Source organism: Astatotilapia calliptera, chromosome 10 (assembly GCF_964374335.1).
Source record: "Astatotilapia calliptera chromosome 10, fAstCal68.1, whole genome shotgun sequence".
Classification (NCBI taxonomy): Eukaryota; Metazoa; Chordata; class Actinopteri; order Cichliformes; family Cichlidae; genus Astatotilapia; species Astatotilapia calliptera.
The window spans coordinates 3520004-3592092 of record NC_137431.1 but is presented as its reverse complement, the minus strand read 5'-3'; the positions used below and the strand labels follow the sequence as shown (position 1 = coordinate 3592092).

At 41.8% G+C, this 72089-nt stretch overlaps 1 long non-coding RNA gene across 1 annotated transcript; it reads right to left on the bottom strand.

Annotated features, from left to right (window-relative positions):
- Positions 1-14566: 14566 nt before the first annotated feature.
- LOC113030718 (uncharacterized) lies at positions 14567-58947 on the bottom strand. The gene is made up of 4 exons (XR_003273638.2): positions 58371-58947; positions 28124-28196; positions 15637-15674; positions 14567-15012 (listed from the first exon to the last, which is right to left on the bottom strand). It is a non-coding gene; the product is annotated as an uncharacterized LOC113030718 (long non-coding RNA).
- Positions 58948-72089: the final 13142 nt, after the last annotated feature.

Sequence of the window (72089 nt, the reverse complement as noted above, 5' to 3'; positions counted from 1 at the left end):
ACCACATTTTGTGCATAGTCCAGCAGCGTGACTCTGCAATAGTGTAGTACACTTTTTGTAACATAACGTGCAATTTAGCTCAGTGGGTGAGGAGGTGACTATTACTGCATGGCCAAAATGTAGCACCACAGGTTCAAGTCTGATACACAGCCTTTTTCTGTGTATCTTTCCTCTTTCTCCCTACTGTTGAGTTTGTCTTGTCGGGTCAACTATCCAATAAAAACAAAAACAAAAACACCCAAATAATAATAATAAAAAAACTAATTTGGAGATGTATATATGTGTATGTATATATATATATATATATATATATATATATATATATATATATATATATATGTGTGTGTGTGTGTGTGTGTGTGTGTGTGTGTGTGTGTATATATATATATTGAACTGTTGCACCTTTACCACACTGTAAATAAATCCACTGTCTTCTCCAAAAGGAGTCCTGCATACGAGTCCTGTTTCTGCTGCTATCTTGGAAATTTGGAGCCAGAATAAGATGATCAGGTAACACCGACACACCTATTTAGCATCCATCAACTATAAGGATGCAATGACATTTTAGAGACTTTAATATAGTGTACAAAGACTACTGTGATGCACAAAGGCCATTGATTTTTGGTGTTGGGTTCTGTAAATGAGTCTGGTCATGCATAATCAGAGTCATGGAGAGTATTTGTGATTTATTATTGTTGACAGCATGTTGAGAATACCAATATCTTTGTGTATAAACCACATTTTTACAGACAAATCTAGAGGTCTGCTTTGAAAACACTGATGCGCCTTGTTCAGTCTGATCTCTCTATCCTCCTTTCAGAAACGAGCTACACCAGCTCCGTGGAGGAATGCACTTTTCAGAGAATCAGTATTAATGGACTGCATTGCATTGTCTCTCTTGACTGCCTGATGCTCAGAAAAACTTGAAACCTGATGTAGAATATTTGAAGGCCAAGAGCAGTGCCAAGTTTTAGGACAAACATCCAGAGGCTGCTGAGAGATAATGGCCTGTTGTTTGTTGCCTTGTTTGTTGCCATATTCCCCAGCATCCGACCTCCCTCTTTATTGTTTTTTTTTTATGCGGGGGATAAAGCAGCAGGAGCTACGGGATGCAAAAACCACAAAAGTAAATAAATAATAAGATCTTCAGATTCTCTTGGTGTAAGTTCAAGTATAATCTTCCGGCTAGACTTGTAACACAACGCTTTATGATAATGTCTGAATCATCACTCTGATGTCCCAGTTTACTCTGGTAAAAAAAAAAAGGAAAAAAAGCCAGAGAAGACACAAGCCCTTCTGCCTGAGTGCCCTTTTACTCTTAATTCCCGTCAGCACTCCACCAGCATGAGTAAAAGGTTAGGATGACCTGCATTAGAGAAGAGGTACGCCTGCATTACTAACAAAAAACCTTACATACAGACAAAAACAAGGTCAGTAGAAATTTAAGAGGTGCCACTTTAACTAAGTTTCAGGCATAAATCATGGTTAATGTGTTAATTGCAGCATAGCATTATTCATCCTCACATTCCAACTTCCTGACTTCAAAGTGACCTCTCTCCTGCAGCACTTTCTGAAAGGTTCTAAACAAATTTCTGCTCCATGCAGACACCACAGATGGTGCTAGGAACATTTGGCTTCTTACCTCAGAAGGTAAATGATTAATTCTTCATCTTAACAATGATGGCAGTGATGTAGTGTTCAAAGTTCAACAACCTGGCACTTACTCTAGTTGCTGCCCCAGTGCAGTAACTATCTGGGAGAAGTAATGGGTTCTTTGTTGAGTTTTGAATTTAAAAAGTAGTCATTCCACGTTGTTGTAATGTGTAGTCCTACTTCACACGTAACGAAAACAAATACTGTATATACAAAGTAGGGCTGGGTATCGTCACCGATTTCTAGAATCGATTCGATTCCGATTCACGAGGTCCCGAATCGATTCGATCCAGGATTCGATTCAATTCGATTTGATTCAATTCGATTTGAATCTGGGAAATTTTGCGTCAGACACTCAGAAATATTATAATTCAGATCAGTACATTTACATATTTTTGTATCTATAAAAAGGAAGCTGACACTTTCCAGACTTTATTAAAGGAGTGAGCATCACAGCAGATGCCTTTGTGTCAAAGCAGCTGAAGATAAAACACAGAAAAACATGAAGGTGATTTTCCTGGCCTGGATTTTATAAAAATGTTCTGCAGTACATCAAAAACGAAAGAAAACCATTAATCAACTTATGAACATTACCTCTGACGTTACAGCGGTTTTATTAGAGACACGGTTAAGCGTTTTGCATTTTGCATAATGTTAAAAAGTTTACATTTGTTCAGAAGCCTATTGAATGGCAGAAATTAGGTTTTCTTTTCAGAAGTAAGTAAAAGAAAAAAAAACAGCGGCCGACAGCGCTGTAAACAACGGTAGACTTGTGTGTAACAAGCAAGCGAATAATGCAGAAAACAGATTTTTAGACGGGAAACTGTTATTGAAGTACAGAGAGAGAGAGCTCTGCATGAAGTGTGATTTTATCATGGTGGAAGCAAAACAGCAAAAGTCAGAGGGAATTCATGACGATGTTTTTGTGAAGCGTAGGTTGGATCTTCTTTTGCTGCTGGTTCGGTCAATATTGTTTGGAGAGAGATCAAACTAACAGCTTTAGAATCAGTGCAAAAAGGGCGTAAACACAAAGCGCGGACCCGCCGAAACTTCAGAATCAGCGAGCTGTCGGCTTTCAGCCCCGACCGTGTCCGTGCCGTCGGGTGAGTGACATCTCACTGATTCTGATCCGTCGGCGGGTCCGCGCTTTGTGTTTACGTCTTTGTGCAGAATCCGTGTACCTGCTCTCATTTACTGTTTTAAATGTTTGGTGGTTGTTGAAATTTGGTGAGGTTTAACCTGAGATTCTGGCGTAAATAAATTTATATTAAACAATCAATTCAGGATTTTAATGAATCGATATCACGTTATCCAAGCCAGAATCGATTTTAATCGATTTTAATCGATTATCAAAACCCACCCCTAATACAAAGGTATCCTCTTAAAAATTAGCTTGTTTTAGCTAAGCTAAGTTTTAGCTTACCTTAGCAATGCAGCTGCACTTTAGGGAAATGCCCCCAAAAAAGAATGCTAAGATGGTGCTCTTCACATATCATCACAATAGCTTAGTGTGTTAGCGTGCTATCCATCCATCCATCCGCTTATCCTTTTCAGGGTCGCGGGGGGCGCTGGCGCCTATCCCAGCTGTCATAGGGCGAGAGGCGGGGTACACCATGGACAGGTCGCCAGTATGTCGCAGGGCCAACACACAGGGACAGACAGACACTCACACATTCACACCTAGTGACAATTTGGATTATCCAATTAACCTATCCCCACAAGCTGCATGTCTTTGGGAGGAAGCCGGAGTACCCGGAGGGAACCCATGCAAACACGGGGAGAACATGCAAACTCCACACAGAAAGACCCCGGCCTGATGTTGGAATTGAACTCAGGACCTTCTTGCTGTGCGGCAACAGTGCTAACCACTGTGCCACCGCGCTGCCTGTGTTAGCGTGCTAAATATTCCTAAATGAAGGTGTTAGCATGCTAACTATCTGAGTGGAAAAGACAGGCCCACATATCTGTTTATTAATGTAGCTGTCTAACAAAATACTACACTAAAACACTTACCAAAAATTTTAAATGCAAACTTGTATGGTCTGTACTTCACAGAAAGCAACATTATTCATGACACAGTTCCATTAATAATTCAATTCAGTTTTATTTACAAAGTGTTGAATCACAACAACAGTTGTCTCAATGCGCTTTGTGTTGTAAGGTAAAGATAGAAAAACAAAGCTTACAAAGACAATAAATAATAAAATAATAATCCAGTAATTACATAAAGTAGCTATAAAAATTAACAAAAGTTGCTCATTTAAAAAATAAATCTGTGGATGGATAGATGGTAAAATCATTCACCGTCATTTCCAGAGCTAATGTTACACAAAATGCTTAACAGTTACCAGGTGACGTTGATGACATGCATGCACAGTGTGAAACATGGACGTAGCATCCAGACTGGAAAAATCGAAACTAATGTCGAGGCACCTAAAAAGCTGCAATCTGTGAGAAGCCCTCTACAAAAAGACACAGAGTCCTGGGTTTAAAGCTGATACTTGACTGCTAACTCATGATGTTAAGTTGTCCACCATTTTGTAAGTGTTAAAATGTAAGATCAGGTAAAGTGTTCAAAATTGTGCCTTTTGAAAGATGTTGGGTGCAGCACTGAGACACAACTTTTACTTCTCTCTTTGCATGGCACAGCTCAGCGAGCAGTGAGGGAGTGTTTACAGACAAACACGGGTTGGTCTACAGGCAACTGGTGCAAACTGCTCGTAACCAAAGCAAACGCTGGGAGGTTTTTGTGCAGCAGCAGTCAGGGAACACATATATTTCCCTAGCAACCGGTGGTTGTGTCTCATCCAATAAGGTGTACAACTCTAAAGCAGTGTGTGATTGATGTCACATGAACAGAAGTCAATAGAGAAACAGCTGTCTGACCTGATCACTCTAAACACGTTCATGGACTCACTCACTCTAGAAAATAGACAAAATGAGTTCATAAATCTAAGTCGTGTTTAAAAATGGAGGATTATCTGTGCTATGAAACTGTATGCTTATTGGCTAATGAGTTATCAATGACGAGTAGGTGATTTCACACTCACACCCAGCTTTTTTTACAACCAAACAAACAGTGATGCTGCAGTAGATCCATTCATCTTTTATACTATTTATGACATCGGCCCCAAACCTTTTTAGTGCCACGGACTGGTTTATGTCTGACAATATATTCACAGACCTGCCTTTAAGGTGTCACTGATAAATACAACAAAATAAAACCAGTACCGGTACCAAGAAAAAGAAGATTTATTCATAACACACAGGAAAAGACCCGGGGAAATCGAGTTAACGATATTTTCCTCTATAAACTTTAGCTGACTTTTACAGTGGCCTATTTTGTTAATGGCATGAGTTCTATCAAAAAAATTTCTCCCCTTTAGCATTTGGCATTTCCCCAACAATATAATGTACTGCCATAATCTACACCCAGTCAATAAAACAAAATTTTCTTAAAGCAAACATCAGCAACCCAAAATCAGCAGCCAACGGATTAAGTCTGCAAAGCATCCCCTTTCTCTCCCCAACAGAGTCAATTGTTTGCCCCCCTTTATTCGTGCTAACCCTCATTCACTCATTCACACGCATTCACTCAAAAGAAAAACAATTGTCTATTATTTTTGGTCTGGATTGACACGCGGCAATCCTTCTAGACCGGAACTCCAGGTTCCCACAGGTGGCCTTCTCCTCAGCCAGTTGTAATCTGGAAAAGGTCACCGTATATTTGCTCTCCCGAAAATTTTTTTAGCGCTGTTAATTCAATCTTGCAGTCCTGCCTACAAAAAATGAGAAAAAAGAGAGCTGATTATTAGCTCATCAAAACAGGTTTTCTCTAAGTGCACTGTTACAATTTTAAAGGGCCCAATTCTAGACATGTCCATGTTTACTAAAACTCCCTCTTTTTAAAATAAGAAAACAACCCAAACCTCACTGACACAATCAACCCATCACTCAAACAACAACCCCAAAGATCTACCTTAGGAGGTAGAGCCATCAGAAGGTTGGTTATCAAAAGTATCCTCGAGTAAGATAGAGTTGCTCAGAGTTGTTCCCAATGTGCTCATCTGTGTGTGAATGTTATATAGAGAGCACTCTGAGTGCTCGCAGAGTGGAAAGGCGGTCAAGTAAGAACCAGTCCATTTACCATGCTAAAATGTGTTTATGTGAGAAACTCATAGATGGCTTCTTTTCTTTTTTGGCTAATCCTACTACTATTACAGTCAAACAATGCATTTCTTTGACAAGGGACTCCAAGAGCTGTCTGACTCACTTTACAGTTGAGTCCTTAGTGAGAAATGAGAGAGGTGACAGGAACACCAAAGAAGCATTACCTAAACTCTTAAATGACGGGTTTACTGCATCATGTTGGGGACAGAGGGAAAATCAGCAGGACACCATGACAGGAAATGTTGGGCTTATTGTTGAATTCACTGGGATTCATCTTCTGAAATATTTCAGTTTCCATTATCTGTCAACACATTATTCTCATTCAGGCTTGCTGCAGATATAAGATGCACAGTATAACTTTCAGTGTGTCTTCTGTGGAGTGATTCGGGGTGTGATCCAACTTTGAACAACTGTTCACTTTACTTCTTTGAGTAAATACTCAGTAATCTGCAAAGTGACGGCTCACTTCATTTTCTCCTGCTGTGCTGATTGAGCGCTGATTCCCAGACAGTCCCAGCACTCCCTGCTCTCGCAAACACATCAGTGATGAGACGCAAAGTTAATGATATACATCTTTATAAGAGTATACACACAACATCAGACTGAAGAAGAGGGCGAGCTCGTTGGGAGGGTGTTTGCATAAAGAGGCATACTGAACCCAGCTGCAGTGACAAACAAACCCATTGCAGTCGGTCACGATTTAAAAAGGTGCATTACCGTCACCTGCTGGCAGATCACTGTGAGGAAGAGCAATGACAGGCTAACAGCGTGGCAGCAAGAAGAGCTTGTTCTTCTTCTGAACTTGTAAACACAGCGGTTCTGCACATTAACTTAATTTACATCTTTAAGCTTTTTGTGGTCGCTCAATTCTTCCCACAGCTGGGAACAATCCCAGCATGCTTGTTTACTCTCTGACACATTTAAAGCTAAAATGTGTTGCATGTCTTTTGTATGAACATCATAAAAGGAGCTGCAACAGCACCGCGAGTTGAATTAAGGAGGAGCACAGCGGGTTGACAAAACATCTTTTGTCAACTTCTAAGTTAGAAAAGTCATCTTAGAGCCGAGTCTGCCTGGGCTGACAAGCTACAATGACAAGCTGAAGCCCAGTGATGACTTTCCCCCATACCTTACCTTCTTCAAAGAACCAAAGAGAACCAAAAATTCCTTCCGAACATCCAATAAAAGAAAATTAAGAAAAGTCCAACCAAAACACAGCGGGGGCCTGTGCTATTCAAGATATCCTCATATTTATCTGGGTTAGCTTACCTTTATGCTTCATCCATCAGTGGTGAACCAGGGAAGGTTCGCCACAGCTCTAAGTTTCCTTGTGGCTCCCAGTGTAGTTTACTGGAGTCTCAACGTCTTAGAAATGGTTTGTAACCCTTGATCAATGCAAGAGAGATACATGCATAGTCATAGCTTGCTGTCTTCCCCATGAATGAGGTTAGTTCGGGAAACAATGGCACCTGGACTGATGTACGATATGGTCTGTCTTATTTTGGAAAAACCTCCAAATTGAATGAAAGCATGACTGAGGACCTGTCATTTTAGGAGCTTGGAAGAGCATTCTGTGCTCCCATTTGTCAGTTGTCATATGAGGCCAGTCTCCAATATCTGGCATGTCCTCTATCGGCCGTTTTTTCAGAACATACTCTGGCTACTGGTGTGGGATGAACTCATGGCAGACCTCTCATTTGCATAGCACGAACAAAATGCAGAAATAAACTGGACCGAGGACATAAACAGAGAGAAAAAGGAAAAAATAAATAAAACAATAACTAAGACAGAAAACTGAGATATTAGAGGGATTATATCATCAGTTCTTGTCCTGTCTTTGTGAGTGAATGTGGCGTTTTTAAGGTTACAGTAGTGTTGCTGGGTTTGATAAGATAAGATAAGATAAGATAAGATAAGATAAGATAAGATAAGATAAGATAAGATAAGATAAGATAAGATAAGATAAGATAAGATAAGACTTTATTGATCCCACAACGGGGAAATTTTTGCTCAGGTACAGATATCGGAAGGAAATACAAAAATACAAATAAGTACAATCAGTGAAAAAAGTAAGATAATACACTATATATAATGGTAGCACACACAGTATGTGAGTATGGTTGGAAATATGGAAGACATAAACTATATAGCTTGACATAACTATTGTACCACTACTATTCCTATTTATAGACATGTACACACACACATGTACACACTAAATATACATATACATACATATATACCTGCACATGTCCGTACACATGGAAGGTCCATTATGCATGAAGTGGTGACCGTGGATGTTCACAGTGTCCAGTGACTTATGACATCGTGAATGAGGAGTTATAGAGTCTAACTGCTGTTGGGATGAATGATCTGTGAAAGCGCTCCTTCCTGCAGCGAGGGTGTTTCAGTCTCTGACTAAAGGAGCTGCTCAGCCCACTCACATACTCATGCAGTGGGTGATGTGGGTTGTTCATGATGGATGTCAGCTTTACTAACACCCTCCTCTCGCCAACCACCTCCACAGACTCCAGGGGACGTCCCAGCACAGAGCTAGACCTCCGCACCAGTTTGTCATTATATTGAGCCTGTCATTATCACTCCTTATTACATAAATGAATCTTCTTCCTTTAAACTAGAGCATCTCTAGTTTGGTCATGTTAAATACTACTACAACTGTAATACTGTTATTATTACAGTTTCTGCCTTGAAAAGTGTGCCACAAGATGGTGCCAGAGCTCTCTGCAGACAGCAATGCAGGTCTATCACTCAATCAGCTGGCAGTGCAATGTTCACAACACTCAGGCCTGAGCGATAACACCACTGACTCTGTGTTATGATACCGATGACCGCTATTTGAAGCTGAGGAACATCCGATATGGAAATTTAGCATGCCTGACAACTGAAATGCCTTCTGCGAGGTTTGCAGACTATACATGTGTTCAGTGAGTACAGAGGTCTGCAGTGTGAGGAGCTGTCAGTCACATTCTCTGCCAGAGAAGACGTGATCATCTTCACACTGAATCTCGATGATAAAGCGCCTCCTTAACACACCGAGAACACAGCAGCTCTGTGTTATCTGTTCCAGCCGCTAATTCTGACACAAGTCTGTCCTCTCATTCAGTCGTTCACATCAGACGGAGCCGCAGTGCTGTACCCTCCGTCTCTGCACTGATGGATGAGCGTCTGACAGGCTGTAGTCTGAGAAGCAGCAGCAGTAACGCTGCGTGCAGGCACCAGTGAGCCTGTGAGGGACAGAAACATCTGTATATTCGAGCTTTCTACTCCTGCGGCGTGCTGCTCGGTGCGCGTGGCAGGACAGGAGGAGGTACACGCTCGCCTGGCTGCGTGGCGAGCCGTGGCCACCATCATTGTTGTGTGAGACTGTGAAATAAAGATGAATCAATACACTGCAGAGATACACTGTCTATAGAACATGCACATATAGGGATGTGACACACATGTGGACATATACATGTGTATGTGTGTCTTTAGTGCAGGAGTCTGTAGGAGTTTGCTGGCCTAAAACAAATGTTGTGATTTTATTCTCTTCTTGGTTGTTGCGGTCGTGGTTTTCACATCATTTTCAATCACAGGTCATTTTCCATCTTAGTAAAGCTGCCTTTTAGAGAGTGAAGCAGGAAAGAAAAGAATGGAAAAAATGAATGGATCAAATGGATTAAAATCAATTTTGTCGATTTATTTAAAAAAACAAAAATGGCCTCTATGAGGTGTCCCGTTCCTCCCTGGAGCTGCCTCAGTACCAGGCTGTATACATACATGAATAAAAGATTGCTTACTGCAGCACAGGAGAGGCAGGCCAGTGTTACGAACATCAAAGTGGAACAGTTGTTGCGCTTCGTGACATTTTGTAGAGTTTACCGTTTGAAGGATGCTATTTATTCTGAATGCTATATGCTCTGATTTCAATATGCAGAAGTGAAAATCTCACTTTGCCAGACTTTTTCAGGTCTGGCTCTGACCTGGTGATGGGACGCAGAAAGCCTTCATTTCCACACGTGTCTGCTCCACAGAGCCCAGGGTGGCTCATTTCGGTTTCTGAACTCAGGAGTGCCACTCAAGCAGAAACTGCCTAAGGCTTTAGGAATGAAATGAAATACAAAATGAGATGCTATAATGTTGTTTTATTGTGTTCTTTATATCACAGTGTGAAAAAAGGCTTGTTCAGTAGAACCAAATTAAAAAAATAAATAATAATAATAATAAAAGTCATTTATTTTTATTTATGTATTTGTATTATACCTGCTAGCAGCTTTGTAAGGCTGTGTACTGACAGTGTTCAGCAGGTATAATAATGTTGGCAGACATTTGTTTGCGTCTGATGTGTGTCATTAGACTTCTTTTCTCCATTTTTGCTTTATTCTTCTAATGCACTGTATTTTAGGTGAGACAATATTTCTTACTCTTTAATATCTATTTGATACGGAAAGATATATCTACTGTATATATAGCATTTATGTTCAGTGTTGTTTAGCCTGTGGAATAAACAACACTAGATAACAAAAGCAGTGCTGTTTAAGAGCTGTTAGCTGCTCCGCCAGAGATACAATATCACTCAGTGCCTTCATTTTAAATAAAACTGTTTGAGGCCCAAAGAGGTCAGTGTAGCTGATATTTCATATGAAAGCAGGAAGCTCCATGTCTGAAAAAATAAATAGAAATCTGAGAAGTAGAACTTTGTTTTTCTCCCTGCCTCATTAATCATCCTAATCACCACACAACCCCTCTGATTTACCCCGTGATCCGGAAATGGCACTAAACTACCTGTAAACATGGCTGCAGTGGCGATGTGCCCCTCACACACTGACACAACAGTACTAACAGTCTACTATGTGTCTCATGTGAAAGTCTCAGGTTTTCATGATGCTGGTGCTCTGTTGAAAGTTCATGAACATGGATAACTTCAAAATCTTAGCAGCTGTGTTTTTTAAGCTAATTCACTGAGTATAATAAATGTCAACCATTTGCTTGCACCACAGGAAAACTCAGGGATCACTAAAGTTAGTATGAGTTATACTCCGGGGAAGCTGTGGGGAGGCACGCTGAAAGCACTGCTGCAAAAGTGGCACAAAGAAAGATTTGAAACTGTGTCTTCCAGTGATTGTGGCAATAATTATATTATTTACAGGAGTTTTGTAATCCCGCTCCTTAAGGGGGAAATAACTGTGTAAATGAAAATAATAATAAAAATAAATAAAAAGAGTCTGAGCAGTCACTTTGGAAACAATACACAAAAACTGAAAACCATCAGAAAACTCCAAAACAAACTTTTTCAGAAGAAAATGTTGTGTTGTTTACTCTGCTGCATTTATTTGATCGCCTGACTTCTTTTTTAAAAAATCATAATTTTTGCTTGTTAGAAACTGTGCCTCATTTTAATTTATCCATCAGTGTGTTTTACACGAGTAAAGCTGAAAGATGGTAATTTAGGTTCGTTTTCATGCAAAGGAAATTCCACCTTGTCAATTGTGATCATTGGATGTCCTTTCAATCATAATATTAGATTTTTAAAAAATATCGTAAATTATAGTTTGTTTGTTTGTGCACTGTGTATCTTCTGTGGAAATGAGCCGCCTGAATTGCTGCATCATCGCTTGATATTACTCAGTGCTCCTACCACTATAAAGTGGGTGGATTCATCATCTGAGCATAGATGCTCATGAATATAGTTTTGCAAACGAAGAGTTTGTGTGTTTTCGACCTCATTAGCAACATCTGAGAATTTTTTAACCCCTCAGTCTGAGTGTGAGAATCCCCGAGGCCACTTCCACAGACACAGTCAGAGGATTGTGATCGCATGCACAAGCATGTTTGTGTGACTCATCATCACAAATCAAAGTTGCGTTTGCGCTGAGCGGGCCTCGGATTCTCAGGCTCAGCTTTTCCGACCCGTGACCCGATCAGCATCGTGCACATGCAGAGGAGTGCTGCGCACGAAGCGACGTCAACTTCACCCGTGACTGAGGAGATGGCCGGTCGGAATAAAGGCTGCTGTGAGGCTGCAGTGACGCGGCGATTGCAGCTGTGTGTAAAGTAAGCTCCTTCACATGTGCGCTTGATTAGGGAGTTCATGTTTTACAGCGAGCCAAACATAGAAATGTAAACCACAAATGACAAATCCAGAAAGCTCAATGCGCTCGTGTTTTTGTCTCTTTTCATGTCAGGAAAAAAAGCAGAGAGAGAGAGACAGAGGTCATGCAGTTCTTTGGGTTTATTTTAGGTGGATGTATCACTTCGCTCCCCCCACTTACCATATTTCATAGTTGCTGACACTCGGGAGGCGCAATCGACATGTATGACTGAAACTCATTTCCCATGAAGCATTTATGACCCCAAAGCACGAAGCTCTGATTTACTACTTAACCCTTAAGACCTGAATGCAGCATCTCTGCCGAGAAGGGAATCTTTTTACCTGTGCTGGTTTTCATGGTTTATTAATAAAGAACCAGAGATTTATTTTACCCTAAAATTCGACTTAATAAGTGAATCATTAACAAAATAATATTGTTTTTCCAAGATGATGTTATGGCTTTTTTGTTAAGTGCATTTATGTGTGTGCTGTTTCACACACTCAAAAGATGTTAAAATGATAAAAAAAAAAACATCATCAGCAAATGAATCTAAAATGATCAATAAATGTGTTTCAAACCTTGGAGGGCCACTTACCGTGCCAGATCTCTTCCTGAGCTTCCAGCTGCAGCTGCTGGCTTTCATCAGCCAGTAGAGTTTGTCCAGAGTATAAATGAGCACTTCATTACTACATGAAGTACAAACTGGTAAATGTCACTGAACACATATATTAGTGTTTTTCTTTAACATCACTCACTATCTGTATGAGTTACATCTGCCTTCAAACGCACTGAGCAAGTTCTGAAACATAAGAATGCAGGAGAGGGCGGCTCCTCTGTGTACCCTGCAGTACCTGCCTAACACGCTCTGCCTCCCACCCAACATGTGCGGTCTTTGTTCGGTACCGAACACGTTTGATCCCGACGCTGCGTTCCACTGATTTGTTAACAATGATCAAAGATCTAAAGCAGGCCTCGTCCTCGCGTCTTTGATCATAAATTCATCAATTCAAGCTCTTTACAGCACGTTCCCATATCAGCCCTGATGTGGGACAAGATTAAACTCTCTGTTACACTGCTTACTACCATCTTCTGTCTTCATGGAAAATATTACATTTATTTGGCACCATCGACTCTTCAATCAGCTTTATTTCTTTTAATGAAAATTTTAAAAAGACTTCTTTTTAGTTCCTACTGAAATTCTGAATTCCTACTGCGAAATCCTGCAGTGCAATTTCAGAGAGTAAGCAACAATAGTGTTGCTTACAAAGAAAACAATTTCATTGGAAATTCTAGGAGCTGGGATGTGATTATGTCTGCAGAAAAATAACTAAATAAGCTCTGTGTGTAATTTTAGCATTAAGTTCTAGTGAAACTCGTGAAATTAATACATGAACTCTTAAAATAGACATTTGACACACTGGATACTAAACGATGCACTTATGTAACAAAAAAAAGGCTTTACTAACTAACATTCTTTCACGTTTCTATTGTGTGTTTAACTCAAAGCACGTTTGATCAGTCATCATATGTTCATCAGACCTGGAATCTATTAAACATTTGCGCGTCTTAACTCGGCTCTGAATGCTTGGTTTTCCTTAAAGTGCTGAAACTTTAAAACCAAAGTCGGCACGAGTGGAAAAAAGACTAACGTTCACACACTTCCTTCATGTTAATGAGTCCTGATTTAATCTTGGTGCCAGTGTTTAACTCCCAGGATCAGGGAGGAGATGCAGAAACACTTAGAGAGTGCTGGCGTGTGTAACAAAAGCCATAGAATATCTGACAACAGCTTTATAACAAAATTAGTCATGGCTAAGCAGAAAGCATGTAATCCAGTTAGAACAGCTTTTGCCACGAGCTCTTTTATTTTGAAAATGCACTTCACAAATTAAATCACTGCGCTGTCATCAAGTATCTGTCAGTAATGCAAGCTCCTCATCAGATACACCTTTAGAGCTGGTCCGTGCTCCTCGCCGCGCTCAGCCGTACCTCTGCAGGCCCGGAGCGCTTCGGAAAGACGAGTTCAGGCGGAACGTTTCTGCTCGGAGTTACGGCTGCAGGATGATGGGAGCCGATGTGACTCGCAGCCAACGGTGGCCCGGGCCGAGCTCCGTGCTTTGTTCCCAGATCGAGGGGTTAATGGCTTTCCGTACTGGGCGGTGAGGGAGGAGAGGCGCAGCTTTTTTCAGGCATTCTCTGTCGGAAAATTAGGATGCAGCCTCTGTTGTCATAGCCAGGGAGCTGTCTGCCACTTTCCCAGCAGCCCTTGGGCCTGTGACAGGGAGATGGATGATATCTGCAGCCTGGCCGCACTGCTCCCCAAACACACACACACAGTTTGTCTCTGTTTCACACACACACAAACACCTATGCATGCACACACACACACTCTCTTTCTTGCACTTTTTTCCTTCCTTATTCTCATATTGTTGGCTTCTCTGACACACACGTACAGAGTGCGACTGTTTGTGTAGTACGCCCCTCTATTTGCTGCCTTTGGCAACAAAACCAATATCCTACATATCACGGGGAATCAAAATCGCACAAGTGAAAACAATGAAACTGTTTTGAGGGAAACTGCAGGATTCCTCCGCTGTTTGCTTACATGGAGTAAAAATATTATATTTCGAAATAACCGAACACACGCAGCATAATCAACAGAGGTGTTTATTAAAATCAGCAGAAAGAGCAGACGCTCCAACATCTACATTTAATGCTCGTGAATTCATGAATTGTTCAAACTGTGTACAGAGAAGTGCGGGATATTTCATTAACGAGGAAAATTGCGTGGATGTGCTTTGCAAACGATGACTTAACTTGCACGGCTCAGCTCACAGCAGTAGACGCTTTAATTAAAGAAGCTGGATTTGGATTGCAGCAGTGTATACAAGTCCATGCCCCATCCCACCACCTTCGTCTTCTCCTTTCCTCCACGCCGTTCCGTTCTCATTGTCCTTACCTGCTATCCCACTCTCCACCGTGCTGCTGATGTTCCTGCAGTTGGGATGGAATCCAGTGGCCATGTCACCTGAGCGACAGCCGGTGCATACTAATGAGGAGCCGAGGGGGCGCGGGGCTCGAGTCTGCTCTTCTCAAACTGGCAGGATTAAAAAAAAAAAAAGACAGGGGAAAAAAATGTCTCCTTCACCACTTCACTTTAAATCCCCCCCTTCCCCCTTTTCTCCACACCTTTCTTCCTCCTCTTCCCTCTCATCACTTTGGAATAACAGAGAGAATGGGAGCTGTAAGAGGCAGACGAGGGTAGAAAAACAAGGAGAGGAGAAGGGACAAACAAGGCGCTGCAAGCAGAGGACAGAAGTGAGGGAAATGGTGACATGGGAGAGGGACGGGTGGAGAGGAAAGGAGAATGAGAGCCGGTAGGGAGCAGGGAGTAAAGGGAAACATCCATCACTGTTTTAAGTGACTGCAGTGGGACGGAGCTGAGTAAAAGGTCGCCTGGTCTCTTCCTGAGCAGAGTGGGCACCTGGGCAGAGCTGAGCGCCTTCCAAATGACTCCGGGCTAATTATCTCGCGCAGGCCGTCTGTTACGGCGGTCTGACACTTTTACTGACTCACTCGTCTACTGCAAGCAAAACAAGGCAGTCACACAACTAAACTCTCATCTGCTGCTGTCTGCTGGCATAATGGATCAGACTGAATAAGACTAGAAAAGTAAGGATTTTGTTGATGGTGTTGCAGATGCAAGTGGTATCTGTCTTACCTTAAAGCATGGAGAATGGCAGACAATTGCCGGGGCTCCTAGACGAGGAGAGATAATGATAGCAATTTAGCATAAATGTAGGAACACAGAAACTCCACCAACCTTCTTTTACACAAGAGAATCTGTGAAACGTTAAGCCTTTTGTACTGAAAGATACAAATCCATCCATGCAAACTCTGAAGAAACACAGTTTTATTATCTAAGGATCCACCTGCTCAGGGGATCAGTGGATACACTTGAGGACACACGAGGAATTCCGAGTCATGGCCTGTTTCAGCATGAACAGAAAGCACGCTGAACATGTGTCTGCTGGAGTTACAGGCGTAGGCTTAACTGAATCTTTAGCTACAAAAGCAACGACGTGGCTACAGAAGCAGGAGTTCCAGTAAGTGTAAACTCAAACTGGACATCAGTGCCAAAGTTACCACAGCCCAAATGTCTGGCAGCCAAGGGGTTAAAAACATTTAGCCTGCGGTGACAATGCCGGCTAGCTATAGGTCACATTCAAGTCCCAGCCACTGGACAGCCAGCCGGCAAGACAGAGCGTAATTATCCCAGCCAGTTACAGTTCAATAACTCCATCAAGCCGCTAGCCAGATACCAGGTTTCCCTGGCAACGCCTCCGAAGTGAATCGCAGATCAGAGAGAGAGAGAGAGAGAATGGCGAGAAAATACGGGACCCGAGCAGGGAGCAGGGCCAGGAGACACCCTCGAATACTGTGGACCTGCGCACAGCACAAACACTCGCAACCAACCAGGTCTGTGAGCATTCCAGTTGGCTAAGCCGAGACCTCTGCTCTGCCAGGCCGTCAGTCTGCTCCCTCGGAGCTTTGTTGTTTGCTTTTTAATCATCGGCCCCACTTTTCCACAATCCTGCTCCGTGCCCACGGGCCCGCCGCGAAAATCCTCGAGTCTCAGCACAGATCGCTTGTCCTTTCAACAGACAGCCGCACCTCCCACAGCACTTACTGTAATCTGTAATAGTTAATGGAGTTTATCTCCCGTCGCCCTGAGAATAATAAAGAAACTTTTGTGCTTTCCATGCATGAGGATAATTACATTACAAGTGGCACTATGATTTATACTCCTTGATTGAATTAAAAACAAAATTGAATAGGCTGTGTACAAAAATGTGTGTATTTCTCCATTATTTGTGTGTGTCGCTTTGTCGCTAATGCACTTCTACGTGTGTGCGTTTAGGTGACTGTCTGGCCTCCTGCCGCAGTGTCTGGAAACTCAGACACTCCCCCCCTCCATTCTGTACTGCCCCACTATCGGGCATACCTGATACCCCCCACCCCCAAACACACACACCTACACACTGACCACCACCACCTGCGCCTCCTCCCCACCCTGCTGCGATAAGAGATCCTCCAACAGGAAAGCCTGACAATCGAAAACAACCAAAAATCAAAAACAAGCCATCTAATTCACAAAATCCACCTGCTTTCCATGTCGCTCCAGCCCAAATCCTAACGTGCCGAATAAATGTTAATCTGGCCTTATTGCTTTTAAAGCTGAGCGACGCGGCGGCGGAGTGTGTTACATGACCACCTCTGAACAATGGAGCGTAATCTCTCACACACACTCGGGCCATCAGCTGGAGTCTTTAGTTTATCTCCACCTATTCAAGGTCTGGATCAATGTTTCCTGCAGGAGCTTGAAGACTTGGCGAGAACAGAAACCTCATACCGACAGCTGTTTGTTTAACACGAGTGCAGATAAAAGCGCATCGCAACATATTAATATACGAGATCTGCTGATCCGTGCAGCAATTTCAATTATTTCGCTTTAATCAGTCCAAACATAATATTTAACATCCTGTGTCTAAACCGGCACCAGGAAAAGTCTTTTGATTGGCTCGGCATAAACACGGTGCATAAACGTTTTGTTTTTTTTAAAACAGAAACAGAAAAGAAAAGCTAATATTGCCCCTCGCTGTTAGATAGTGCAACCTTGACAGACACTTTCAGATCTACTATAACTGCAACCTGATTAAGAGTTCATTAAAAAAAGTTTTAACAATTTGAATCAGCTCTTATTTTAAATTAACCCATTTTTTAAAGTCACACTTTATACACTTCAATAATAAGTAATAACAAAACTGACACTGACAAAATAAAAGACTTTTAATGAGGAACATATTAATCCCAAAGTGTCAATGTTTTCCCTCAGCACAATGCCTACAGGCTTGGATCTGTTCACTTTCAATAAAATCACGACTTTTACAGCGTTAAAGCTTTAGCAGCATTTTCCTGAACGACACTTCCTGCCTTCGCTGCTACGTCCGATGCAGTGTGTGATGTGTGATGGCAGAATCGAGATCAATTTAGCGGTAGCTCATTGAGAACTAGTTTGACTTTGAACAAAGTTTGTATTCCCCATTGAGCGCAGTTACAAACCAGCTGGGAGCTGATTTTTACGGGGTGATATTTATTGGATCCTTGGTGGATTGCTCTGAGCGTGCTGCTTTGTTACTGTTGGAGGGGGGTGGGGGGGTGGTTGTTTCATCAGTGGGCTCGGGTGCTGCCAGACTTTGCTGCGTGTCAGACAGACCCTAATAAAACTGTCTGGCTGTTTTGTGGGCACCAGCTCCGCTCTGCCTGTGCTGCGTCTGACTGCTCAGCACTTGTCGCACTGTGCCTGCCTGTTTGGTATTCATGGGGCATGGCGCTCCTTCAGCTGTTGCTGGGGGCTCTGTGGCATAGGCACAGACTATTAGTTGGCATCGGCATTGTTCGCTATGAAACCAAATAGGGAGACGAGAAAAAAAAACATAATTAGGGAGAGAGAAAGACTGGAGACTGGGAGAGAGTTGGAGAGGAGGGCATTAGAGAGAAAATCAATTGTTTTGAACTGTATTCCTAATACGAGTAATTTAGCAGAAATTAGGTTTTCAGAAAAGCATGCCGTCTTGGGAAAAACTGAAAGTTTAAAAACCAGGTCAAGCTGTAATTGTAAATGAATTCACACCTTTCTCTGGCACAAAAGGAAAAGAACCGATTTTTTTTTTTTTATGCAGACCTAATTTATTGTAATTGCACTTCTATAGTCATGTTTATAAGAGACGGGTCCAGTGTTTTCATTTTCTATTCAGCATTCAATCTTGTCCTTTTCTCTTTAAGAGCCTGTCTTAATGAATTACGATGTCTGTCTGCGCTGAGCTACGCCTCCCGTTTAAATATTGATTGAGATCATTAACCAATTTGGTCGTTTCATCTCACCACAATCGCAGATTTCAACAGAAATATTCAGATGAAGAGAGCAACTCGGTTTCTGTTGACCCGATTCCACATTTTCAAAGCGTGGCCATAGGTTTTTATTTCACATACTGCATGGTATCTTTCTTTATTTCCCCTGATTTGAACAATCGGGACCTTTCAAAATCAATTAAATATAGAAAGATATAAAGTCATTAGAGTATTTTTTGTTTATGTATCTGGTTTATGTGCATACTTCTAACTAAAAAAAAAAAAAAAAAGTAGAAGTGAATTATAATTAGAAGAATTATTTTGAGGCTAATGTAGAAAATTTATATTCTAACAGTAAAATATTTGAAGACTTTCTGACATCTGGCTGAGAAATGTATCAATTGATGAAGCAGATAAGTGAAATTATCAACTATGAAAAATGTAAAGAAAAAAATGTTTTTGAACTTGTGTGTTTTAGCTCTCCAGTGCTCACAGCAGCAGCAGATGTGGCATTAGTCCTTTTGCTCCTATAGCGTCTAGACTTATCAATTTCAGAGTGACTGCTCTGGTAATGGAGGATCAGATATATTGGCTGTGTGGAGGTGGTGACAGGGGTTAATCAACATGAGCCTGGGGTGTGGTGGTTTGGACTGGTTGGTGTCCTGTCATTTCTAATCAGATCATGTGTTACTAGAATTGTATTCAAACACAGATGTTGACACAAAGAGAGATTACGGTGCCGGTTGACAGCCCAGTGCAGAATCGATGGGTATTTTTCGCTTTAATGGCGGCGGTACTGGCGCCATTACGAAAGGCGTCCTTCATGATTTTGGGGGGAAAAACAAACAAAAAAATTTCAAACAAGCGCAGCCCTGCAGATGCAGTCGCATCAGTGCTGCAGTTTTCCTTAACGGGTTCATATACGATGTCACGGAGGAGCCAACAGAACATAAACCCTTCACATATGTGCTTTTTTTTTTACTGCGCTAAGCTATTTCCTTTCTGTGTGTTAGCCATTCTCTGCACCGTCCCATCCATACATGCATTTTTAAAAGAAAATCAGCCGCTGATTCTTTCCGATTCCATGTGAAACATTCGGCAGAAAGTCGATTGTGCCGTCCGCCCGCGTCCCAAGAGCCTAACCCGTGATTTTTCATCAAGAGAGCTCACAAGTTAGGGTCTCAGGGAGCAGGTGAAGTACGACAGAGTCTACAGAGGAGCCGCAGTCAGCTGCAGGGCACTGACACCTTTCTTTCTCTCTTACTCACTCACACACAAATGCACACACACACTCGCACACACACACTGTCTCTTCGTCAACCAGTGCCACTTAAACGTACCAAATTTCTATCAAAAGGCACCAAAAGCTACAAAGTGTCTATAGTTTAAATATAGTTGAAACTATAGGCACAGGCTGCAATTAAAAAACAAAGTAGCTCTGCACAGATATATGCTCCAGCGTTCCTCCGTTCTTCCACTGCGGACAACTTTTTTTTTCTCGACGGCTTGGTTTGATTCCTGTGCACACAAAGACCTGCAAAGGTAGACAGATTTTCAGGCATATGTTTAAATACACTAAAAAACAACAAAGCAGCAGACAGCAGCAGTGGCAGCAGTAGGCTGCAGAGATGACAAAGAAAGACAAAGCAGGGATTTCGCCGGAGATGGCCAGACCTAAATGATCTTCGTGGCAGTGCCCAGACAGAAGCAGAAGCAGAGGCTCAGACAAACAGACAAGCCTGCACTGCCTGCTCTGTGCTAACTAGCCTTTGTGCTGAGGAAGGAAAAGCCCCCTAGCCAAGCAGCTGGGCTCGCCTTTGTCCTAAAGAGCATCAGCTGATCATCAGTCTAAATTTCTCGCTTCCAGGGTGGCGGGACCAGGACCTGGCTGGCAGACTCTGCTCGACTGATGGATGCAGAGAGCCACCAGCAGCAGCCTCACCCTCTGGCTTTCCATCACAGCAGCCCCTACGGATAGGTACGGTTAGACACTGAATCCAAAAAAATAAAAAACGCACGGCACTTTGAGCTGCTCAGCATTACACAGAATGCGGGTAAATTTCCAGAAAAATCATCTTTTCACAAAAGCAGTACGAACGAGAGAAGGGCGGGTTCGTCTTCAGCACAGGTACCGAAACTTGCCTCCCTTCCCATATTTCACTTTCCACTGCTGACTGCAATACCCTCGACACCAGACTCTACCACCTACCAGCCCAACTCTGCCACCACAGCAGCAAGCTTGGCGATAAGTTATCAGTGTCAGAAGGCACGGCGCTTCAGCGAGACAATTAACTGGAAAGCAGCTCCAGCCCGGCCGGAGCCAAACAGTCACAATCCAGACCTTAGCTGCACTTAAAAATGCCAAACTGCAGTAAATGCTAAAGCAATACTGAAAACATTCCCATATCGTTTTCACCGGTCGTGTACCCAAACACACCAGTGAATGCCCCCCCCACTCCCCCCGCCCGCCCCCCCCCCTCCTCCCAATCATCCCACAACTCCTCCTCCTCAGACCAGGAGAAGAAAAAAAAGCAGCCGGATAGATGTCTCTGACTGTCTCCTTCTCTCTGGGGAACGCCAGGCAAAGTGGAGGCTTCCGGAAATGAATGCGCCGCGCCACCCGACGCGTTGCCTCGCATGCTCACTCTTCTGTCTGCCACCGACTACGCCTTTTGTTATCCGCCTCTGAGCTGAGGATGATGAAGAACAGAACGAGGGGGGGAAAAAAGGGCAGTGGCAGAAGAAAGGAGGGGGAGACGGTGGGGGGCGGCGCGGGTGCCGGTAAAGGCTGAGGTGTCCGCGGGAAGCTGCAGCCAGACGCAGGTCAGTGAGGTGGGACGTCTCCGCCACCCCACCCCTCACCCCCACCCACTACTCCCCAGCACACAGCATCCCTCCTTTCCAATTGCATTGTCAGCTCCATCTCAGCATCTCAACCCCCACCCCTCCACAGCACCAATACCACCACCAGAACTACTCATTCTCCTCCTACCTGCTCATGACGATGGGACATCAGCCATGTCGTGACACTGTTATCTACACCCTCTACTTTTATTTTTCTTCCCTGTCTTCTTCTCTCTCGTACCCATCGCAGGTCCGACGCGTCACGCTGCCGTTGCCAAACAAACAACGGGATATAAAAAAATTAAAATGAGAAACCCCAAAACATTTGCTCCCTCTAGCTGCCGCTGCCGCCGGAACCCGCTACTTTGCTTTCACTCATCCCCCTCCCCCATCTGACCCTTGCACCCCAAGCCCTACCTTCTATTACTATCTCCACCCCACCCCCTCCCACCACCCATCCCCTCCCATCACTCCAGGTCTGTACCTGTCTGCTTGTCTGTTTCTCCCTGTCTGCAGCTGCTTGCCCAAAGTGAGATACTGCAGCAGGAGTCTGCAGCGACAGCCCTCGCTCTTTCTCTCCCCCCTCTCTCTCTCTCTCTCTCTCTCTCACACACACACACACCCTCCATCCAGCCTTTGCTGGTGAACACGTTCCTCCCTGTGCTGATCAATTTCTTCTCTTTTTCAGCAGCACACACACACACACACACACGCGTGCACACTGCAGTGGACTGGTTGGCCGTGGTGGAGGATGCACTGTAGCTATCCCACTGTCTTGTAGCATCGGTGCAGCTGGTACAGTCACATCCAAACACATGCACAGCAGAGGTAGCCACTGACACACACACACACACACACACACACACACACACACACACACACACACACACACACACACACACACACACACACACACACAGCAATGTGGTCAGCACAAGCACGAACACAAACTGTCACTGTCACAATATTGTGACCGAGGCTTGACAGCAGCAAGCGGCAGCATAAGGCACACGGCTGTTTGAGTCAGACACAAAAGCAAATATCTGGTCCAAGAATTTCCTCATCGTTCTTGTCAAGTGTTACATTTTCAGATCATGCTTTTTGGATCCTGCACGATCACACGCAAAATACAGAAACGTGTCACTGTGCCGCCCAGCACTACATCTATGTCTATGTGGAAATATACATAATGGAGCTCAGCAAGCATAATTTCGAGTCAGACTGATTAACTCGAAGGGTCACAAAAACATCAAACCTACTTTCAGCGTTTGCCAGAATTCTTCACTGTTCGTAGCCAAAGCAGCATTTGGTCATTTTAATGTTTAAAAACCTCAACAATAGAAAGAAATGTGACATACATTTGTCTTTATGTAATTAAGATATTTTGTTTGAGATACCGAGGGACAAACCCGTAGAGAGTACATTTTAAAAATATGACATTTTACTCATTCTCATTCAGCCTGAACCAGATCTGCCCTCGACAGATTGCGCTAATCTCAAACCTTAATCACCTTCAACACCGTGGATAGATTAGGGTTACGACCCTGTGCCACAAAGAGGGGCCAGAGAAAGAGAGAGAGAGGTCTGCAAATGTTATCATTGATTGATTATGCCCTTTAATTCAAATGGAAAGCATCAGCTTCCCAACTCTGCTGCAGTGCAGGAAAAAGGCTCTCACAGCAAATGTCACTTCATCAAAGATGTCAAATTCGTCTGTACCTTTCCGTCCTGCAGAAACACACAGAAACATGGCGAGCTAAGCGCCGAAGAGGTGCACAAGTAAATCCTGCTGCCAATGTCAAAATCGTGGCCAGGATGAAGTCTATGGGGGATGGTTGGTCCTTGTGGATCGGCTCGGCGATGGTGGCGGTGACGCAGAGACGGGGCGGGGGGGATTTTGTTGTACGCTACAGCCAGTGGGGCCAGCAGGCGGCCATATAGGTGATCAATCAGCTCCATTACAGCAGTGTCACTGCCGAGTCTGGAGTTATCCTGCCCATCACCCCTCCACAATACACGCAAACATCGCCTGTTTCTAGTCTAGACTGGAAAATAGAATCCCGCAGCGTGATGAAACTGGTCCATGAGAGTAAACACAGTGAAAAAAAAGATGAGTTTCTGCTGTGTATCAGTGACATATTCTCAGATTCAGAATCAGGGCATGCGCATGTATAATACTAGGATGGGATTCACCTCCAATCAGAGGATGCATAAAGTTGTTTTGACAGAGATGAAGCAGATTCTGATACACTTGCTTTGAATTGCATCAAGACACAGCTTTTCAAAGCAACCAAAAATAGGATCGGCTCCATTGTGATTGGTAAGTAGCTCGCACAATGAGCCCAAAGACATTATGCAGCAGACACTCGCAATGACACAGATATGCATCTCCAGGCTGCATGGAGATATTCTGAGCTGTTTCTACACTCAGCTCAGAATATCTCCATGCAGCCTGGAGATGCATATCTGTGCTGGCAGATGCCAGGCGAGCATTAGACAGGTATCCCACTGATGGAGTTATCTCAGTCAGCTGAAGCAGCACAGACTGGGACCATGGAGCAGCACAAGTAGGAGGAGGGAAAGAGAAGAGTGAAGGAGAAAGATGGAGGCTGGAAGGGGAGGAGAGCGGGCGGCAGGGAATATGTGATGCACAGCACCTCGCAGCCAGCCAGCCAGCCAGCGGGACATTAATGACGATCATGTCTTGTCACACTGCTGTCGGCCAGTCAGCAGATCTTGCCCTTGTCCCTGCCCTTCTCCAATCAATTGCATCGATCTGTCCCAGGGGTCAAGGGGCAAGAGCGTATCAATAGGGGGAGAGCGGCTGATGCAGCAGGCAGAGAGGGGCGCACTCCAGACAGATCGATGACACCCCACCCCCATGTGTCTGTGTGTGTGTCTGTGTGTGTTTGGGGGGCGGGTGAAAGTAGTTATGATTATTCATTTGCCATTAACCCGAATGCATTAAGGGAATATGTTTCCTTGGGAAGAAATGGTGCTCGAGGCTGCTCATTTTTATAGGGAAGTGAGATTTTATGAGTTGGGGAGCTAGAGTAGCGTTCTGGCCAGAACCGACAGCGTTCTGGTCTCAGACGATTTGTTACCAAGGTTTCCACCCATTGGTGACGTCAAAAGCAAGAAGCCAATCTCTGCTCTCAGAGAGATTACAGATGTAAGCAGCAGTTGGCTGATTTTCCAATGTTTTGTGCCTGAGTGTCACTGTCTGCAATACAACTAAACGGCTCACAGAACTTTGAGTATCACAAAGTGTATTAGTCTCGTGTGATGGGTCTCTTGCTTTGAATATACAGTTTCTCTGACATCGAAACAAAAATGCAGGACAATCTGCAATCTGATCACAATGTAAACACTGCATCCACTCCACAGGCGGTAACATAAATTCACTTTAGGGACTGTTTATTTTTGTTTTGAGCTCAGTGAGATTTATCTTCATATGGAGCTTTAAAGAGCAGCAGCATTTGCTAGCGTTTAGCTGAACACATGCAACAGGAAACAACTATAAACTGGCCAAAAAAGAAGAAAAATCATCCAAAATGAATTATTATTCTAGGTTTCAGCAACTTTCCTTATTGCTGGTCTAATACACGCACTCTTTAGGTTTCTGGCTGCCTTCACTGATGAAATGTAGAGCAAATGTGATGCTCCATGATTGGCTGTCTGCGCAGTGCTGCCAGCTCTTCCTGCTGTACATCATTTGGACTGCAGCACACCAAATTCAATCAAGGCAATCTTTATTTTATTAATTCTTAAAGTCATCTGAAGAACCTTGAAGTTCCTTGCCAGCGTACTTCTCAAAGGGGCTGTTATAGCAGTGGGGGCAGAAAAAAATTAATAAATCAGCGACCTAAACCGGCCCTATCTAATCCCATAATTTATTTGTTTAACCATCCCATAAATGAAGGCCCAGCTGGAACCAATGACCAGCTGGACAGAAGAGTGCTGAGGCAGCATGATTCTCAGCAGCAACGCTTTCCTCGACACATCTGGAGGAACGACTGAAGTTCAGAGGTGAGGAAAGATGAGAAAATCGCAGCTCTTGAAATAAACACTAGTGAGGCACATCTTGATTCTGCATACTCTGTTAAATTTGTAAGAGCTAAAGACGAAGGAAACAAAGTTTGCATTTGTGATTAAATAAAGAAGCTACATTTGGTGCTGCCTGAACTAACTCTTCATTCCAAGCTGACTGGCATGAGATCCCCTCTGCGTTCCTCAGCACACTGTCCACTTTTCAACACTTCTTCTGACTCTTCTTCCTGTGAGTGGGTCAGAACAGCAGCAGCAGCAGCAGCAATGTGAAACCCGGTGGTGTGTAGCTGAATAAGGAGGCGTGATCTTCCTGACAGTGGGATTACAAAATGGAAGATAAAAGGCCTTCTTTGGTTTCCAGGGATTTACCAGGATCATATTCCCACACAGAAACCTGTTTGATGACAGTGACTCTACCGGCCATGTGATGCTGACAAGGATCGCTGGATTTCAACGGTGTTAGTTTCCCTCCAGATTTAATTACTGATGATCTAAAAATAGCCAATTAATTCCATTCAATAGCTGCACTGATAGGAAACAGGTAAGGGGTTTTCCACAACTGTTCACACTGGAAGAGCAGGCTAACTTTGCAGACAACCCTTCAGCCAAAGAAATTCTTCAACATCTTAACATCAAATATTTCAGAGTGGAACAGCATATCTGGCTAAGCATGAGCGCAATTCAATGGAAACTCTGAGCATCAAACAATGAAAAAGATACAAGCTCGTTGGATAAATGACAAAGGTTGCAGAAGGGCAGCCTGCTCAGCTTCAGCTCCAAACATTGTAACATCTGTGTCATCAATAAAAAAAAACCCTATCACAATGATGAAGAACTACAGCAGAATTTACAACAAAGCTCCAGCTCGAGCAGGCAGCTTGCTTACATCAAACCGTCCTGAAGAGTAACAATCTCAAGCTGATCTGCCAGGCCGTTTTTCTCTTGTGTGGTGCTTTGGAGTCATTTTACAAGCTGTGGCTGAATGCCAGACACAGATGTAGTCTGACGGAGTCAGTCAGTGGACAAGTCCACAGTAAACAGAGACTCTAGTGTCGCTGAGGCAAGCTTCAACCTGAAACTGGACCTCATATCACAAATGCACATAGTATGGAACTGTGGACAATGTATCACAAGACTTGGCAACAACCTATAAACATCCAACTGCAATAATAGAGTGGGGCTGCGTTGGGTAGACAGTTTTAGGAAGTGTTAGGTGTGTCAATTAGACCTAACCTGAGTCAGCTGTTCAAAATATGTGTGCAAATGGCAATCACAGAGCATCTGCTAAATATAACAAGTCTGATTATTATATTTTATACTTTCTGTTTACAGCGAACCCTCTGTGTATCATAATATTTGGCACGCAGCACACATTAGAAAGACGCCACAGCCGTGTTGAATAAAAAGGCCGACGTGTAATACTAGGCCGCAAAGATGAAGCGGCGGTTTGAAACACGAGGCCATCACGGCGTGAAATAGGTTCCACCACGCAATTACACCTCAGCGAGTAGAAAGCACTTCAAAATAAGACAATATGGCATATTTTTATATTTTAGCACCCTGTTTAACTCATACTGAATTTCACAACTGTTTATAACTGGAGCAACTCCTAACATCTTTTATCAGGATTGAATATGTTAGCACTTAAAAGGAAGATGAAGACAAGCAGTAAGCCTGAGTACAATGTGTTCTAACTAGAACTCTAGCAGGGCCATAGTGAGCTGGCAGGCCCGCCATGAAACAAAAACCACATGTGAGCCAGAGTTACATTATTCTAAAGATCAGCATCACTTTAGAGGTGCTGCATGTTCAAACTGCAAACTGATGTCATACGTGTACTCCAAGGAAAGCTAGAAGGTTGTACAGTTAACTCCCAGGGTGTAATTCTAAACCATACAACCTACTACCTCAACCCGGATGCACACATTTTCAACTAGGGTTCCTCTCGTCTATGTACTGAATAAAGTCATCCTCAAGCCAAACTGTGTCTCATCACTATCACCACATTTCAGGTTTACGCTTGGAGAAAGATTGAATATTAATATATGGAGCAGTTTAAAACCTAAATTATTAAAGAAAAAAAAAGGTTCAAGCACGACGATCGCACCACAATGACAAAGACCCACAGAGGCGAGCTTGTGCTGTCAGATTCGCCACAAGATCGGATCTACGGGTTTGTGCCAAATGGTTATGGCCAAAGTAGCAAAATAATTCAATAAAGGACTAATACTGCCTCGCAGCTATAGCAACACAGGTGTAAAAAAGCAGGACGCGTGTGCTGAACACTGGCGTTCATGCAGATCACGGCAGTGCCAGTGAATACACCGCAGCTAGCAGCAAGACATTCGCCCCACACGATCAAAGTTCATCAAACAGATGGTGACAGCATTGTGGTAACTTACCCATCGTGGCTGCATCTTGCTCTGAGGATGGGTCGCTGGGCCAGTGGGTTCTCTAGGGTGGCCATTTATTTATCTAAAAACAGGAAAAGAGAATTGCTTTTAAATACCACACAATGCTTTGCATCTGCCAGGACCTGCAGCTTAATGCTACGATTCACTTTTAACAATGACTCTTATCGTTGTGAGAAAAGAAAAAAAAAGGTTCACAGTTACATGTCAGTAACTGTTCTGACAACATCACATCCACACGGGAAAGAAGAAAAACACAAACACAAATGTGTGTATATCGGTAAGTTTCTGTGCCTCAGTTTGGGAGTGTCATATGTCTCTGCAGTTCCCAGCTACAAAATCAAATCCATAATAATAACAATCTGCTGTGGACTTGTATCCCAAACTAGCCCACAGAATTGCCAGAGCGGTCCTCCTCCTGGCCAACAGCAATGTGGCTGTGGTGAGAGCTTAGCTCAACTTAGTCAAGACCGCAGATAGCAGAGAGCAGAGAGCAGAGCCTGAGAGGGATGCCAGTGTAATCAAGCATGCCACGGTCAGCTACCATTAACTGTGCCAGTGCCACAGAGCCACAAACAACAGAATATTCCTACGGCCGCAGTGCGACAAAGGAAAACCTGGAATAAGAGAACAGAAAATGCCACTTACCTACGTCTCTACTATTCTGTCAGACTTTATGTTTCTATCTTTCTGTATCCACACTTTCTACTTGGGTGTGAGCTATGCGCAGTGGGTGCTAGGACCATTGGTTTATTACTTTGCTAAATGGAGGAATGATGAAAAGACCGAGGCACACTTCTAAACTGAGCTCACTGAAATCACGGCTTCAGTTCAGCGATGTGCTGTCCGCCATTTTCTCCGAAACAAAGTAGAAGAGAAAAAAATTGTATAAAAATGATTTGCTGGCATCATTATTCAAAGTTTTCCCCTTTTCTCCCTCCGTGTGTGAGTCTCTCTCTCCCTCTGCCTCGCCTGGCACCATCACAAAACCTTGGCTGGAAAGATCACATGATTTCCTACCAGAAAGCCACAGCATTCCCAGTTAGTATTCTGCTGACACTGTAAAGACATCTTTTGTCTAAATCAAAGCGTGGCCTGCCCCCTCCCAAAATCTCGCACCTTCTGGGAGGGGGTGGGGGGGTTAGGCAGTGTAAAGGGCGGTGTTAGAAGCCATAGCAACCTCTACCTGGCAGGCTGCCCAACACACGAGCACTGCGGGCTAATATGGAGTGGAGCAGGAATGCTTATCGCCTTCCAAAGTCAACTCCATGGGCGTGCTGGTTGCTTAAGATTTCAGTGCTGATGCCAGATTTTTTGTTTTTCTTGACAAAGTAAATAAAATTGTCTAGATACATGACAAACTGACGACACGCTCACACTGCACCTCCTGATTGAAATAAAGTTCACATGCTTCTGTTTTAAAACGCTATTCATCAAAATCATGTGAGCTCTTTCAGTAAACACAAACTGGATCAAATTCGACACACATCAAATAAAACACTTTATGTGGCTTTGCTGGAAAGTATTAAAAAACATAAAAAAGGACACTCGGTAGTATAAGGAATCTTCTGCAAACTTCTGCAATGATTCTTTCAAGCAGACGAGACGAGCTCTGTCTGGGATATAGTGTATCAATCGCTCATGCATCATCAGCAGCGTGTTTTCCTGTGCCGCACACTTCTGCAGTTTAGCCAGAAAAGTAGCCAAGCACAGTCAGGTGGTTTGTTACCGTAACACAAGCATATGTCATAGACCTGTGACTCACTAAAGAGAAAGGTATCCACCAGAGACCACACTACAGTTCTGTGCACATCTCACACGCCGGCCTCCTCACTCAGCTTAACGCCAGACTGTTGAGCATCTGCCTTACTTGTGTAGCAATGACTCCCGACCTCTGTATTTTCAATCACCGCGTTACTTTAATTTAACACAAAATGTGGAGAAATACTTCACATTTTGCACATAATCTAAAACCTTCGTTTCCACAGTGTAGCAGTCATTCAAAGAAAAGTTCACCAGTATGGATGGATAAGACAGTAAGATGCAGCGGCAACATATAAAATATTTCTGTGCATATCTTAGCCTTTATTTAAATTATATGATGCTCATTTTCATAGTGGATTAGGACATCGTTTGAAGTTATAACTGTAGACCTGCTGCAAGAAAGGACAATTTCAAACTGGCATTAAAATAAAGAAGAAAAACAGAATCAAATTTAGAGAGGACAGCGTGATAAGAACACAGGTGGAGGAGAGGCACAAAACATTTGCAGATGCATGCAAATAAAAACACAAAACAAGAAATGATCTGTTTTTTTAATGTTACCCATTTCATATTCTCGTGACAAATGAGACCAAGTCAGAAACACCGCACTGACACGACGGTACAGAATAAACGTTGAGCAAACACTTCGATCAGGCTCCAACCGATAGATCAACATCAAAGATGCCGGCGTAATGGGATTGTAATGCCAGTAAGCAGTCTGTTCTGAGCTGAAGATTAATGTGTGTTTCCCCCCATTATTTGTCATCAAGAGCAGCCTGTAGCAAACAACTCACCTTCACTTGATTAAATCCCTGGAAACAGAAAGAAGAAGGACAGCAGCGTGCTACACCTGTTGTCTAACTTGTGCAACGCTATCATCAGAATCTAATGTGGTTACATTTATTAAATCATGTGCAGTCAACACCTCGCTGGTGCAAAACAAGCACACAAACGTCGACACTTCTCTGTCGACAATTCAGACTGTTCACTTAGATCTGACGGTGCTATTTACTGATAGGAAAAGGCGGCATCCTGATGTTCTTCTTGGAGAAACTGCTGTGTGCCGTTTTCATCTTTCCCCATAATTAGGTCATCTTTATTAACCACCACACAATATCCATTTCACAACTCTCTCACACATACTATGTTGTGGAAAGGGAAAAATAAGTGCACAGGTCTGCATAGCTACGAGACAGCTAGCTCTGCGATGTAGAAGAAAATGGCCATGCGGCCACCTGAGCGCCTCATCTGATACGTCAGCCACGCTCAGCCAAAACATTCCCCCAATGAGGGGGTCAGTTCATGTCCTGAAAGGCAGAAGGCCAGGGTCAAAGTTCAAATGAGAACCAGAGGGGTGGGGGTTTGAAGGACTTCCCTTGGGTATGGAACGTACCATTATGAACCAGACAGGGGTGGAAAAAATCAACACTGTCATCGACAATGCAATAAAGTCAGCGGGGGAGGAAATGACATGATTTACATGTGCGAGGATATAAGAAAGGCTGAGAAAAGCTAGTGTTTGTTTTTATCGAATGGCCTGTTATACACTGATGGGAACCCTGTTATACTGTGAAGGCAACATACATCTGTGTAGGTACACAAACACTATATCAGTGGTTATGACGACCAAACCAGACTCCACCTGAGACATCCTTTTGTGAAGGAAAAAATAAGCATTACATCTTTATAAGCCTGAAAATGTAAAAGCTGTGTTAAGCAGCTATTCATTTAGAAACGTGGCATTTTCAAAGTGTATAAAACACTATACATTTTGTTATCTTTACCAAAACTTTGCATACTGGCAGCCAAAACTAAGCAGGAAGATAATTTGTGCTACTTTATTCTCTGCAGGCACACCAGAGACAGGGGGTTATTTTTGGCTCAAAGCTCTTATCTCCATTAATTTAATGTTGCCTCAAGCCGTGACAGAAAAACAGTCAACAGGTTAATCCAGACAGAGTTTGTGCAGTTCGCATTAATGAAACGTACCCATCCAGCCACTTCATTGTGTCTGAGTATGAGACTTGATCTTGCCAAGGACAAGAACCCAATACAAAGCCCAAATATTGAAATCTAACATCGTGCATGGAATATTTTTGGATAGCTCTGTTTGCTGAGTGTTTTAGTATACTGGGAAAACACCCTGCACACTATTACTGGCAAAGAAAGCGAACAGAGTCGAGGCAGTACACAGGATTTACTTTTTCTCTGTTTCCCCTGTAGAGAGGCCTCATCTTACTGTGCCCTGCTCTGGCGCCTCTTTCTCAGCGTTTAGCTACAAGGACTGACAAAGGAATAAGATGACTTAAAAAAAAAGCCAATTAGCTGATATGAACAAGTGAATTAAAAGCAACACGGTCAGGCGTGTGAAACCTGCTACTGCTGCTACGACACAGGCAAACACATGTATGTGTAAAGAGCAATAAGAAATTCAGCTTAATTAGACAGAAAAGCCAAAAGAAAGAGTCGAGCACATGCTTCTGAGCATTGGGGCTTAACATAGCAGTTGCTCACAAACATGGGCTAACCTGTTTGGGATTACAGAAATACTGCCGTGTTACTATTAACTTAGGGTAATGTTGCTTTAAAAGCTAACGCAGCTTTTCTGTGCAGCCAGCCACGGCAATGACTTTGCCCGACCCACCTGTCTGTTGATCCTACTGCCTAGCACCAGACTAAACACTGAGATTTTCAAAATGGCTTATTGGCTGCAACTGACTAACAGGCAGCCAATCAGTGCGCAAGGAGGCATGGATGGAGGACAAGAATCAGTCAGTGAGAGCAGAGGAGAGAGGAAGAGGCTGTGCAGAGACAACCGAACCTCGTACAAACTCAAGAGGGGAAAAGAACGCAAAGGCAGAAGAAAAGCTCGACAAATAAACAGTAAATTCAAAGTTACTCTGTGACAGAGATATGAGTGGGGGTTTTTTGGGGGTTTTTTTTGCTGCAGTATCAAATGTTGATGCAGAACAATAATAAAGTAAAAGGGCATTTGTTTTCTGAATGGCACTGAATTGATTACCTGGCTTCAGACAAGGCTGCTATCAGACCCTGCGTTTACCATCGCTAACAGGGATCAATAGCTAATGAATTCCAAACGGCCAAGTTTCAGAAGCATAAACGTATCCTACACGACTGCATAAAGTAACCTCTACGGATCAATGAATATGACATCACGCGCAGCCGGAGGAATGCATCTTTTTAATCGACCTGAGCGTTCTCAAATTAATTCAAACGACAATTAAAATGGATCGGACTGCGTGGCACCTTCGTCCTGGAATCTCACAGAAGGTTTTTATTGTGCGTTTGGCTCCCCTCACGGCCCGCCCCCGTGCTTTAATTACCGCTGTCTCCTATCAGGCTGCTCAGATGGTAAAAACAATAGAGACACGAAAGGCTCGGGTTACCATTTACATACTGATGGAAAGAGCACTAAGCAAACGTGTTGTCATTCAAAGAAATACACTAATGTTTGAACCCTAATGGTCTAATCACTGATGAGCTGGTGAACATTTATGTGATTTGTCACAGATGTTGATGTCTATTAAAAATCCGGTTCAAAAAATTCAATCAGTTTTTAAAATACAGCCACCTTTTAAAATATGATTCACACAGTGTGAACAGCTTTAAAATGATTAACTTGTACTTCAGTACATTCTCTGATCATTACAGGCTTTTCAGAACATTTTAACATCGCGTCATTCATGTTGTCGTTCACTAGAAAGACGCTGTGTGCTATGATCTATGTGCTCAACATTAAAAAGCAAAGGAACATTTATATGTAGGTGCATTACTGCTACTAAGGGAAATTATCAGGCACAACATCGGTGCAGGTGAGCTATAACTGAAAGGACTCGTAAACAAAATATCCAAAACACTTCACCCTGAAGGAGACACAAAGGGCGACGCTGCTATTGTTTATTAGTTTAAGTTTGAGGTTGGTACATCTCTTACAGAGACCGTTCAGTCCTGTGTTGTAGTTATAGATGCTTCTTTGTGCCACATAATATCATAGAGACAGGTGTGCAAATTTCACAGAACCTCAGAACATTATATGGCACAAATAATTTTGCGCAGGCTTTCTCTAGAGGTGCAGACCGTAATCGACTACTTTAAGGATGACTTCTCATTTAGGAGGCAGAGAAAGCAGTTATCATAATGATACCTTTTCTCTGTGTGTCCTCACCAAATGCTTTCTCCAAGATAATCCCCCTGCACAGCCGCTCATTATCAAAGCAATCGTCTGACAATGGGAAGGAGAACACTGGAAATTACGGGAATTAGTATAGGACTATGGAAAAATGATTGGTGATTCAAGACCTTAATTAGGCCCTTGCAAAACAATCAGACACAATTAGGAGGTACCAGTCAATAAGCCGAAAACTCAAAAGCAAGAGGAGAGGAATTAATATCTGATGATTTTTAAATGGCTATTGGAGCTCAGATGACTTTCACTCACAGTCGGGTACCAGACAGTTGGAAGCCTTCACGGCTCTTATTGTGGCAAATAAAGCCGGGGACTAGCAGGTAAATCAGCAGGTGAATCAGCCCTGCCTTCCAAAGAAAATGACCATTAAGGGGTAATCGAGCAACATCTGAGTGGGTCCGGAAACATGTCGGGAATCTAAAGATGCCCACGGTGCACCTTAAGAGCAGCAAGGTCAAACAGTAGCTTGAAACCGTTACGCTCCAGAAATCCTACGAGAAACAGCCGCGTCCGTTTCTCTGGGTGAATAATTTCAAATGAGCAAACATTACAAGTTTCGGATTGTCATTTCCCCTCTCATAATTAACAACGCTCAAGCAGTTAATTACTTCTTGCCAAATAGAAAATAATGCCCAAAATATTATTATATCACCATATTTCTCATGACAATCCACCACAACAGCAAACGCTTGAGCCTTTGGTTTAAACCAAATTGAGTTTTCAAGATATGTGTGCATAGCGATGCTTGTGCAGTGCAGAACGTGAATACTAAAGTTAGTTAAAATACCTTGAGCCGACAAACAGAACCTCTCCAGATAGTTTGCTCACAATGAAATGTGGCTTACTGACCTAAACTGCTTCATAATCTCACAAAGAAAGTGAAAATCGATGTTTTGAACGAGTGAAACATGGCCGTGCATTTGAAAGACGAGAATTAAATACACATTTTAGCCTGAATCACTGCCTGAAAACAAAAAGATCTTTTACCAGTGAAAAACCACATCTGTGCAGGCTCTAATCAAAGAAAATAAAGCTGCCACAATTTATCTTTTTTAACAGAATGCAGTTGCTCATTCAGACAGAAAAGGCTATGCTATTAGAAAAAAGTCAGACTGTAACTGGCCAAGTATAACACGCAAAAGATGTACTGCAAACATCAGTGGAACTGACATCTGTAACGCTGTATTATGAACTGGATTTATTCTGCTTGGCCTCTATGATCTCCAGCACACAACCAGATCCTTACAGCACACGTTGCCCTACAATAGACTGCATGATGCTTCCATATATGTGTGCTAGATCAGGGCTTACAGCATGAAATCACATGCAGCTGGTCAAGACAATAAAGACAGGCATCTGTCCAAAGTTCATGTCCATCCACTGGGAATCAAAGCATTTGTCTTTAATTATCATTTTTCATTGACAACTTGGACAAAAGCGTGAGGTGTGCTGACACAGCCTGGAGGTGTGTGTGTGTGTGTGTGTGTGTGTGTGTGTGTGTGTGTGTGTGTGTGTGTGTGTGTGTGTGTGTGTGAGAGAGTTGGTGGAGGAAATTCTGCCGAGACCAGCTGAAAACACGTGGCTCCTCTCACCCCAGAGCCATGTCGACTTACAGGGTGCATGTCAGTCATCTGTGATTGCAGAGCAGAGCAAACGGGATGGGACAGCATGAGGATTATAAGGCAGCCTGGTGTTTCCACTGGGGTCTCCCCTGCTGGGTTACATGGTCCCAGCTCCCTTTGTCTGCTGTTAACCCGTTAAATCCCGCGGAAGAGCCCATTCACAAATGTGTCACACACCCCGGGGGTGCATTTTGTGCGGAATAATGATCTTAAAGGGGTTATACGGCATTGTCACTGATTCCAACTTACCCGTTAACCCCCCCACAGCACACATGCATACTTCCATTTGTTTCCTGGCGTGTTTGTGGTTTTAATTATTGTCAACTCTTAAGCTCTTAACACCACCTTCAAACAACATTCCTTAAGAGGATGTTCCACTGTAGTCAATCATCAGCAACAGTTACTGGTGAAACACAGCCGCTCTCTACAAACGCACTTAAAAGGGATTTTGACCACTGGATTTTCTGAGCACCCTTTAAACTCGTTCTTTTCTATTCGAAACTAGAGTGCAATATTTTAACAATACAGACACAGCAGCCCTCCCCTGCCGTTGTGCCGAGCATACTTTGCAGCTAACTGTGTTTGCGTTATATGTTGCGGGTTCACTGAGAGAAAGTGTAATTACACTGCAGTAATGCCCTCCATGATTAATGATGTGGGCCTCTGAAACCAAACCATCAGGCCAATGGCAAATTACCACTATAAAAATAAACCATGATGTGAACAGGTCAGCCAGGCCGGAGCACAAAATGTCTCTTAGTGTGTATTTATATATAGGGTATGAGTGAATAGGGAACGAGCTCTAGTAACCCAATTAGTGTTGGTCCAGTGTCAGAGCCCAGCTCTAGCAATGCTCCGCGGCTCTGCAGTCACACAGAAAAATGTATTTTCTTGAACTTTTTGAATTTAGATGAGACATTTTTGAGAGGCAGAGATGAGCTCGCACGTATGCAATTAGAGGGAGAAAAAAACAGCTGGAACATCACTTCTTGTTGAATGAAGTGCTTAGCTGGACCGATCGGGTCGAGAGCTTGAAAAAGAAAAAAAGGGAGAGAAAGAAACAACCATTTCTTTTTAATTGCTGTCGACGCTGTCACATCATCGCTGCTCCGCTAGGGCACGTCTTCCAAATGAATATGGAATATACAACCGGATGACCTAATCCTTATGGCGCAAACCCCTTTCCAGAAATAACCCAACTTTGGCTAAATCTCAAGAGCACATGCACCTATACTCCCAAAGGCTCTCTGTAGTCAAGTTCACATTTCTTGTCTAACACTGACTACGCTGCTCAGCACATAAACACATCTGATTAGTCCTCCACAGCCTCCTCCACTACCCAACAACTCCTCCCTTCCCACTTCTCAGATGGAGAGCACTTGACTCTTGCCTAAATTGAACTCTTATGCACTCTACTTTTTTGTAGTTTAACTGAAATGGAGTATTTCATTGAGAGCAAAGCACTTGGACTAACACCAACCAAGGATTCTTGTGGTTATCAGTTGACATTTGGAAATGACTGAACTGGTGTCATAAATACAACAATATGGCAAATATTTACCCATGTGCAAAGACACTTGTCAAATTAATTTTCTATATCTATTGAAGTCCCTGCCACAAGTAAAACCACTACCAATAAAAACTGTGGGAGAAAGAAAAAAATCATCCTGCTGGTAATCACAAAGCCTAAGGACACCATCTTTTTGCGTTTTGCTCCTTTGCCGAAAGCTGCAATCGGATCACGGAAGTGAATCCTTGAGCGGTGAATAAAGAGCTACCTGTCCGGACATCATGCTACACCCATCATTATCTCAGCTGTGGCAGTGATTTTTGTTTTCGATGATTCATTCGTGAGGTCTGAAATGGAGTTTCACACCTGTCAGCACATCCTTAAGTGGCTTCTGTATAAATTCCAGCATCCACACATTAAATTAAATGAACAAAACACAACCTTTCAGTGCAGATAATCCATCTAAGTTTATTGCACATTCAAACACATAATTAATGAGCCATTAAGTGCACAGACGTGGGCCTTTTTTTTCTTTTTAAGAGTATTAAATTGAAGTGTGCATGCATCTTAGCATCAATCAGATGGAAGGCTGACAAACAGCCCCATTCTTTTTTAATAACAATAAATCAAAGCCTGCACATGGCTGTCTCTCTGAGACAGAGATGATCAAAAGCAGAGGGTGAGATGGCCAAACATCATGTCTAATGTCTCAACAAACTGAGGATCAACTGTTCCCAATTAGGATTACAAAGACATATGAAAAAAAAAAAACTGAACCCATCCACCCTGCTCTCCTTTGCACACATACAAAGAAAAATAACAATATACAAAGCATGTTTGTTGTGTTTAAAAGCTCTAAATTTAAACACTGAATCAGTTTCTGCGGGTCTCAGTTTGTCCCTTTTTTCCACTGCTAAACAAGATGTGAGTCAAATGCTCGCAATCGTACAAAGCTCCGTGCACCGTGCTCTGTGTTAGTTTTAATTTCTCATTTCTTTCACTGCCGTTTAATCCAGTCACATCAGCTCCCCGAGCAGGTGAAGTCAGCCAAAGACTTTCCCACGGTCTGAGAGCAAATCCAACGCCCCGAGCCCTTCCTGAGGGCCGGCCATCTGTTCATTCTGTTTGGAGTGTTTTAAGGGGTAAAGCGTCAGCTGCATGACCAAATTCAACGTTCCAACACAGCCCGCCTTCGTAAAGAAAAGCCCAAAGCATCCATTCAACTCGGCACACACGCACACGTGCACACGAGCACACAGACACGCACACACAGCTTGTGCCCAAACACAAACAAATCAACAAATAAACAGACAGATGTGACTCCTCACATTTGACTGGTTTGCAATCCAAAACCGTCACACACACGTTGTGCTAAAGTAACAAATATGCACATTTCACTAGAGCTGATTTGAATTTGAAATCACTGCCAAAAAAAAAAAAGAAAGGAAAAAAAAAGAAAGAAATGAAAACGTCTTTCCTGCGGAAGAAATTTAAAAAAGGTTATTTTGTTTCCATTTTTCTGCTGCTTTGGGAGAATCCTCATTAAGATATCGGACCATATAAACCTTGACCTTTGCTCCCTCTGAGGATAAATCATTTGTGCCACGAACTTGTACAAAACCACATCATTTCACCACCAAAGCCGCTAAAAACACACATCGGGCGCATTTGTGAAAATCACTGCAGCTCGCGGGAAAAAAGCAAACACCTTACTTTGAATTAGGATTTCAATCATGTGACGCATTTCTTTCTTTTCCAAGCACATGCTGCCACCCCCATCCCAAAGGCCCCCCCCACACACTCTTTTTGCACCCCTCAAACAGACGTGCTATCATTTTATTTCCACACTGAAAGAGCGACTCTGCCGCTGGTGGATGTGGTCCTCGCCCCGGCCTGACGCATTTTTAAAATGCGTGACATTGCCTCTGTGGGAGCATGAGAACGGAGCTTCCTCAATTGTAGGGTCCCCATACCCGGCCTGTAACCATGGAAGCAGATGCCTGCCCTCCCGGCCCTCCTTACCTCCTGTCGATCGCGAGCTGTGAGCTGCTTCGGCAGTGAAAAGAGGCTGTGCCTGCCTTTCTCCTCGCTCTGACCGAACTTGCCCCACTCCTCAAAAGGAGCCATTGAACAGGTCACTGGTCTAGACTTGTTTGCACGGTCCAGAGAGCAGCCTTGATGTAACCCTTGCTCTCCCCTCTCTCTCTTTCTCTCTCTGTTTGCCACACCAGCCGCCCAGCGACTGCAGACTGTGGAGGGGCGGCAGGGAGAGGTGGGTGGGTGGGGGGGGACACTGGAGACGTGGATTTGAAAAGGAGCCTGTCCGATTTTGCCATTGTGCCTTTTCATTCATCGATCGAATGAATATCGAACCTTCTGTCCCCGCGTGTGTGAAACAGATAGCTTAGCCAGCATTTTTTTCCCCTCTCTTCTCAGGTTTGTGTTGTGGGCCCAGAGCTGTGATTCCTTTTCTTAATACTTGTAAGAATATCTATCTATCTTTTTTTTTTTTTTTTTGCAAAGAAAATGTCATCTTTAACAGTTGTTGCCAAGTTTATTCCTGATGTGGTCTGGTATTTTGCTAAAGTGATGAATGCAGAAAAGAGCTGAGTTGCTTTCTTCACCCCTCACTGATCACTGGATGATCCAACATGCTTGATTTCTATAGTATTCTCTAGTATTATATTTATATTAGCGTGCTATGATTACAAATGAATTTTTAGTTATTAATTAATTAAACTTCTGCAAAAAAAACCTGTCTAAAAATAAAAAAAACAAAAAGGAAAATTGGTTGAATCGAAAAAATCTGCAACTAAAATTTATAAATAGACATAAAGCACTTAAATATTAATTGTTTAATGCAATTGCAACATTTGTAAAACAAATGTAAACTATTTACATGAATGACTCCAGTCATATGTAAAGGAACAAAACAACTATACAAAATAGAAAATTGAAAAAATATGAACTGCTCAGTTATATTCTGAGGAATTAGCTGTACGTACAAAATAAATAAATTAAGTAACACATACATTACTGCATTACTTGGCTCATTATTAGACCCAATGACAATATGATTTCAAGTCAAAACCACTCGACCTGTCAAGTCCTGGTAATTAATTAAATACAATCATTATGTGAAGGCAGCTAAAACGATGTGCTTTTATTAACGTCAAGTGTGTGTGTGTGTGTGTGTGTGTGTGTGTGTGTGTGTGTGTGTGTGTGTGTGTGTGTGTGTGTGTGTGTGTGTGTGTGTGTGTGTGCGTGTGTTTACATATTGAACTGCTGCAGTAAATGGTTATGGATGAGCATATGTGCACTTGACTGGGCCAAAGAGAGAAGGCAGTGAGAGGCTTGATGACAGTAAAAGGTGGCACGATCAATGTCAACATATCAGCATTGTACAGTCATATAAGGTGATTGTTGTGATTCATAAAGAAAAACTCATTTTGTTATTTCACATATGGATTTATGGTTTTATTTGATTATTTTTTATTTTGAAAGTAGAAAAGTAATTGTTAGATTTTTTTTATCTCATGTACTTATTTTACAATAATTTATTTTTGATTTAACATTATTAATAAGTGGTTTGAATTTATTTAATTGTGTTAACATCTTTTTTTTAAATATTTTAAATGTTTAAAAACAATACTTAAAAACAGTTAATGCTAAAAGAATTTTTCTAACTGCATTTAATTGGATAAAACATGTTACAAAAATTAAGTGCAGAAATGTACCACTTCGCATTGAATTTAAAAAGCAAAAGGTTCAGAGAGGAGCAGTTATAGACTACACGCTCCATGTGACAAGTTGCTATGTAGGGGCCAATCAAAGGGGGCGATGGGGGGAACAAAACAGGGCAGAAAATGAGCAAATTCAAAGGCAGGGGAAGCAAAGCAAAAGAAGCAGTGAAGTAAGGACGCAAAGGCATTGTGTTCGCACAACAATTGAGGCTGATCCCACAGCGACTACCGGGCCTTCCTCCGAAAATACCGCTGCTGCCAGAGCCCACATCCTAACAGCACAGAACCAGAGCAGCTGGAGGTCTCGCCCTGCTTGAAGAAAAATCTGCTTTCATGTGAAATTAAATGTTATAATTAAACAGACAAAAAAAAAAGCAGTTTGCCAGCTGATTGCAAACAGTGCATCTCCTCTGTAGTCTGGGTTTCTATGATTAAAACTCAGTTCCAGTTTATGTTGTGACAAAAAATTAAACTAACAAGAATAACTCTTAAAATGTTGATTGAAACAAATAATAGCTGCTAACTGCGTGATAAACATCTCACTACAGATACAATGTTATAATTTCAAAATTATTAAATTGCTTTAAAAAAATTATAATTTATTTTCAATCTTATTTAGGAAACATTTTAAAAAATTACAAAAGAGTAAAATATGCAACATAAATTCATTTTCATTTAATTGTTTTTTACATTAAACATAATCTGAAAGGGAAGATAAACTAGATAAATAACATGAGACAAGGCCTGAAAATAAAAAGGACATTATTCATCCTGGATATGAAACAAAAAAAAAGGCTGCATGTAAAAAACAGAGCTGACTGATGTTAGCAGGAACAATGGCAGAGATGGGACCATGGGGTGGAGGGGAGGGGATTCTTCACTGAACCTTTATACGACACAGTGACGGGGACAAGTCGGCCAAATCTGCCACAAAGACAAGCTCAACATTCCCGTCTCATGTTACGCACTCACACGATCCAATCTTTAAAAAGACACAACAGAATTATGAAACAATGTGAAAATAAATACGTCAGGGAAGCCTTTTATATATTTTTCCTTCAAGTTAAAATATTTTTTGAATTCTTTAAATCAATTATTTCTGGAATGTGTGTCAAAATACCCCATGATGAAATAAAAACAGAAAAACATCTTTTATTCCTTTTGATCAAGTGTGTGTGTGTGTGTGTGTGTGTGTGTGTGTGTGTGTGTGTGTGTGTGTGTGTGTGTGTGTGTGTGTGTGTGTGTGTGTGTGTGTGTGTCTTCTCTATCATCTGAAACTATCCTCTCCTCTCTAATGGATCCAAAAGCAAATAATTTTTCCACTGTTCATATAGAACAACTGGCAGTAAATGAGACAATAAATAAATGCGTTTGATTTCTCTGCACCACACATTTACCAGCACACACTCAACCAAACAGCAGCTTTGGCAGATGTTTCCTGGAACACACAGGTAAACCAGCAACCCACCATCACCATCGTCCTGCCTGGAATCGGTGGCAGCTGAATGCCAGAGTGCTGCTCCACCACGTCTGCTCTCACAGCTCATGATGAGGCAGCAGAGCTAACCAAACAACCAAAACCCCCTCGATCGCTGAGTGACCCTGTCAGATATTCCTGTAAGAGATTGTGACTGCAGCTTACATATCTAAAAAAAACTACCATTCACTTTAATGTCAGCTGTGCACAGGAGAACAGAAGCAATGAGGATTACCACTGTCATAAATTAAAGGTGGACTGAGGGAAATATCATATTATCTTGTGTGCTAGCTAATGCTATTCTTTTAGGGTTGTCAAGGTTGACCAATTCCTAGGCACTAAAATATCAGGTGATGGCAAAAACTTTAATAATTAACTTACAGAGAAACAAACAATAACACAAAGATTACACTGGATTCTATATAAACTGTAATAATATAACTTTAGAGAACAGTTACCACCTCAAATCTAGATTCTATCCAAAAGAAAGTGCAAACTCTGAACCGACTTCAGATGTGTTGTCCCTTCTCAGGGCCACAAAGTCTCCCTCCCTCAGGTCAAGCCCATAGGCTGTTACACAAAGCAGAGGGCATCATAATCTCCTCACCCCCCAGCAGTCAGTCCTGCTCAAAACCTACAACACTAAGCAGATCCACAACATTTTCACTCTGTCATCTATCTCACATTGTTTCACTACATTTTCACTGTGGGAGGGAAAAACAAACAAACTCACATTTCTTTTGTTTTTTAATGAATCAATCACTTTATTAATTGGGTGATTAAGTTAAAAATGTGCAGCAATTCGCTGGGCATGTCTGTAGGTCCCAGCTATGATCATCGTATATGAAAGGCAGCTGCTGCATTTGTCACAGAGAGGCTGGGTCTAACCTCCACTGTCACCAAAGTCAAACACTAAGCTTTCCAAGGTGCTTTAGAAGGTGGACTGGAACAAAGGGCCCCTCACCACAACCACTACCCAAAGCACTATTTAATTAGGTGTGCAGCAACAAATCCTCCCTATTCAGTGGCTGGACACTTGTGGTATTGGAGTGTAGTGTATCGGTGGTGAAAGCCCCATAACACTAGAGGAGTGTCCCCTCCCTCACAAAGACACACACTAACTCACTAATGCCTGTGTGTTAACAAGCCCATCGTCTGCTCCTCTAACTCTTTGTCTCTGAATGGGTGCTAATGGAGAGACAAAACAGCACACACACTGAGGCCCTCCTTCAACACATTGCTCTTTTAACAGACAGAGGCTGGACCTTGGTGTTAAAGCGGACATGCCATGCTTCAGCAGGCAAAATATTTAACTCTGCCTAAATTTAACCATAAACTCGGAAAACAGAACAAAACGGCCACCAGGGAGAAAGCGAAGATAATCTAGCAGATGAAATGCACAGCAGCAGAACAAATACTTTCATGAAGGAAATTTAATAGCAAAAAAAGTTTAATTTCAGGTTAAATATTAAGCACAAAATTTTTTTTAATAAATGTTATTAATTTATCTTAAAATAGGTGCTGAATACTTGTGAAAAAATCGTTTAATATCCTAATAAAACCGAGTAAGAACAATGAATCGGTTCTTTCTACTTTATCTACTTGATTTTATTTTTTTAAATGTCTATGTTATTGAAATAAGCCTAATTGCAGTTATCATATTTTAAAAACATTATTTAAAAAAAGAGAGAGACGATGCATTACTAAATGAATTAAAACTCTACAGCCACGCTTTCAGGGACTGTCTAGTTGGATAAAAGACAAAGTAACTCAGACCAGGGTTGAATATGGGTGGTGGGCTCTAATTCTTGAGCACAAAACCAGCATATCCACCGAGACAAATCTTGTTTGATGGATTCCTGCTGCTAGATCCAACTGCAATAGTTCGGTCTGGGAGGCCCATTGTACCAGACGTGCCCGGGAAGGAAACACACTCAAAATTTATTAGAAACGGGACTCCTCACATACAATATTAATTCACAGACAGCGTAGAAAAAGCATATTACCTTAATCCAACCGATGCCTGTGCATTTTCTCAGGGTTACAGTATTACATAACACAAAACCACAAAAACCTTAAAGCTAAAATTTTCTTTTCTTTTTTTAATGTGAAATATTTTATATTTCACATGGAAAATTATATTTGTGTTTTAACTGCAGCAACTCTAACTCTGCATTTATGTAAACAGACATCTATTTGTCCTGTTTAATTGTAAGATGTAGGGAAATATTGTAATAAAATATTTTAAGCATCTTTCATTGGCCCAAAACTAAATGGAAGCATAAAGGCAAACTTCCTTAATAATGCTAAAGGAGGCCCATCATCATGACATCCGTTTTGCTGGGAAAAAGAGGGTGAGTGAGGATTTAATAAAAAAGAAAAAAAAAGGATTTGCGAGAAAGGAAGAAAAAAAAAGACGAGCGTATTGCGACACTAACGTCTCCCTGGGATCTGGCGTGGCTGTCTGTATATGTGCAACACAGAGACAGTGACAGAGAATGAGACAGCGTTCTGTCTTCCTAAGTGCTCGAGTGTAACTAATTGTATGAGTACAATTATGAGCATCTGCTTTTTCATCTTTGGTGGAAGCGCGCGTGTGTGGACGAACACGTGTGCGTCGCAGCTGAAAATGTGCTCGGCTCTGCGGTCTTAGAGCAGAGGCTGGGCAGTGCCTTTAAGGCAGCGCTGGGTCAGTCCAAACACACTGGCAGCTATTCATGGCCCAATCAAATTGATGTGAGATTCTGTCCCTCATCTGCCCCTTATTTCCATATGAATGCAGAATATGCTAAAGCAAAAAAAAAGAAAAGAAAAGAGAAATCTACAAGATCCTTGTCCCATGGAGCCACTGCAGGGAAAACAGATTTGCAGGGAGAACTCTACATGCTCCTTTACTGCAGATAACAGGAATCGTGGCATCATAAGCACTTTTAGACAGAACAATAAAAAAGAAAAAACTCCTTTCACACACGCATAAATGCTCTCCTCACACACATTTCAACAAAGCCAAGGTCAATGCTGCAGTCTGTCCTAGCAGCTTATGAATCGAAAACACACACATATTCAGAGATGGTCTATCGTGAATGGACACAAACACGTACACAGGCATAAGAACAGATCCACGGAGGCTCCATCCCAGCCCCTCTGTGTTAAAGGCTTCAGCCAGACAAAGGGTTTGTCGTCAAAGACAAACAGCGGGAAGCATGGAAACGGCAATGAACGTGATGTGGAGACGGATGCCTCGGCGCGAAGCCACGTTTGACAAACGGCAGTGGCTTAAAAAGAAAAAGAGGAAAAAATGTGCAGATGTGCATACCCTGGATGTCCCGTGTTCCCTCTCTGCTACCTGGCAGGCACAGGTAAAGGCAGCTGTGTGAAGAGAACGCCATCACGTGTTTGTACGTATGTTTCAGACAGACGTCGGTCTCCTAACACACACCAGACAATGTCACACACTCCTATTGTTCCACTCCACCGCTTGGCCCGAGACAAACCCCAGTCCTGTCTAGCTGTTTAAAGGTGGGCTCAAGCTCAAAGCGAGGAGGCCATCTATTACCAGGAGGGATGAGGGGAGGGGAGTCAGAGACCCCCAAATAGAAGGTGGGGTGGGGTGTGTGTGTGTGTGGGAGTGGGGGTGTCTCAGTTGGCAAGGTTCTTAACTGCAGATGAGCACAGGAGCTCAAAACCTGCCACCTCATTCTGACGAGCAGACGATGGAGTGCCGCATGCAGCAGTCGGTCTGAAAAAGCTGTTTTTGCCTGAAAAAATCCAAAAATATAGAAAATCTGAACTTTCTCTGGGAGTTGGCTGCTGAGTCAGGGAATGAAGATGAAGCGAACAGACTAAACCAGAAATTTAACATCATCAGAATAAATGTCACAAAGCCTTTCAGACACATTTCTTGAGGTAAAATGCCTAATAGTGCAGAAAATTAAAGTAATCCTCACAACATTTAGGGCAATTTAGAAGATATTACTGGGTTTGTCCAGGCTCAGAAATGGGCCTTTGGGGCGCGAGTACAAATATACTAACAAACATATATGACTGGGGCAATGAGCTGTGTTGGCTCACTTATTTATAAGGCAATGCATTTCCTGTTATTTCTGGATATATAAAACAAAAATATATTTGTTAAGTAAATAAAAATACGCACACAAAAAAATACTAGTACTTTAACTCTGGTTTTCCTTTGCAGGAAGGCCGTGGTTTTTCTTTTTTGTTTTTCTAAAACAAAAATACAACCATTTATATGACAGAATAATAAACACCTAACATGTGCAGTATATTTGGCTTTATTCTTTAATTTAACTACAATTCCAATTGAAAAGATTTGATTTTATCTTTATGTTGTCATTTTTTATTTCAAGCATTAATGCAGCAAAAGTGCTATTTTTAAAGAAGATGTTTCTGTCTAATCATATTTTTGTAAGTTTAGGGAAAATATTTACGTAAATGTGAAAGAAAAGAAGGTTTGCCCATGCTGCTGTTTTGGAGTTGGCTCATTGTTCTGGCAATGTGAAAACGCTCAGCTGTATGATGTTTCAAGCGAACATGGCAAGGTTTAGAAAACAGGCTTTGTTTATGCGTGACATTACAGCAGTGATTTCTTTTCCATGCACACATCAGTCCGGTCTGGTTACCATCAGCCCAGCATCAGCCACCTGTGCTCAGGCTCTCCTGTATTTACGTTGTGATAATCACAAAGCGGGATCTCGACCAGATTGTGTGTTTTATCTACAAAGAGTGCCTCCTCGCTCTGGGTCGCAAAGCGTCACAGGACACTCGAACAGATTAAAAACACGGACTGTTGGTACAAGATTTCGAATCATCGTGTCAAAGCAGAATCAGAGGAAAAAGCAGAAACCAGAGTTTTTGGAGCAGGCAGGAACTTTCTGGCAGCGTCCCACAGGGCTGTTCTGCTCTCGACTAAGTCATAGTGTGCGACTCTCTCCAGCAGCTCTGCCAGCTACACAAACAGTGAGAGAGAGCATGACATCACCCCTCTATCATCCACAAGACACACTCAAGGCTCACAGTTCAGCAGGTTCAAATGCTCGATGCAGATGGAAGCAAAGAGGTCCTTCATATTATAGCCTGCCTTTTTAAAAGTCACCCTCTGCCTCCCCACTGTAAGGTCTGGCCTGCTTGATGGGTCCATTATACTTGCCAGTAACAGTAACATTGCTGCTGCAGCGCCGTACCATTTATACCAGCTCTGAGGGCACGAGTACTCACTGCAGTGTTCACCTGAACGATAAGCGTTTCCACTCAGACAAAGCTCCACATTATAGGAAGAGAAGAAGTCAAAGCCTCATCGTTTCAAACTGTGGCATCATCATCTGCCTCTGTATGGTCTGTGAATCTCTGAGCTTCATTAAACCAGCAGCAAAAACTGACACAACCGTACACTCGTGTGTTCACTCTGGTGGTGTTGGCAGGTTAAGAGGTTCACGGCTGAAACGACAACAAAGTGTGGCTTGCGACGGCAAGGGTGATGTCACTTTTGGCATGCTGCACCATTCCCAAGGGTGAGAACGGCAGGTACAGCGGACCCTAACACACAATGGAAGTCATTAGAAAGGGGCTACGTTACACTTTAGTTTGAAGCGATTCCTGTGCCCGTCTCTGCTTTCCCCTGCTAAAAGTCACTAAACTGTTGACGCACACCAGTTTGATCGTTTTAAATCAACGCTGGCAGTGCATCTAAAGGGAATCTCTCTGGGCCATAAGATTCAGCAAGTACTTGGAAGGTGTTACCTACTCTGTGGGCCCACTGCAGCAAGCACGAGCAACCTCAGCACCAATAAACACAGACACAAATCTTCCTTCCCCCCTGGGCAGCTCAGGCTAGAGCCATCAATTCCCACACGTGGTCACCACGTCTCCATTCAAACACATTTCATTAGACTCGCATCGCACTCTGCAGCAGGTAGCATGTGGCAATGATTTCAGACTTTGTCTGCTTTTAATAAACTGACCCCGAATGATGACTCGAACCAGTGTAGTGTTTGTTTTTGTAATGGTTGACTCTTAAAACGGGCTGCCATTATCACAATGTAAAACTGTCATGACCCTACAGTACATTTTTGTAATTTACCTGTAACATGTAAAACATCAGCTTCTCACAAGGAAAGTACGAGCTCGTCTAAGAAGATGGAAGAAGATTAAAAAAAAGAAAAACAAAGTAGTCCACCGTGTGGCCCACAATCTATTCATTGCTCCTGTTTAATGTCTTTTGGATGCATAATCCTTTCAGTTTCAATTGCAAATTTAACAGTCCCCAAGGCCCAAGCACCAGACTGGTCAATACAAAACCAGACAACTAATTACCGAGCACACCGTGCTCTCCTATATCCCCTCCTCCTTTCTTCCTCCATTTTTCTCTCCCCAGTTTCTCTCCCTCTCTGTCCAGCAGCTGTGGGGTTCATGTACACAAGAGCAGCAGTCAGGCAGTATTAGGTTTCCACTTCCCAGATCTCCCTTAAAAGCCTGTCCCATAATGGTCCTTCAGCCACACAAACACGCATAAGGTTTCAAAAAACAAAAAAAAGGAGAAGAAGCGCAATAAGTGAATATGGAGACATTTAGTTGAGCTTTTTGGCAAAAAGATTTCTGCTTTTCTTTTCTAGCTTTTCCCTCCATCAATTTTCTTCAGTGATTTTTCAGTGAAATCTTTTAAAATTTGTTAACGACAGGTTAATTGCTTTGATCACACTGTTTCCTTATGGTTGAACACCCCAATAGTAAATTAAATGTTTAGTGAGAAACAAAGACATAAATGTTCATAATGTCCAGCAGTTAAGCAGTAGCTTTAACAGCGTGTAATTACCACGTAATTGACACTCTGTTTTCAAGCAATAAATTAGAGTGGAACGTGACAAGCTGCTTAGCTCATAAAAAATACTAAAAGCTGACCTACGTCTCAGCTCTAAAGTGGTTAGCAAATATGGGAGTGTCTAAATAAATTAGTGATGTTAAAAAATCCTTTGGTGGTTATTTTAATGATAAATTATTTAAGTAAATTATTAATTCAAGCTAAATATACTGTATAGCCCAAATCTCTGAACAGCAGATTAGACAACAACTATACAAAGTCATACTAGAAAGGTAAAACCTAATGTTGTACTATATCCAAAGAAAACACAATTACAAAAACCTAGATGATAATTTGACACAATGAAACTGAAACACAATTTTGTTATTCTATATAAAAAAAGATAACTGATGCCAATTTTTATTAGAGGTGTAGCATGATTATAGATTGGCTCGCCTTAGAACACACGTGTATGGTGCAGAAACACTCAGCTGACCATATGACATACGGTGCTTGTGCTGTTTTTAGTGCAGATGAGAAAGAAGTTATCCTCTGCTTCCCATGAGTAAATATCCCGACTGTGACAATGATAACACGGTCATGATAGCACTCTCAGCGCTAACCCAGCCTCATGTTGTGCTGTGTTGTGACTGCTGTCCTTTGCTTTACGGCCTTCCTCTTTAAACAGACCCACTCTCAAGGCTTTGATCATGACCCGAACGCACACCAGCAGCTCAGCGCTGCCCCTAATTTGCTGATGGGTTTAAAAAGTCCCTCAGTTAAGATCACTTCCCTTAGATAATGGGAAGAGCTGCCCCCCCTGTGACCTAAGCGGAGTGTCCTTTGTCTCACTCCTAATGTTTGCCTTAGCCCATTGTGTCTGCATTATCCAACACCTCCACCCCTCCTTGTACCACAGCTTTGACGCGACAACCCTGCTGCACCACAAAGAGGAAACGCTAAATGTATGGAAACCATTTCCCAGGGAGCCCCCTGAGCTCTATATGGACTCCCCTCCCCCAACAACCCCCCCACAGCACTTATATGCGTGCCCGCCATAGAGAGCGCGGTGGTTAAAGAAGCCAAGCTGTTTAAAATAGTGCAGAGTCGAGGGGCTGGAAACACTAGACCTGACATATGCGCACACGCACATAAACACACGCAGACACACGTACGATGCCACAAAGAAGTCCCGCGACCCTTTGTCTGCACAGAAGAACGAACTCCTGTTGGCTCAAAGACAAGCAGACAAATTGCCAATGATCCTTTGACCCAGGAAATGGGCAACTGTCCAGAATAAAATTGCTGAAACACTAAATAAGATAATAAATATGTAAATTGGATTAGTGAAAGTACAAAGATGAGCACTTTTTCAAATAAGGTGTTCAAATAGCAAAACTGCAGAAGCAGTCTGGTGTGAGCACCTCACAGTAAGCACTGGGATGCTGTTTAATCAGCGTCCTAGACGCGGTCACTCCAACAACCGCCTTCTGGTATACAGTAGAAACACAATGTTTGACTTGTGCTCTTTTATTTCCCTCCTTACATTTGTGCAGCAAAGGACAGAAAATATCAAATGGGCAAAAACAAATGAAGAAAAAAAAACATCGTATCAATAACTAAAACCTTTTAATGGCAGGTATAAAGTGAGCTGGAGGTGAAAGGAATGTAAAATAATCTTGCATCTTTATATCCGTCTTTCTTTTGTTCTTCCTTTCTGCTAAGTAGCACAAAGGACAGCTGGGTAAGAAATGGATCACTGGTAAAGAGACACAGCCTCCATCACAGACATGACATCACCCCCTTTATAAACAACCCTTTGGGGGCCATTTGTGCCAGAATCCAATGCTGCATGTGTGCTCATGTGTATGTGTGTATCTACTCTTGCTTTGCTTTTTAGATAATATTTTTTTCACATCACTTTAAGTTCAAAGACCGACATGTTGTTCTACTTTTCTTCTTCGTGTGGTAATAATAGGTTGAACTGAAAACTGTAACCATGGGGATTAATTTATCACAGCGAACAATCCCAAACACTAAACATCTGTGTTATTTTCCATTGGCAATGCTCAAGACTTCGCTCAGGTCATTAATAATTCAATAATGAGTGACTTATGACGCATATCATCTGTCATCATTATTGTAGTGTTGAATGACACTTAGCATCCTCCTGCACTTCGTGCTATTTGTCAAAGTAAGTCATGCTAATCGCCCATAAAGTCATGACTTTCTTTTACCATATAAGTAAAGAGTAAACAACCCCTATGACTTTCCTCAAATACTAAAAAAATATCCAATGACAAATTATTGCACTTAAAAATGAAATCTCTGTCCTAAGAATACGTCCTAACATGTGAACTAACAGTTTAATGGTGCATCATCCTCGTGGAGGGCTACATGTGCATTGTGTACTAAAGGAGAGGGAGTGTCAACTCTGTAAAACAAACAGACTTGTCAAACTGGCATGCATAAATAAGTAAACCTGCATCTCAGAGTTTGGGCACATGCTAAAGGACGGGAGAGTTTTACTACATCCAGCAGGTGACCTTTTTAAGAAACATAATGTGATGTTTGTAACATTAGCCAATCAGAGAAGCAGATTCCCACCTTGGACAGAAACTATGGTGCTAATAGAATAGAACAGAATGCAATAGAATCCGTTCATTTATCATTGAATGGGTGTACTAACAGTTGCACGCTCAAAAGCTTCTGCTGGTGCATGAAAGAGTGTGCCAGTCATTTTAAAAGTTTGGCTTTAACGGTGGTTCCACCCCAGTTTGCAATTGTGCTCATATGGATGATCGTGTTTTTTGGACAGTGTTATTGGGATGAGGCACGAGCCACCAGCTCGATTAAGAAACTGAAGATGTCTTTCTGTGGAAGTCACTCACGATTGCACCAATCATATCAGTAAACACTGAGACGATTTGCTGGTAGTGTTTTGCCATCTTTACAGTCTGGCCAGTAGACCACATGGTCCTCTCTGCTGGGACTCACAGATGGAATATTTGGATCCCCGACCCAAAAAACTGGATCATGTATCAATAAAGGCATCCTAACCTGTTCTTTGCTTATTACGTGAGTAACAGTTAGATGGAAAGCTAAAGTAGAATGGTAAAATCTAGAGCAGGGCGATATGACCAAAAATATTTATCATGGTATACATTTGAAAATTTGCGATAACGATATAACTGACGATATAATTGACACTAGACAAAATACTTTACAACTCCACAACTTTATTAGTGCAAAAAAAAAAACCATCAATGTATTTTCACTTAAACAAGCAGCTGTTTTTTCTGTGCATTAAAGTTATATAAAAATTTAACAGTGCAAATGCAAATTCCTCGCTGATAGTTTAACCAAAAGGCATTTCCAGTGGAAATTGGCCGACATATCCTCAGCATAACCATGTATAATATCCACACAACTTAAAAAGAGGTTATACACACACAATACGGTAACATTATGTTGAAGCGCAGTACGTATCACTCCGCGAGGCTCCGCCTACGACAGCCGTAATGCTCCGACAATCCATCAAGCGGTGCGGCTTCATAGCTTAGCAAAGTCGCACTGAAACATTTGACAGATTTTCGAGCGCCGTGCACATAAAATCGTTTCGAGGTCAGTAAACACAACCAGAATTCATACATAAGGCACACGGGATTATAAGGGGCACTGTCGATTTTCAGAGAAATCAAAGGATTGATTTTAAGTGTGCCGTATTTTCCAAAAAACACGGTAATAACGACGGCCCGCTAGCATGCTCTACCAAAAATAGTGCTTTGTTGTGTATCTGACGGACGAAAGCTAAACCAGTTCCACACCAGTGAAGCTGCAGCATTTTTTACAAACCAGTTCTGGTTCATCCGTTTCATTCAACGATCCACTTTCGCTCTTATATTCTCCGTCGCCGCCATGCTTTTTCCGCCATGTGCGTATGAAAACAAAAGCACTGCGCATGTGCGTTTTACCCATATTCTATCGTGATATTTCATTTTCTTATCATTGCCCAACATTATACCGGTATTACCGTGAACGGTATGATATGGCCCAGCCCTAGTAAAATCTCTTTGAAACGCTGCAGTAGTTTGGAGCCATTTCATGCTCCTTTTTTTCTATGTTTGAAAAAGTTTTTTATTTAACTGCAAACTTTGGTCAAGACAGTTGACACAACCGAACAGGCTTCTCTCTCTCTCATTAACTTTCAGGGAGAGACAGCAATTACGAACAGAAGCTAGAAGGTCTTTGGTTCATTTTAACACTTGCAGGGAAGATTTTATTCCACTTAAAATAACAGAAAGTGTTGTTGTCAACTCAGTTAATATTAGTTCACTTCACCATGGAATGGATGGCAACCTGTCAAGGGTGTACCCCGCCACTCAGCCAGTGACAGCTGGAATAGGCCCCAACCCTCCTGTGCCCCTGAACTGGATAAGTGGTTAAGAAAATAAATGAATGGATGGATGTCAGCTCCACGCCCGATGTGTGTGTGTGTGTGTGTGTGTGTGTGTGTGTGTGTGTGTGTGTGTGTGTGTGTGTGTGTGTGTGTGTGTGTGAGAGAGAGAGAGAGAGTGTGAGAGACAAAAAAGGAAAATAGTATAACTACAAGAGACTCTCACTTTGAGCTGAAATGTGATAAATGCAATGATTTTTATGTTGTAATTACTTTTTAATTATTCCTGTTTTCACTTACTAATTTACTAGCAAATACAAATCCAGTAAGTTTTTATTCTTGGATATAAATTGTGACATATCAGATGATAAAGTTATAAAAGCAATAATTTTGAATTATTCAGAGTCTCAAAATGAAGAAAACTACTATTAAATGCTTGCATCAGGAAATTGCCTAAGCCCAGATATCAGTATCATAACAGAAACGCTGGATTGGGCCTATTTTTGCAGTCGAATCGAGGCCAGTGTCACTAAGGTCTGCATTCAATTTGTATCTTGCTTTTATTTTGAAAGTTCTGATCAGAAGTGCTGTTTTTGGGACTCCTTTGTTGCTCGCTGCTATTCTTCATCTGCCATACTGTCTCTGGTTTACAATAAACTCTAATTAATGATCCAAGGAGTCATAACCAATCATGCTTTTGTCTACATCACACAGAGAAGGGAATGTCATTTAATGACGCAAACTTTATGACTTTAAAGCAGATATGCCAAGTTAAGATTGTTCACAATACATGATCGTCACATTGCTCAGGCCTAAGAAGCACCTGTAAAGCTCCTCTCTTCTCGGCCTTCGGGGATACGAACTCCTGCTCTATGAACAGCTGCATTGTTGGAGGAGTTATTTTGATCATATTTCTTCCTGGAACAGCATGAATTAACTGTACGCCACACTGTGTGCCTACATTAGTCAGCAAAATTCAACTAGAAACTGTCTCCTAGTTAGCCATTCTCAAAAACAAACAAACAAAGCAATGACGACTAAAAACTTCTTACTGTCCACACTTGCAACAGCACGAGCCTCCCTGAATTCAGCCTGGTGATATCCAGGCTTTGTTACAACAATTCATGTGTCAGAGGTAAAAACTGGAGCAGCCTGCTTGGTAAACAGAGACAAACAGGGCTTCCACTCACTGGTTTTACATGCACTCTAGTAATTTGATCATAACCCGAGTAAGACAATACTCACATTATTGGGACTGTCATACAAACATCTTAACAAAATTATCTTACTTGCATTAAGGCCGTAATCGGAGTAAGCAAAACTCGATTTACAGAAGTAATCGATTTTTAGATGAGCCTGACCACGTATAGAGCATATAGCACAGTATGTATACAGCTGCCACACGAGTCATAGAGTGAAGCACATGCAAGGTGCTGTGTTTGGAAAGAGAAGGAGCCAGGTGAGCAGCAGTGAGCAATAAAACACGGTTTTCAGGCAACATCACATAGATGATTACCAGCACACAGGTTCGCACAGGTTGCATTATGATGAGGTACAAACATATTTATCTGAAACATAAGGGAGACGTGGCATAGCTGAGATGAAGTCAGTGGGAAAATGCACAACAGCAAACAGGGTGGAAGACGTGGGTGGAAGGGCTTGTTTAAAGCTTTTAAACCCTTATAAGTAAGTGTTTGATCTAAGGATTCAACGAATGCAGTTCTTAATGAAAGTTCATTTAGCTAAATGCCCTCTGACAATTCAAGGTGGATGCTGAGTGGAAAGACTTAAGTTTTAGAAAGATTTTAGTATTTCATATTTATTTCCTGTTTGTCTCTCATCTTATGGATTTTAACAAACAAACAACTTAGGAACGTCGCAGACAATTACCTTAAAACCCTTGAAAATCATAGTAAATAGTACAGTGTGGCACTAACAGGCTCTGAGAATGACTCAAACACTACTTGGCAGGAATACTCAAATGTAAATCATGCAACTTCTCTCCTGGTTGAGTGGCAGAAAAGGAAACCACCTCCTATTTCCTGAACCAGTCGGATCCCGCCTGCGTTCTGGGTTTCTGTTTTCATCCTGAATGACACCTCTGTCAGTCACATGACAGTGGAAGCCTAACAGCTAATAAATCACTGCTGCTAACTGAGCTTTTCCTTTTCACTGCCTGCGCACAAGAACCAGGCTAATTTATAACTAGAACAGGCTTGCAGGAGAGGCTAAAATTGGCCCGGGGAGGTCAGGGAGGTTATCTGACGACATGTCGTTACTTGGCTTAAAAAACAGCAGTGGAGATTGCCAGCAGACATACTACTGGAAAACATACACAAATGCATCCCAGAGAGGAGTAGAGAGGGTTTCCGATTAGACGATGAACTGCACCGTACCAACTGATTAATAGTCATAGAAGACAACTGCAGTCTTCTTCACTAGCACTGAATTCTGGGAGCTGAGAAACTCAAGTAAAGTTTTTTGTCATTTTTACAAATCAGATTTTTACTTTATTATTTAATAAGTGCATTTTATAATTTGTAAAAAAAGAAAAAAAGTAATTTTAATCCAAAAATTCTGCCATTACCTCCTAAAAAGGGTCAAAAAATATTTCTGAGCACAGCTGGAATTTTTACATTATTTTAATATTTGTTCAAGCTAACACTGGGAGAGAAAAGCAAAAGCTGCAAGTGTGTAAAGAGCCATTCACCAAGAAGAAACCGATCGACAGCATCATCCTCAGTGCTGAGCAGTCACTTTAAGTTTCTATTTACTCTCATATTACGCTGCTGAAGCTGGAAATCCAACTTTCTGACAGACTTTTTTTCCAAGAAGATGTGCAGTTCTGTGCTCCTTCACAACACTATGACCCACATAATCAAAATAAAGAACCAGACCCTGCAGCACAGCTCGTGTGCATGCATAAAGGAGCTATGGTAGCAGCTAGGCTTCATCCTGCATACTATAAATTCAACTGTGTTCAGAGAACGCCATAAATAAATTAAAAGAGGCACATCTGAGGCTTTTAAAACGTGGCTCTAAAAACTACCTTTCACAGGAGAAATAAGCCCATTACAGCCAGTCGAGACACTCAATTCCCATGTTACTGAGATGTCTAATGAACAAAGGGAACGAGGGAGGCACAGAGTGAGGCGGTCAGAGAAACGGGTTCTGATTTCCTCAAAGAGTGAGGTCAAAAACCCCAAACTGCCAGTGAACCATCAAGGTGAGACACATAAATCACGGCTCTAAAGTTCAGTAGCTTCCTAAAATGAGTTTCTTGCTCAACTCAGCTAATTTCTCAAGACTCTCACAAACCACAGCTTTCTCTGTGCAAATGAGTGAAAAGGCTTACTTTATTAAACTGACACTTTACATAGTTTGTCAGACCCTTAAAGAATATTTGCACATCAAAAAAAATTAAAGTAAAATAAAATGTGAATTTTAAATGATGCTAGTGATATATTTCATGTAACTGATGATTTACATTCAGGAAACAAGAAGCTTTTTTTTAACTGCACCAACATTTGTGAGTTTAAATGAGCTACAACATTACTTAAAATAAATAGGTAACAATATTCTTTCTAAATTACAATTCAGAGGATTTTTTAATTCAAACTAAATCTTAAGTCCTATCATATATTATTATCATCAACTAATTATTGAGCAATAACATATCTCAAATATATAAATAATGTTAATTATTATAAATGTTGGTCCAGTGCTTCTCACATATGTGAAATGTGAGGTCCCCCTAACATTTCACACAATGGAGTTATTCGGGGGGCTCGCAGTAAAGTATTACTTTCCCTGTAACCTGCATTATTTATTCCTTCAACAGCACTACAACAAAAAATCTGAATTCCTCAAGCGCTTCGTCAAAGGCCGATGAAATGTGGATCGAAGCTTAGCCCACCGTATCCACTGCAAACTTAGGAACTTCTCTTTCTCTCTCTCTATGATTTTGTATCAAAACATTTGCTCATTGTCTCATTTCTTTTCTCTTGTTCATCACTTCGTTCCTGTAAAAGCAGTGACGGTGTAAAATACACGAGACATGAACAGTTTTGTCGGTTGGTGAGGCTGACGGTGTCTCAAATACTGTGCGGTGTCTCACAACTGCACTCCACCCCATTTAAAAAACAAATTAAAAAATTCCAAACTCATAAAAAAGTGAAGCTACTGAGCAGCTGATAAATTGAATTAGCTAAAATAAATGGCCTCCACAGCAAGCCTCCTTGGAGTCGAGCACGGGTCCCTGGCTACAAACGGACACATGTTTCACAGAGGCGTAACTAAATGACTAGTAAAGTTTTCACTACCATTGTTCTGTCCGAGCCGTTCTCTTTGACCTCTTCAAAATCCCTTCCCCCAGTCAACTGCCCCCACCCCATCTCTCCACCTCGCCCCCCCTCCCACCAAATAAAATAAAAAAATGTTTTAAAAATCATTAAAAATCATTGGGACACAAATTCAAAGATCTAGCCTCTCCTGTCACCAAATTAATTTAAGACTGACAAGAAATATAAGGAAAATCAGGCTTATTTTGTTAATACTTGGGAACGGAGTTTAAAGTCCAACTAAAGAAGTTAAAGCAGGCAACAAATGAATCAATAGAGCCATGAAGAGTGCTCCTGAGATTTCAGGCAGATGGATTCTTCTTAGGGACAGAACTTGTCAAAAGTGCTAAGAGGAAAGCACTTACCACACAGATCCTGACGTCCGAGCCCAAGAACGAAAGCTTCCTATCTTGTCTGTCTCCAATCCACTTCCATTTTTCTGAGTTACTATATTGCAACTCCCACCCCACGGAGAGCCGGATAGCAGAGAGTGCGACAGAGAGAGGGAGAGAGTCAAACACACACACACACACACACTGGGGTGGGTCGGTGGGGGGGCTTAGTCCTGGTGTGGAGATGGAGGGGACCATTGCAGCTGTGCACTTCGTCAGTATCTCCTCAAATCCAATCCTCTGCTCCATGTGTGTCTGCAGCACCGCGGAAAAAGGCAACGGAAACAAAGTGATCCTCTTACACACAGCCCAGAGAGAGAGAGAGAGAGGGAGAGAGACGAACAAGGCGAGGAGCAAGAAAGAGTGCGAGAAACATACGCGGGGAAGGGTAGGGAAAGAAAACAAGTGAGCTCGTTTGAAGGCCGAGGAAGCTCGAGTATAAGCAGGTTCAAGTTTTCAGCGTTTTCTTTTACTTTGCCACAGAATGCCGGCCGAGTGGGAGGGAACAAGTGAGAGCTTCTAGGAAGGCAAGGAAATAGTGCATAATACCTTCCAGCTTCCTTCAACCCCCCCTTCTCCCTCCCTCCCTCCCTCTCTCCCTCCCTCTGTCGCTTTTCTCTCCCTCTCTATCAGTCTTTCTTTCAGTCTCTCAGTCCAGTAATAACCCTGTCTGTGGCAACCCCCCTCCACTGGGTGCAGGAATGCAAAGCAAGAGTTTCAAGAGGCCCAGTTAGACAACCTCAGAGTCACTGCACCTTGACCCGCAGGTCAGACGCAGGGCGTGTGTATATATATATATATATATATATATATATATACACATACGTGTGTGTGTGTGTGTGTGTGTGTGTGTGTGTGTGTGTGTGTGTGTGTGTGTGTGTGTGTGTGTGCATGCGTGTGCACACGTTAAGGGGTGTGGAGCTTTTAGTTGTGTCTGTGTGTACCTAAATCTGTGGGGCAGCTTTACCTCACAAGATCATATAACCATACCTGGACAGCCACTTGACAGAGATAATACTGGTGGACACTTACACCACTGCCGCAATCAGGGTAACACTTACTGCTGCTACATGGCAACAATGACTGCCTTCACTCAGCAAGATTAATTGTATTAAATTGTTCTGGACCTTTCCAAATGACCAAATAACTCAAATTAAAACATCCACTCGTGGTGCTCTTCTGAATTAATCTGAAGAAGCTGCTGTTTCTGGACAGCCCACAGTGTTGGAGTGAAGCACATTCAATCACACAGGTTTACAAAGGAGTGTCAATTTGGGAATTTATTTACACGTGTATGTCATAATTTCATCATTTGCTGTTTAAAGTTCACTCCAAATAGCAAATATCACAAACAACACACACATGCAAAATGAAAAAAAAACATTAATGGGATCCCTCTTTCTTTTTTTTTAGCAATTCAAAGATGACATGAGACACGGCTGGAGCTGAAGTTAGCTTTTGTTTTTTTACTTTCAGATTACTGGCAGTTAAACAGACACACATACTCTGGAGTGGACTTGGTTTTGCTTGGACAGTGTGCTGAAACAAGCGTTTAAATCCCGCCAATCAGGCAGGTTTGCATCATTTGAATGAGACAAGCTGGTACAGTCCTCCAGTCGGTGCCCAGTATTGTCGCTGTCCTGCATGTTTAAAACCTATTCTTCTAATTCATTCAAGTGTTCCTATTAATACGGGTCCATCCTGCCCCCTCCCAGTCTATTTGCCAATCCCTCAAACGAACACAGTTCCCATAGCTTATGAACAAAAAACACTGCATACAGAAAGTTTACCATTGTTTGTTTAAATCATTAATGCAAATATTATAGATTTACTTTTGTTTTGAAGACTTCCATCTCCGTATGGACACCTTTTATCAATAAAAAGTACTAAAAGTCTCCATGAGCTGTTTGCAATACAGCTGTTATAATGGATAGTTAACAAGGAAAGTTGTGAAAAGCCTCTCACATACACTCAAACACATCAGTGATGGAACAACAAACGCTAAAAAAAAGGATCGTATCACTTACCAGTTGACATTTCATATTTGTGCATCAGTCTCCATCAGCAGAATAGCACTGACTGGGTGATGAAAGGCATACTTTACTTTATGCATCCACTTATAAGACCCATCTGTGCTCATATCACAAAGTAAGGTTTAATGAGGTTACAGGACCCCACATAAAAGGAGACGGCTTGCTCAATTGGACACTTGAATGCTTACATAAAACCCAGGTTCCATATATTTGCATTTCTGAAGAAGCTTGCATAACCATGATTTTGTTTTCAGATGCAAATGATTTGGTACAATATATATATATTTGTCAAGGTGCAGTGACTCTTTATATATATATGTATATACAGATAGATAGATAGATAGATAGATAGATAGATAGATAGATAGATAGATAGATAGATAGATAGATAGATAGATAGATAGATAGATAGATAGATAGATAGATAGATAGATAGATAGATAGATAGATAGATAGATAGATAGATAGATATACACATATATAACCCTAAAAAGATTTTAGCTTTGCTGCTAACAGAAAAATCACCAGGTAGAACAGGAAGACACATGTCACCCTGTCACCCTGTAAAACACTCACTGCCTTCACTAAGTGCAGGCCAGTTGTGCTAATGTGCAGTCGCTTCACAAAGAGGCAGAAAAAATCCTGTTAGCGTGTGTGATGATAAATATTTAGAGATCGTGAAAATAAACAGATATTATCGCACTATATTTGAGTCCATTTTAGTCCTCTCGGGGCGACAATGAAAGCAGAAGAAGGATTTTAAAAGATTTCTGTTAAAGCAAAGAAAGCTGCTTATTAGTAAATGGTTCACAACGGAGACTTTGTGAGAGGGAGACGCAGCCCCTAAAAAAAACATTTTTAAATTCTAAATTTTTCTTATTTGGAGAAAAAAAAGTTTTCATAAACTGTCTCTATGTGCATTAGGGCTGCCACGATTAGTCGACTATTAAAATAATTGTTTGTGGCAGCCCTGATGTGCATGCAGTTTTAATGTCTTGGTTACCACTGAAATCAAAGTACATTTAGTCAATATTCCAAATACACACTGGCTGGAAGCCTTCCAATATGGCTGACAAGTGAGCTAACTATTAAGGACCTAATACAGGTTTAGTAAACCAAGAATATTTTCTTGTGAAACTTTGTAAATTTTAAATTTATTTTTAATCATCATAATAAATATTGACCACTTTATTCATGATAATTATTTCTGGATCTTTACCCTACAATATGAAGCACCTTGAGGGTGATGTTGTTGTGATTTGGCACTATATGATGACCAAGCTAATTAACTCCTATCATCAGTGCTAGACCACAGTCATTTTTAAAACTGTGAGCACAAGGCAGAAGAATAAAAAAAATGTGTTATTTATCACCATCTTCTGAGTAAAATGTAAAATACATTGTTACAGGTTACTGAATTTCTATGAAAAATGATATAAAATAATTTCTGTTTAACGCCTTTTCATGTGTTTTTGACCAGTGATGACTGTCTGGAAGATTCTGGTCTTTTGTCCAATTTGGTGGAACCACTTTGGGTTGTCTCTTGGACCTCATCCTGCCTTGACTTTCACTGCTTTCTCTGCATAATTTCATTCACAAACATCAGTAGCATTGTTCTGCTGACAGAATCATCATTCACCTAGAAACCAAACTGACAGCTGTGAGTCACGAACACTGAATGAATATCAAACAGAGCAAAGCTAGCCATCCTTTACACAGTAAACGGCTTTGGATTGTGCCATGTTACCTACAGATGTAAACTTCTTTGAAAATTATTTGTTGCCCCACAATTTTTCTTAATGGAAATTTAGAGCTGGAAACAGCTCTAAATGCTAACCACAATAAAGAAAGAATTAGGATAATTTGAACACAAACTTAAGGTAAGTCGTGTTTGACATAAGTACTAAAATTCCTATATGTGCCAAATAAAAGGATATTTAATATACTTGCCAGTAAATAATATGATTGGACGTTGGTTTAAATAGGTGACCATGGCTCAGGAGGTAGAGTAGATCATCTACTAATTGGAAGGTTGATGGTTTGATCCCTAGCTGCTCCAATCTGCATGCCAAAGTATCCTTATGCAAGATACTGAACGTGTGAAAGCACTTGTGTGATGCTACCAATGTTACCAATGTCCAGTTTCTTCATCCATCCATTTTCTTCTGCTTATCCAATTCACAGTTGCACGGGGATCAGAGCCTATTCCAGCAGTCACTGGGGTCAGTTTCTTCATATTGGAGTTAAAAATGAAAATAAAACAATTTTCTGCTGCTTTTGAATTTTCAGCCTCTTACTAAATGCTGGTCGCTCTTCTCTCTGCTAGTCCTTTTCAACAGCATGTAGAGCAGGACATTAATACATAGCCTACAGTTAAACCTTATTGTCCTATGGTGAGTCTGCCCAAACTGGATTAGCTTCAGCTCTAAATAAATAATAATAATATAGTAGCATTTTAGAATAATAGTAAAAACGCTGGGCCAAGTTTGAAGTTGTATAGAGCTGCATTGGGATTTTTGTTCTCCTTCTCCGTTCTTATTCTTCTTTTCACTCTGGAGGTAGCTCAGATATATCTCTAGCCTGCTGCTGCCCTCCACAGGTAACGAACAGCCACACAATTCAGTCAGTGTTTCAACTGCATGAGAAAAAGCAATAAATAGTCCCAATACTGTTCACATGCATGTGCTTCTGGAGGAATTTAAATTCATACAGCTCATAAAGCACGTGGGCTGGATAGATATTTACAAAAATATAAGATATGCTATTATAATTCAGATCCAACCTTACTGGGACTTAGTGAAGCTAAACTGTGTGCTTAACATTTTTATTCTCTCATTATCATTTTATGTAGAGCATGCTGAATTTCCTGCGCTAACATGGGCAGGAAACATCTGACAGCATCTGTTTGTTTGATCCTTAACGTGTGACGCAATCACTGTTAAGATTTCACGGCAGCTTGGAGGTGTTCAAACCTCTCACAGCCCTCCTCTGCTGTATGGGAAGTGTTTAAATACTACACGCAGAGCGAGTCCTGATCCATAAACAGTCAAAGGAATGTGTGGAGCAGTCTACACAGTCTGTCCCTTTGTTTCTCACAAACACACATTAGCAATATCTTAAAGTTTCTCTGTCCTTTTACTGAGCCAATCCAGGGTTGAAAGGGGGAAATATCCAAATGCCAATAAAAATGAAAAACTTACTTGTTTACATGAACGATGAGCTCAGCACCATGACACAGCAGAGATGCATCACTGTGCTCTCCATGCTGTGAAAACAACGACATTTAGTGAGGGCAGATTAGAGGATGTCATGTGTGGTATCTTAGTACAGTGCCTCAATTCACTTTATTCAGTATTCAGCTTTTAAAGTATCTCACACACTCAAACAGTGTGCGGAAAGCCGTGGGCTACAATCATTTATATATTATTCTTTCTATTTTTGTGGCTCTTGAAAATGACCGAGGACACCTGAGTTATACACAATAATGTTTGGTGTTCCGGCCTAAAAGAAAGTATGGTGTCAGGGAATTCATATTTTAAATCATTCACTAAAATCCCAAACATTTAAGGGAATGTGTGCCTGAATAAGTAAAAACACTGGAAGAAAAGATATCAAAAAACTCAAATGAAAAATATTTTGCATTTTTCCGGAACTTCTCAACCCTGTCTCCCAGTAAATTAAAGAAGCCAAAATCTTCAACATCTTCAACAAAGATGATTAGAACAAAACAGAAAGTCAAGACAAATTTCCTTTGTTTGATTAGACCAGAATGTATCTTTGACAAATTCAAGTCAAAAATAGCAGCAAATAGAAGGAAAGAAAAGTTATCTGATGAAAATGTATTTATTTAAAAAGATATTTTACTGCTAACAGCAGCTGGTTGAACTCACCCTGTAGTTTCCTCTGTTGTTTTCCTCCAAATGAGGGAGAGGAAGGATCCAAGGCTTTCTTGGCTGATGCAGCATTTTTCCTGGCAGCTTTGATGCTGCTTTTCATTGTAGAAATGTATGGCCTTTGCTCTACACACCAATATCAACCTTTCAAATTAATTCTACCCATAAAATAAAACTTTATCGTTAAGCAAACCATAGCTAATGCATCCGGTAAACTAGCTAAGTTTTAAGCTAAGCTAATTAACGCAACAATTAATAAAATTGTAATTTTGATGTAAATTTACACTTTAATTAGCATCCAAAGAACAAATAAGATACATAATAAGATGTTAAGAGTCTTTCAGAGATGCAGGGAAACACTGAAAAAAGACGTGAAAAGTGCAGATGGTTAGCTGCAGCTAACAGGTACATACATCAACCTGACAGTCACAGAAGCCAGAGCAGAGGGCCTGGTGCAAAGGTGCTGTATGTAACTGTGAGAGAGCCCAGGTAATGGGATAGACAGTTTGATGGATAACTGTACTATCTATGATAACTACTAAGAATGAAAATAAATATGTATCCTGTAAACCTGGAGGTTCTTATTCTGCAGTTTTGTCATTCTGAGTCATCCCTCCTGTCTACCAAGTTATTTTTTCACAAATAAATGTGCTATATTTTCTCTCTCTCTCTTGTTCTTTTCTGTGGTTCAGACATGTGTGAGTCACTTCATTTGTGCTTGGCTATAATTTTCCATTAGTGCAAGAAATCCCATGTACACTGTCCATGTGAAAATATTTGCCAGTCTTTTTAAATTCAAACTACAGATGTAACACAAAGGGTTTAAGTCGGACTCAGAGTCCTTGACTAAGTCAAATTCCATTCAGTGGCTCTGGCTGGACTTATGCCCGTGAGGCGTGGGACCCCTGGAGGTGTTCTGTGGGGTCTGACTGAGGGAGATTGGTAGAGGATGCTTTGGGGCGTTTGCAGAAGTAGAGTTTTAAGTGCTGAGGATAAATTTGGCAGCGCGTTTATAGGTTCTTGAAAATTTAGGCTATTTTTTGTTACATTATCTACAATTACACGGGCTATGCAGTAATTTTTTTTTTTACTTTAGTGACCTCTGTGGTTTTACATCAACCTCAAAAAATAACCACTTGCTAGTACCTGATTTTAAAAAAAGGATAATAATATTAGACACTATAAAAATGTTCAAATCAATAAAAAATACAATTTTTACAATCTTCATATATAACCTATGATACAGTAGTGTGCGCAGTACACATTTAAATGTGCTATGACAGTAACTGTTAGCAGTTCCGATAATGTGTGGAATACTATTAATGATGTGTTAGAAATATTTACAACAGGAATGCATTTAAAGCTCACAGGTACGTACATGGGCTCCACTCCAGCAGTCACATTGCGGCCTGTGAAAGAGGTGTGAATAAAACATAACTACGCCTACTAATAACCTTTTTGTCAGACCTTAGTGAAGCAAACGGAAACTTTTTTTCATTTAAACACATATGCACGTAATGTCAGATTAGTGGTGGGGATAATTTGTCGTGCTGAGAGTTGCAGGCTCTTCCCAGGATTGGACATGTTTGGCGAGGTGTGAGTGTGTCTTGGAGGCCAGGTCAACGCCTTGAGCTCATTGTCATCTGTCTGTAGACATGTTTTGATCAGAAACCATAGCAGCCACACAGAGATGGTCGAAAAAATCCTCCCCCTCACCCCAACAGTTGACAGCAGATGGCTGCCCCTCCCTGAAACTGGTTCTGCTGTTAAAAGGGAGTTTTTTCTTCCCACTGTTGCCTAAGTGCTTGCTCAAAAAGGGTCATATGATTATTGGGGTTTCGCTGTATTATTGTAGGGTCTTTACATTACAATATAGAGTGCCTTGAGGATTTGGCACTATATAAATAAAACTAAAAAACCAAATAAGGTTTTTGCATGTCCTGATACACAATGCCAAAGGTAGTCTGATTACAAATGTTAGTCAGTTAGTAATGTTATTGAAACTGCACTTGTGTCAGGCCACAGTAGCTGTGCAGCCATGGGTCCTGCTGAAATGGGGGTATAGCCTGTTACTGGATCTGCTTTTGGATCACCAAATTCGAAGTGAAGTTGGAGAGTCCCGGTTATTCTTTTCTCACTAGCTGAATTCTTTTTCATAACTTCAGGTTTTCTTCAGCTTGGCCTGATGCATGTTGCAATAATTCACCGGTGTGAAGAAAAAGAGGAATAAAAAAGAACAGACTGTTGAGCTGTTTAAAAGCCTTTTATTTCTGCCTCCACCCTTCATTTATTCTTCATACCTACAGAGTGCCCTGGGTAGTATATCCAGACTCCTTCAGAGCAGGATTAGGTATTTGTATATATCCAGAATAGCCTAAAAACCTTCCATAAAAAAGTGCCTGCACTCAAACACTCAAACTCCCTTCGCTTTGCAGAATGGTCCAACAATCTGTTTTCTGCTTATACACATAAGCCATCATAAAAAAATATCGATTTTGTCTTAATTATAAGCTTCTTGCAGACTTGTAATTATAAATGGCCCGGTCATTTAGGTAGTTCCCAAACGTAGTGAAAATCAGTGTGTTTAAAAGCTACTATAATTAATACATGTTGGCTTGGCAGCTATCGTACCCACCATCAGTCATGCAGACAAGTTTTTCATAGCTGCTGCCAATATCAAGTTCCCTGTCATATGCATTAGTCAAACTGTTGATATAAAGAAAGGTTCTTTAAGGACAGCCTCATAAATACCTTTAACATTGCTTATTCTCTCCTCCTGCCAAACAGCCAGAGGGTTCAAAATAAAACTAGATATGCTAAGTGAGCTGGCAGGAAGACAATGGTCTTAGTGAGCTCCTCGGTGATCTGGGCCATGAGCTGGTGGGGGGAGGGGGACAAATTAAAGAAGAACACCGTGGACCGAAAGGGCTTAAGGTAATGATTTATGGTCCCGGGATCCAGCAAATGTTTCGTCATGTATTAATAGCATCTTCATTTTTTCCCCTTTTAATCGACTGGAAGCCAAGACGCTCTTTTTGCTGATTGTGACTTTGCCTAAATGGGAAGCTGAATGTTAAACATCTGGAGTACTCACTGCGGCCTCTTCACTGTGCATTTGTGACTTCATTTCTTAGCAGCTGCTTCTAAAAAGGAAAAGGATTCACTGCCACTTTAGCCTTACCTCATAGACACCAATTAAAAACTTAGTGCAGGAGATTAACCGGAAAAACTAATGTGCTTTACTGCAGTGACTAACAAGTGGCAAATTACAGTCATGAAAAAACATGTAACAACTGCCACTAATGAACGCTGATGTGCATTTATTTAAGTAACTACAGTCATAGTTTGTACACATTATTCTTGAACACATTTTATTCATACCAGGCCTGTTTTACCTTACTGTTGGTTAGCAATGTGTCAAAACTACGGTGTCATTTTAAGTACAACGACACAAAATTAAGCAACGACAAAAAGAAAAACACAAAAACATCTCAGGAAATACAACATTAAATAAAACACACACGCAACATTTAACAAAAGAACAACGCTACCAAAAAGACGATATATATTAGCAAGATATTATATCCTCACTACATACGACTCTGGATACTGTAGCTCCTGTGAAAACTAAGGCCTCAAATCAGAAGTACCTGACTCCGTGGTATAATTCTCAAACACGTAGCCTAAAGCAGATGACTCGTAAGCTGGAGAGGAAATGGATGTCACAAATTTAGAGGATCATCATTTAGCCTGGAGAAATAGTTTCTCTTCAGCACTGTAGCCAGGCTGACAAACATTCAGAGCTCTGTTGAGCCAACCATCCCTTTAACGTTAACTAGTAATGACTTCATGAACTTCTTCACAAATAAAATTTTAATCATTAAAGAAAAAATTACCAATAATATTATAATATTATTATAATAATATTATCTACAGCTGCTTTCAGTACCACTGATATTCATTTAGACTCTTTTTCTCCAGTTGATCTTTCTGAGTTAACTTCAATAATTACTTCCTCCAAACCATCAACGTGTCTTAAATATGATCAACCTATCTCTAATAATCGGCTATGTACCACAGGCCCTCAAGCTGGCTGTAGTTAAACCTGTACCTAAAATCTCTAGACCCAGCTGTCTTAGCTAATTATAGGCCAATCTTCAACCTTCCTTTCATATCAAAAATCCTTGAAAGAGTAGTTGTCAAACAGCTAACAGACTCCAATTTGTGCATGTAAATGGAGAGTCCTCTTCACACACTAAGGTCAATTATGGAGTTCCACAGGGTTCAGTGCTAGGACCAATTCTGTTTACATTATACATGCTTCCCTTAGGCAGCATCATTAGAAGACATAGCATACATTTTCACTGCTATGCAGATGACACCCATCCAAAATGCTGCAGCAAGAGTCCTGACAGGGACTAGAAAGAGAGAGCAGATTTCTCCTGTATTGGCTTCCCTTCATTGGCTTCCTGTTAAATCCAGAATTGAATTCAAAATCCTGCTCCTCACATACAAGGTCTTAAATAATCAGGCCCCATCTTATCTTAATGACCTTGTAGTACCATATCACCCTATTAGAGCACTTCGCTCTCACACTGCAGGCCTACTTGTTGTTCCTAGAGTATTTAAAAGTAGAATGGGAGGCAGAGCCTTCAGTTTTCAGGCCCCTCTTCTGTGGAACCAGCTTCCAGTTTGTATTCGGGAGATAGACACTATCTCTATGTGGCGGGAGGTGTGGTCCCGGGTGCGGCTGCAGGGGAGGAGTGGTGCAGTGAGCTCAACGGGGCGGTGCTGGAGATGCCGGTGAGAACAGCTGATGGCGATTTGGACTGATGGTGGTTTCCTTCCCTTTTTATAGTGAGACGGAGAGGAGCGGAGGGAGAGGGAAATCAGCTGGGACCGACAGCTGTCAGACTGTGTTCAGTCATAACCTGGGAAAACTATAAATAAATGTGGAATCTGGTGATAAAGACCTGTGTGTGTGTGTACCTGTGTGTAGTGCATTTCACACTCTACTTTTAAGATTAGGCTTCAAACTTTCCTTTTTGCTAAAGCATATAGTTAGGGCTGGACCAGGTGACCCTGAATCCTCCCTTAGTTATGCTGCAATAGACGTAGGCTGCCGGGGATTCCCATGATGCATTGAGTTTTTCCTTTCCAGTCACCTTCCTCTCTCACTATGTAATAACAGACCTCTCTGCATTGAATCATATCTGTTATTAACCTCTGTCTCTCTTCCACAGCATGTCTTTATCCTGTCTTCCTTCTCTCACCCCAACCAATCACAGCAGATGGCCCCGCCCCTCCCTGAGCCTGGTTCTGCTGGAGGTTTCTTCCTGTTAAAAGGGAGTTTTTCCTTCCCACTGTCGCCAAAGTGCTTGGTCATAGGGGGTCATATGATTGTTGGGTTTTTCTTTGTATGTATTATTGTACAATCTACTGTGCAATATAAAGCACCTTGAGGCGACTGCTGTTGTGATTTGGCGCTGTGTAAATAAAACTGAATTGAATTGAACTGAATAAAAAAAAAACTATTGCAATTTTTGTATTTATTTGCAGGGTGTTTTTACAAGTTTGAAAAGTAAAGTTTTGTTGTTGTTTTTCAGAGTATTCACGATTGTTGTTTTTGTAATGTTGTGTTTGCGCTCGTTGTCATTAGCATAAAGATTTGCAGCTTTGCAGCAGCCCGTACAAATGTCTGTGACACAGCTGTTGGTCAAGTTCCCAGAGGTAGTCGTTTCTGGAGATCTATTGTCTCATTACCCTCTCTGTCTTCTGTTGGTTTTCTGGTTCCTTTGCATTTTCAGTTACCTCTTGTCTTATTTTGAAAAGCTGTGCATCTCCAGTGGAGCTTTGTTGTGTTTGTTTTCACCTATGTGTCACCTGTTTGCTCTCTCGTTGTCTGTGTTTCATGAGCCTCTTCTTGGACTCCTGTTTCCTTGTAACTGCAGGTTGGACTTTGTGTTTAACTGGTTATTGGATCAGCCATTAAAGGCTCACTTTTTGTTTATTTAACCTGCCTCTGTTATCCTACACTTGGGTCCTCTCTCCTGTGAACCCTGACCCTGATTTTAAATACATCTTTTCTTCAGCGCTAAACCAGCATGAACACAAGTAGCCTTCAATTCTTCGTGCCAATGTGTAGTTAGAGAACACGTGAAGAGTCAGGAGAGGGGAGATGGCTCCCTTCTTTCTGAGTGGACACGTGAAAGTCAAGGTAGAATATTAAACAAAACAGAGGTGAAAAATGATGGAGAGCGTGTTCACTTTTGAGGTGAAAGTTCAATCCAATCGAATAAAAAATTTGAGGAAAAGGGCAAACAGACCGCAGACTGCCACCTTTACAGTGAGATGCTTATTTCCTAGGCAACAGAGCCGAGAGCAACAACATAACCAGTCCCACAAGAAAAGATTTACGCTCAACATCACTCATTACCACGAGATGTTGATAAGCGTTGCCCACACTGACGGCCCAAAGAAGCACATCTCAGCAGACTGACAGAGGCTGCTGGGCTCTCAGTAATGAGGGAGCCAGACAGCCGCCTCACCTCCTATTTGTCGACTGATGGAAGTCTTGTTTGGCCCAGCTGCGTCTCCATGGAAGTGGCACCTTGAGGGGCTGCTCCCCGCCCCACCTCATCCCTCACCCTCCCACCAAGTTTCTCATCACATCCTGGTGAGAGGCTGGAGCTGCTGTGAAACACCAGCCCCTTGGCACAGAGCCCAGATGGAATTATTTCCCCTGCACGACTTTTATCTGACCATAAAGCACAACCCAACAAGGGCAGAACCCTCAGAAAAGCACCATTAAATGCTGAGTGAACAGAGAGCAATTTAAAATCCCCCCTCTTCTTCTTCTTCTCCCTTTTTTTCAGCCTCCCTTTCTTTACCATAAGCTATTCTCAAACCTGACTATAAAGAAGGCGGCTGTTAATTGATATTCAGCTTGGGGGATTAAAGACCTACGTGGACAAAGCTGTTAAATATGTGCTCAGAATGGCGATGTGAAGAATGCTCTCTGATGCTTTCTATTCATGTGACGGCTGCAAATTGCCTGCAGTGTGATCTTGGAACAGCTTTTCCTGAATCAGCCCTACAGCAGCAGAAGGCTGAGCCCCTGCGCTCCACATTTATTTATTTATTTTTTCACATTTCTACAGTTAAAACTCTTTGACAATGCCGACTCAGCTGGAAGACGAGTCTCACAGTTGGTGAGGGAAGCTTGCGTAACATATACGAGCTGTTTAAACCCTAAACTGTCTATCAGCTTCCAGGGGTTCACTCACTGTCACTGCAGTAGCACGACGGGGTGGGAGTGTGTGAGTTCCTGCATGTTTAGCGTGGGAAGCAAAAAACTGTTGGTTGCAGCTCATTTAGTCTAACCTGCATACATTTAACAACACGCTGAACAACGACAAAAGTAGGTAACATCAAAGGTGAGGATAAACCGACGCTGAAACTCTAATGGGCAAATGAGGCTTGTACGAAATGACTAAATGAAGATATACGCTCTGCGTGCACACAAAGGCTCTCGAGACATGCACCTGCTGCTTCCCACGCAAAAAAAAGTTGGCAAAAAAAGTTGAGAGCAGATGTAGGGATGCTCTGACCCATACTGGAGAAATTGGTGATGGTGGTGTTGAAGAAGTGAACTTCATACTTCATAGCTCAGGTGGTAGAGCAGGACAGCTACTGATTGGAAGGTTGGTGGTTCGATCCATGGCTCCCCTATTCTGCATGCCAAATATCCTTGGGTAAGATACTAA